The sequence below is a fragment of the Phaethon aethereus genome (genome assembly GCF_964289735.1).
Source record: "Phaethon aethereus genome assembly, chromosome: 2".
Classification (NCBI taxonomy): Eukaryota; Metazoa; Chordata; class Aves; order Phaethontiformes; family Phaethontidae; genus Phaethon; species Phaethon aethereus.
The window spans coordinates 37249321-37321409 of NC_138582.1; the positions used below are offsets into that span (position 1 = coordinate 37249321).

Sequence of the window (72089 nt, forward strand, 5' to 3'; positions counted from 1 at the left end):
TCAAGCGCTCACAAAAGCAGAATGCACAGCAATAACATCAGGACAGCTCCAGCCAAAGCACTAAGTTACATTTTTAGGCAGTTCCCCCTGTTTTCTGATAGACATAATGTGTGTATTAACATAGGACCATTCTCAAAAAATCAGAAGCATTTTGTCTTTGCCTTTGTATGTACCCTTGTGTAACTGCCTTTGACTCTTGCTCATTAAGCAACCATGGAATTTCTCCAAGAACAATTAACAACTTGCTCCTAAGCTGGATAAACTTGATAAAGATGACATTCAGAAAAAGGCTATATCAAGACATATGACCTCTCTTGCTTCAAAGTTAGATAATTTCCATGTTTTAAACACTTTGTTATTCTAAGTCTGGTTTTGTGGGGAACAGTATCAGCTCACCAGTTCACCTCTCCTCATTCAGCCAACACTATGAAGATTAATGTGTTTCTCACAGGTCCAAACTGTCTTAATCATTTTGCTTTAGAGACCTTAAACCAAATCATAATAAAAGCAGACTTGCCAGAGGCCAGCTTCTTGAAGTTGGCAGACTGGATAGCATATCATAATTTTAATAGACAGTGGGCAAATGCTTAACAGATCTCATTCCTGTCTTTTATTCAAAGTTTGTTTGAATGTAGGGTTGGTTAGGAAAACTTTTATGTCAAAATTAGAAAAAGAAACTTACACTGATGTCTATATAAATTAAAGAATCTTCTCATCTTTGATTTCTCTCCAGATGCAGTTAAAGCTGTTAATTAAGTTGTTAGACTCAATGGTGAGTGTGCATGAAACCTCAGATCCCTGAGATTTCTAAATCTTGGATTGGGACAGAGCAAACAATTTGCTGTCTCTCCATTGGTATTAGGTTGAAACAGGAAACAAATCAGTTTCAGATAACCTTGCAATTTGAATCCGATGATATTAGGATTGTCTGTTTTGGAGTTTTGGAGACTTTAAGAAAAATGCAGAGATAAACATAAAACTTAAAATTGCTCAACTGTGTGAGTCACTCCTTGCAAGGCGCTTCTAATTTAATTGTAAGGAAAGTGTTACGTTGCTGGTTTCACTTGGAAATCTGGGGCAATGAATGTACAAATGAGTAGACCATCATGCTCTTGAATAGATACATCTGCTGCGTTTCTTCCTATACAAGCAGTTTAATTTCTGGTGACTGTTTCATTGCTTTGTTTGACTAGAATAGATGTATGCATTCAGTCTACATGTACACAGACCAAAAAAGGTTAACACTTTCCAAAGCAATCATAACTATTTGCTGGAAGAATTATTGGGTTGCACTAACTTCTGCCTTGTCAATCATGTTATCATTAACCTGACCCTTCTCACCTTGCTACACTTGCAGCAGTGCACTGGCAGTGTCCAAGGCGATGTTCTCCATTTGACCCTGTAACATAAAATATGATCCTGATTTGTGAAATCAAAACAGCAGCTTACTGGTTTTGGCATCTATTACATGATGGCATCATGGGTGTCGAACCAGCTGCCTCATGGTGAGGCAGTGCAATCACAGCCTAAGAATGAGGTAAGAGAAGAACTGCAAGTAGTAATAGTCAAGGTAAGTCAACTGTAAATGTTCTTTCCTTTCACTACCAATTATGAGCAGGTTGTACTTGCACCTTTTAAGCCAATTAAGGTGAACAAATCAACAATTAAGTCTTAGAGCATGCTTTGCAGTATCCTCCTGCAAGTGCACACATGATTGGATAGCAAGGCCAGAAAACCATTATATTGGTTCCTGATAGTCTTTGCTCAGAAATGGTCAGCTAGTGGGATAGTAGAAATGCAGTAATTAGAATTTAAGGGAATTTTGCAGTAGCTGCTATGAATATCCAGTTCCATCTCCAAGTGGATGACACTACTTTTGAAAAGGCCTTGGGTGCTTTCTGAAGTAATCTTTTTTTCCCAGTGAAATTTTTTTCAATTTTTTTTGATTTTGAATTTTTTTTCAATTTTTCAATTTTTTCCCCGGTGAAAGAACGATAAAATTAATTATGATAAGCTTACTTACCAGAAGAACATGTATCTCAGTCTGTGCTTGTTTCCAAAGACACACATTATTTAATACATACTGCTTTATATACTGATAACCATCTAAGTTATGCTAAGTACACCTGTGAGAGACTTTGTAAATGTCCTTAAACCCAGGTTTCACATAGAAAAATATCCTTGAGCGAGGACCATGGTAGTCTCACTCTCAGAGGGACTGTGGAATCCATTATTGTCTATTTTTAGTTGCATCAAGAGGTCCTTACAAGCACTCTTTTTTTTTTCCAGACCTGAACCCTAACCCTAACCCTAACCAAATGAAATTCTACTCATTTTGGCATCAATGTTTCCTATTTTAAACCAGGGTCCACAGGAAAAGACACTGTGAATCAGATTTTCAACTTGCATCATGGTGTCAGCTCAGTTAAAGTTGATGGCTTTGTAATTTTTTATGCTAATTGATAAACTTGTTCAGCAGTGTTGTCATTTTTCTTTTCACAGGCATTCATTCAAAATACAAGGTACGCCTCCAATTTTACAAGATTAAGTTAACTGTTCGGTTTAATTTTAAGTAGTAATTCTAAAAAGATTCTTGTATGGTGTGTACAGGTTTCCTTTAGTAGCATGGGTTCATCCTTGAAGAACCCTGGTATTGACAGAATAGCCATTTGTTTAGGAAAATGTAGATAAATCCAGACTAATTTTATTTTCCAACTGCTGACTCAGAGAAATCTGCCATGAAAGGAAGAAAGAAAACTATCTTTGTGATGCTGTTTTGCTCTTGATAATTAGCTATTAACATAATTCAAATGGCAAAGTACGGAAACGTAAAGGACAAAAGGTCCTTTAGGAACAGGTTGCCCCGAGAGGTGGTAGATGCCCCCATCCCTGGCAACTTTCAACATCAGGTTGGACGGGCTCTGAGCAACCTGGTCTAGCTGAAAATGTCCCTGCTCATTGCAGGGGAGTTGGACTAGATGACCTTAAAAGGTCCCTTCCAACCCAAACTATTCTATGACTCTGTGATTCTATGACAAATGTCTGACCTCACCTGTGCCTGCTATGAACAATGAACCATCAGAGAAAAAAGGCAAAGTTTAAAGGTCTGTAGAGAGTAGAAAGAAATCTCCAGTTCCCAGTGTCATTGGTTTAAGACAATTAAGGATTTTATTCTGTTAATAGAGATATTCTGCAGGATTAAATCATCTGGGGCGTCTCCTATAAATTTGGTCATCATTATCTGAAATCTGAATAGCTTTCTCTAAAAATGAAATTTGCTCCTGAATATAAGAATGAAAGACAGAAACCCTCTCTAAAGGTTCACCATTTGAGTTGTGAATATGACAGCTACACCTATGAAAGCTTGTTTCACTGCTGTTCGTAATGTATGGCTCCAGACATCCATTCTCTTTTCCAGATCTTATTCCTTCTAAGCACTAAAAAAAAAAAAAAGAACAGGACATGTCTTATTCCTTGTCCTAAGCTATAAAAGAAACAAACAGGCGATGGACATGAATGTCGCCACAATCACAAAATAAAAAAGGAAAACAGACCACAAAATAACTTGCAAAAGAATTCAACTTCAGCCATCAAGAAGTACCTGCAAAGAGAATTCTGTAAGATCGTGACAGGAAGCAGCCTGGGAGGCTCTGGAACATTTTAGCTGCTTAAACTTTTAAGCACTACTACAGTAATGAAGTGTCTTCAGATGTAGGAGCACTTTTTAGAAGTACTGTGAAAAGAACAAAATATCTGGTTTAATGTTATGTAGGATATGGAAATAAGCATTCAGAAAGTGGGAAAATTGATGTTAAAGCATCACAGCTGAATTCTTAACCTAACACTTTAAGCTCTTCCTTTTTAAATACAGACCTACCTATATACGTCAAGATCGCATGCTAGAAGAACCATTGTCGGAACGATGTCACACGTCTCAGATCCAGAATTAACCCAATAGCAAGGGATGTGGTCACTTGGAATTTCATCAATTTAAAATCTGGGCGCATTACAGCCTCACCAACTCAAATAGCTGGGAAAGTGAATATTATACCCAGATACACAATATTCTGCAAAGGGGAACAGAGCACAGCCAGAGTGATGCTGTCTCTTACAAGAGAAAAAGCATCTATCCCTACACGTCTGAGCACTGTGGAGGGAAGGTGTCACAAGATGCTGACCCTGCTGGTGTTCAGGAGGCTGCCTAGGTACCTTCCATAGAAAATGTGTTCCCTAGAGAAAATAAGGAATAATCTCGCCAGACAACTGAATGTGAGACTGCTGTGACTGCAGCCTGCGTGTGTTGTGTGCCCTTTGCAGCCTCCCCTCAATACAGCTAGCGATGTGATGCAAGAGTGGCGGGGTTTTCTTTGACTCCGGACAACTCTGGGCTGAGATTTTTATCCCTGCTGACCATGAAGCTGTCTCATCGACTGTGTGCCCCCATCTGAGAGCCCCCACTGATTTCGCTAGCAGTTCCTCCGTCTGCTCTGCTGTAGCCCAGCCAGGGCCAGCGAGCGTGCTGGAGCGTTCAAGTATAATGAAGTGCTGTTAGTGGTGTTATCTCTCCCCATCTCTTCCGTCTTGCTCTGGTGGGCTTCCCTCTCAGAGTGAAACACAAGGAGGAGACTAACACAGCGTTTCCCCTTGCCTGATGTTTGCTTGTTATTCCAGCTAATTTGCTCCAAAAGAAGAAACAAACTGCACTTTAAACAGCACCGTTAATTTTGGTCGTTCTAGGCCAACAGCGCATCTCCAGGCATGATTTAAAAAAAAAAAAAAAAGAATTAGTGAAAAATACTTATTTCGCTTTTTTTTTTTAATTAAAATAAATCCCCATCTCCCCCTCCTCAACCCCCGCTCCCCCCCAACCCGGGCTGATTGACAAAGTGAGCAGAATCCGTGTTCTCACACCAGCGGGTATCTATTACATGAGAACTTTCTTCTGGCGCCAGGAGGTATTTAGAGAGTTTGCCTGGCTATTCCACAGGGGAAACCCTGCTGAAAGTTGGGGATACCTGAGAGAAACTCCGGGGAAAGCAGCGATCCTTTACAGTTGATAATGTGTCGTTGTCGTTATTGCACTGGAAATGTCGGAGAGGAGGAGTAAATAAGAGGGAGCGATTTCTTTCCTCAGGGGAAGATGTTCTCGCCTTGCGCTGCGGGGCGGGATCCCCTCTGGGGAAATTAGCGGCTCGAAGGACAAACCTGTGCGTTGTTTTGGGGTTGGGGTTTTTTTATTTAGTTAGTTAGTTTAAAAACGCGTTCCCGCTTAGGCTCAGGGCTGCCGAGGGAGGAGCACGAAGCCGGCGGCAGGGAGAACGCTGCCCTCTCATCGCCCCGCAGGCTCCCGGGCAGCAGAGCGGGGCAGCCCCGGGCGGCGGAAAGGCGGTTTTAAACCCCGGTTTGTAGTGTCTACGCTTTTTTTTTCCTCTCCCTTCCAGGGGTTCATTTATCCCCCTTTTGCTTTATGTGACATGGTTTGAGCCACTGAGTAGTTTTTCATTTTCTTACATGGTGGAAAGCCACTTTTCTGGGGACTTCCCCCACCCAAGATACACCCAGACATACACTCATTTCCAGTAACTGCTCGGGTTGGCGGTTCCTGCATTCCCTCGTGATGCTTTCAGGATACCCCCTAGCTCCAGGGGAGCTGGGCTAGCACCCCCAGAGAGGTGGCTGCCAGGGGACCGGGACATGGGCACCCCCGCGCTGCCACCTGAGGAAGAGACAGCAGGAAAGGGCACCCTTTAGCGGTGCCCCGACCCGTGCCAGACCTCCGGCTACGGACGGGGCACCCAAGGCACGGGCTGTCGCAAACAGCATTCCTGGCACAGGCGTTTTTAGCGGGACACCGCACGCTTCTGCCTTCCCTGGGTGCCTTGACCGGGGGATCTGGAGCCGTGCAGCGGCGTATTATTTGCTCTAGGTGGTATTTAACCAAGGTTATAATCCATCCACCTGCTTTTCCTACAGGACCAGCAGTGCGAAGCCATCCCTTAGTGGCAGAAGCCCCTCACGCCTTTCATGCAGTCTGGATGCGTGTCGCAGGCGTTTGCGGAGAGATCAAGACTGAGGCGTTTGCCAGACGCTGCTCTCCTCCTGCCTTTCTCACCAGCGCGAGAAAATGAATAAAAACGCCCTTGTTACAAAAAAATCTTTCCGAAAAAGTGTAAGTGCACTTTAGGTCGGAGCGAAGTGACTCGGTAACGCTGCTGAGTTCGAGGAAAGGACAAACGCAAAGGAAAGCCTTATTTAAAGCACTTTATAGAGAACACATCACCTCCCTCCTCCACCATGCTCTGTCGCTGCCAACACCCCAGAGGATGAATGCGAAAGACATGGGGCTTTTAGCAGTTCCCCCTCCTATCCTCGGAGATAACCTGCGTTTTACAGACTTGGCCCCTGGATATTTTTTTTTCTCTTTTGCTTTTTGCTGTAATTTATCCTGAAACTTTAGGAAGAAAATAAAAAGGGTTATACCCCCTCTGCCTCATCCCAGATACCTGTCGAGTTGTTAGGGGTCCCGGCAAGCCCAGCTTGCGCGGGGATGGTCTCTGGTCCCTCGCCGGTCCCCAGGTGCAGCAGGAAACACCTTGAACTGCTGCAAAGATAAAGGAAAAATCTGTTTTTCGTGGACTTCTCTTTGTTTGGGTGGGTTGGTTAAATTTATTTACCGAAATGCCTTCTGGAAAAGTGTGAGGAAAAAGCATTCCGTGCCAGTGCCACCCACAGCCCCCCAAAATCAGGGATCTCCCCTCAGCAGCGAAAAGCTGCTTTTTGTGGCCTCAGGGCCAACGACAGTGGCAGAGGCAGAGCTCCCTGGGGAAGGCCCTCTTTGTAGCTTCTTCCCACGCAGGAGCTGTTTTAGTTGCTCGGCTCCCCCCACCCCCACGCTGGGTTTTGGCAGACCCGGGCTGCCCCGGCACCGCACACAGCGCCCGGGGAAGGACCCTGAAACAGCGGAGAGAGGCTGGCCTCTGGGTCCGGGCACAGAGCAAGCCGTGCTCTTCCCCTTTAACGGAGAGAAGCGAAAAGGATTGCACCTGATAACGGGCGTAAAGTGCTGCCCTGATGTATTTTCCCTACTCAGCAGACAGAGAGCATGAAGGATCAAAGTCTTGACTAGAGGACAAATGGGAGCGTGATGTAATGCCCTGGCCCCATCGAAGACTTTATCCTGAAAATGATCTCTCGGTCAGGGTCGCAGAAATTAGAGGTTTGATGGGTGTGAGAGGAGTCAGCTCTGCTCGGTTTCGTTGTGTGTAAACCCGAAGTAACCCCTGAGGCTCACTCCTGATTTACTCCATTGCATTTCCCATTTCCTTTACTAACCTAGAAGCAGGCAAAGACGATCTGAGAATTTGGTTATTTCCACCCACCCCCCAATCCCTTCATTAAATGAGACGAAGTATCCATTATACGTCGCCTATAATCGGCGAGGCAGAGGTAGGCGCGAAAGGTGAGATTTGCCATTGTGGCTTTTAAGACTGGGTACCATTTTCCTTTTTGTTTAAAGAAATTCAGCCCTTTCTCCCATTAATCTTTAGCAGGGAAAGCGTTCAGCCCGCACCTGTATAAACAACCCAGATGGAGGGAAAAAGTAAACCTATATCTCTTCCCCTGCAGTATCTTTATATATATATGTGTGTGTGTGTATATATATATTTATACGGATAATGTAGGCTAATTGGGGAGACAGAGCAACCCCGAAGTCCGGCGCGCTCCCCTTTCACCGTATAGCGTGTGGGACCCAGCCAGAGCATCGCAGTGTCAAACCAAGTTCAAGAGATCCAGTTGCAAGATCAGCTGCCTGTTTCGGGTGGTTCAAGAAATGTCAAGTTTCACTTAGAAAAGTTGCTGTTAAACCCGGCTCTGATGTGGTTCTAGCCCCAGCGGGTGAAGCCGAGGTTCATACAGCGTTAAGCGGCCCCCGGTGAGACCACAGGGCTGGCGGGGAGCGAAGCGCAAAGCGCTGGGCGAAAAGGCGGCCGCCGGTGCCAGGAAAGTTGAGGCAGCAGCCGGGAAGGTTCCACTGGCCGGGAGAGAAATGGAAGGGAAAAACCGGGAGCAAAAATTGCGGGACGAGAGCTTTCCACCTGTTGTAGTCATTAGATTCTTTTCTGCGAACTGAATTTTTATTCTGGTTAACCGAATCCAGACAGGGCCGTGAAGCCCAGCGAGGAGCTAAATGCTAGTTATTCATCTTGGAAAGAAGGGGTATTTTGGGGTGTGGGAGGGATACAAGTTGTTTGATTTTTAAAATTTTTTAATTTATTTTTGCCTCTGTTGAATTTGCATATCAGCATTTCCAGTGGATGACGGGTCACCCACGGGGTCTATAAAAGCTGTAGCACGGAATTAGTTTAAAAAAACAAACAAACAAAAAAAACCACCCCAAAAAACAGCGAATAGCTCGAAAAGCTGTCTCGTTTAATTCACCCCGTGAGGCAGAGCTGTACGCAGCCCAATTGATTACCTTTTAATTAATTGCTCTGAGGAAAAAGAAGCCCTCGGAGACGTTATACTCCTTTGCGACTTTCTGTAGCTTTACCTCAAGTTATTGACACCATCAAAACACTTTTCCGGCGACTTTTTAAAGCAGGGCAGGCAGCGGGCACAGAAGACCCCGGCGGATGGGGGGCCTGACCCGCGGCCTGGGGCTGCGTCTGTCCTCGAAGGAACCCCTCGACCTCGAAGGGAAGGCAAAGGGGGAGAGCGAACGCGGGTGGGATGGGGGCAGGGCCCGGCGGGCGCCCAGCTTAGCCCAGCCGCTGCCGCCTTACAGACGGGGGCCGTGTCCCCCCCACCCGTGGAAGCAGCCCTGCGGGTATTTTCCGCGTCCCCCCGGGGCGAGGAGAAGGGTCTGCCCCGGAGGAAAAGCACTCGTTCATTCGGCGACGTTGATCCCAAGAGCACACGTACCCCCGGAGACCTCCCCGCGCCTTACCCCGCTACGCGGGGCTGACTGGGCGCACCGCACCGCGGGCCAGCGCGGAGAGGCACCGCCCCCGGCGCGGGGCTCCGCCGGGTCCTACCCCCTCCTCCGCGCCCCCACCCCTCCCCTCCGCCCGGCTGGCGGTTTGCTCGGCGGATACCCGATATATAGCGCTGTCGAGGGGCGCATCCCCCCTCCGCGCCCCTCCGCGCCCCCCCCCGCCCCCACCGGTACGGACTCTCCGCGGCGGGGCCGCCCGAGTGGCCGGCGAGGCTCGGCCGTCCGCCCCCTCCTGCCTAGCCCGCTGCCCGCCTCCCTGCCTGCCTCCCGGGGCCATGTCCGCTGGCTCCGGGAGCGAGGCGGAGGAGCTGCCCGAGATGGACCTGCGGGCGCTGCAGCTGGACTACCCGCCGCCGCCGGCCAAGCGCCAGCCCCGCGGCGAGCTCTACCCCTCGGGGGACAACTCCTCGGCAGCGGAGGAGGAAGAGGAGGAGGAGGAAGAGGAGGAGGAGGAGGAGGACGGCGAGGGCAGCTGCGCGGTGGGGCCGGCGGGCAGCGGCTGCAAGAGGAAGCGGGCGCGGGGCGGCGGCCCCGGGGGCAAGAAGGCGGTGTCGGGGCCGCGGGGGCCGCCGCCCGAGGGGAAGCAGTCCCAGCGCAACGCGGCCAACGCGCGGGAGCGGGCGCGGATGCGGGTGCTGAGTAAGGCCTTCTCCCGGCTGAAGACGAGCCTGCCCTGGGTGCCGCCCGACACCAAGCTCTCCAAGCTGGACACGCTGCGCCTGGCGTCCAGCTACATCGCGCACCTCCGGCAGCTGCTGCAGGAGGACCGCTACGAGAACGGCTACGTCCACCCCGTCAACCTGGTACGGGGCGGGGAGGGGGACCGGCGGGGGGCACGGGGGGACCCTCGGGGCAGCGCCCGGGGCTGCCCCGCCGGCCCGGCCCCCCTCACCCCCCGGCGGGGCGGGCAGCGCTCAAGCCGTGCCCGCCGTCGAAGAAGCCGCGGCACGGCCCCGACCGCTTCCTAAATGGCTAGTAGTCCTCGACCGGGGGCGACCCCAGAGCCGGGCTGGGCCCACGGTCATGGCGGGTGTGTCTGTTGAGTAGGGGACCCTAAATACATAAATTCCTCAGGCATTAGGCAAGCTCAGTGTCCGAAAAAGGAGGAATTGGCTCTGCGGGCCGGCTCGGAGCACACGCAAACCGTCATTAGTTCATCGGTGTGGTGAGCTAAATACCGTCATTAGTTCCTCGGTATGATGAACTAAACGCCTGACGGGTGCCACAGGGGTAAAAAGGTTGCTTATATAGTGCAGAGCGATCGCTTTTCAATAATTTATATGCCGTTCATTCTTAAAACGAGGCACACAGTTGCAAAGCAAGAGGAATGTTGAGATTTTGCTGAGAACAATTTGTTGCTGACCATTGCAGCCGTATGGCGGAGCATTTAATTATAATGAAAAACGTAATGAAAATATGTATTAGAGGAACGCAGTGCTCTCTGTGCTTCCCACAGGGACTAAAACATGATGACGTGCTTGCAACTGAACGAGAGTTAGACATCTATCAGTAATAAAGCTCCAGTTTCATACCAGGATAAACTCTTTCTAACATGAAATACCTTTTTTTTTTTTTTTTTGCTTGCAGACTTGGCCATTTGTGGTTTCAGGGAGACCTGACTCCGACACCAAAGAAGTTTCTACTGCCAGCAGATTATGTGGAACTACCGCATAGCCAAAGTAAATTGTTGTTTTTATTGTTGTCCTTGATATTTTTTTTTTATATGGGCTGGATATTTTTAAAAGCTGTGATTTATCAGCTCAAGACTAGAAGAGGGGACAAACCCCCATCTCTAACTGTTAAATCTGTGTCCCCTGTCTTTCTTTTCCATTAGAGTTCTGAGAGAAGTTTATTTAAAGCAGTAAGGAAGGGAGGTGGTGGAAATTAGAGTTTTTATGAACTGACTGTAGCAGCTGAAGTTCGAGATGTGGAAAGGCCCTTCTTTGTCTTCATCATTCTTACCACTGCCTGAGGACCTGTTGTTCGGAGGCCATTAAACTAATGGAAGAGGAATATAATGATATAGAATTAACAGCATGGACCAAAATACAAATCTACAAACTAACCCCGAACAGTGTTATTTGTATTCTAAAGCAAAGCAGTATTTTAGAGTAGCTTTGAAACTCAGATAGATTTATAATATATTTTGATGGCTTTTGTATTCATGGATCCAGTTTGCTGCAACTATGCAATAAGTATAGCCATACTTTTTTTTGTTCTTTTAACCAGAGATTTCTTAAAAATGTGTAAGTGGCTACATTCTGCATTTAGGCTACCGTCCATTGGAATTAAACTAATTTCTTTGGTTATATCTTGAAGTGCCACATCTAAGAATGTGGGACTGTCCCCAGAAATGTGGCAGAGTTCCCATGCCTTAACCTGGAAGAGGAATTCTGCTTACCGTAAGGCCAGGGTATATGAGTTGTGAAGAATGAGTTTGTATGCTGCTGCAAAAGAACGCAATTCACAATGTTTTAAATATTTTTCCTGTACTGTCATGCTTATCTTTGAAACATTTACCCTCAAATGAGTTCTCATGACATTTCTTCACTGATTCAAATGCTGTAATAAAAGAAGATGCCATCAAATAAGTTGCAAATGTAAATAACTCTATTTTTTTATAAATTACATTAAAAGCTTGGTTACAACGACTTATTGGTACTGTGATAGTGTTTGGCTGCATCAATATAGGAAGGTCTCTGTAATGCATGTTCTTGAAACCTGCTTTTCTAAACACACTGGTATCTTCCTCATCTCTTGAGCGCAGATGCATCTCCAGCAACAGTAAGGTAAGAACGCTTTCACCCCCCAAAAATTTGTGTGAGTTACAGTCCTATATCAGTCATCAGGGAAAACCACATTTTAACAACTTATAGAATTCACTGTCATAACCTTTTCTGTGAATCAGGAAAATAAATAAATGTAGATTAAGAAATGCATGTCAGTAATTTGTTCTGCTTCATAGCATGAAAGATAGTATAATAGCTCCTTTTGCTGTTCTTTGTCATTTTACATTTCCATCTATGATTTGTTTTGCTTTTATTTGTATTTGTGCAGTGGCTGAGTTTTCCTAGTCAGGGGCAGACTTTTCCTGTTTTAACATTAAAATTCCTGAGATGATATTTTCTTTTTCTCAAAATATTTTCTCAGAGGTTAACTCACAGTAAGGGAGAAGACTGAACTGCTTTAAAGAAGAAAAAAGCCGCCTCCTCTTCATTTAAGCAGCCAGGAGGAAGAAACATTTGTTTAACAAGAAACAGTTTAACTTGGTTTCTTGTCAAGTCATCCTACGTCATGGATTTCTATTTCGAAATACTGCATAGAAGCCCAAGACTGACTACTGGTAGTGTCTTTCAAGTAGATGAAATTCAGAAAATTACTTTTCTTCTTGTGAAGTGTCCAGAGCCAGTGCACAATAAAACAAGGGCCCAGTCCAGGATGTGCTGAATTGTTGCTTTCAGAGATGTGAGGGCAAGCTTTACAGAAACCTAATTCATCTTCCATTTTTATCCAGAGAAAGACTGTAAAGGAAGGGGGCTATCCTAACTTGTAGTTACATAACTGAGGTGGGACTCCAACTGACCTTCTCTAGGAAGCTTTTTAAAAGGAAAATAATATAAACAGTAAATCAAAAAGGAAGAACCTTTAGGAAGGCATACAGTCTAAGAAAACTCAACCAATGTTTATCTGAACCCTAGAGAAAAGATTATTCAGCAATTTAACTAAGGTGCCACTTGAGATAATCTCAGTTGTGATACTTAGTTGGTTTTGGCCTTGATCCCAGCTGTAATTGGTTAATGACTGTAGGAGATCGGAAAAACAAGGAAAGCACAGAGAACTTTAAACAGTATAGAAAGGTCCATGCAAAATGATGGAAAAAATGGTCAGGGTAAATTCCCAAATATGAAGTGGTTATACTAAGTAAATACAGTAGGTCAAAATTGGGGGTGAGGAGTGTGACATGAAGAAAAACATAGTCTTGCTTCCACCCATGTACTGTACTCTGTGCTCTCAAATAATTTCTTCTCCTTGTGGCTACATAACATAAAAACACTTTCTTCATAAAATAATGAGTGCACTTACTGTATTTGTTACTGTAACATATGATGATGGTGCCCCAGTAGAATATTGCTGGTTTTAGACTAGAAGTACACAACGGCCACAGGTGAAAATTCTGGTCAAAACTGGGAGAGAAAATTACAGCTTTTAGATAGGGAATGTTGTATACGACTCAATCGTTTTGTTTTAAATACCTCTATACAGGGATACATGTATTAGTGTGTACTTATTTATCTTAATATGGCAATTAGGTATGTTTGTATTTCTCTGACAAGGTTCTGATATTTCAAATAATTAATTTTAATCCTTGGTTTCACAAATATTATTTTTGAAAAGTAAATTAGCCTTTCTTCTTGTCTCTCAGTGAGAGGCATTATGGGATTAGGAAAAAGTTCAGGTAAGTGAACAGGCTCCTTGTGGGTTTGTCCTGAGATGAAGGTTGCCGTCTTGCCAGGGAAGTGCCAGGTAGGTCAAATATTCTGGCATTCCTCTCCTATAAAGACACAGCAAAAATACATGCACGCAGTTTTGAATCCTTTTTTAAACTCAAAACAGATGAAATTCAGATCAGTGCTTCATACGAATGAGGAGACCAAAACATTCTAAAATGCTGTTTTTAAGCATTAACAGATTCCATAGGAATCTGTGTTCTGTTCCTTTTTTTATTAAGTTTTTGCCAGCCTGATAGAGTAAATTGATTTCATTTTTAAAGTCTGAGTGTTTTGTTTGACTGGGTATGAGTTACAGAACTGGGTGAAGGGGAGACTTAAAATGAAAAACTACCTTACATTTCTACAGCCCACAAGCACAGAAGGTAAGAAATACATACATTTTTATTACATTTGGCAAGTATACGCTTGACGATTATTTTGTTATGTTAATAACACCTTTGTTCCTTGGCACAAGGTACAAGGTGAACCCATCTTGATCCCATAAAGGTATACAAATCTTGCTAAAGCTGTTTTACAAATAAAATGCCAAATCATCTGCAACCCATATTCAGCTGAGACCTGCTTCATGTGAAATCTTAAAGGCAGAATACCTGCACTGACTTTCCTGGCAGGCAGTCCATATATAAAGAGGAATGCTTGTCTCCCCAGAATATTTTTATGACTTTACACTTATATAAATGTTGTGTAGAACTTTGTTTTGTCTCTGTTTCATGTGGGACTTTGACAGAGCAGATCATTACCTAGAAAGCTCACATCTCCATCACAAAACTGTTCCTTTCCAATACATGTGTTTACACAAGGAAAATACATCTCTCATATTGGTAATGTTACCAATTTTGATCTGAACAAAAGAAATGTAGTTTGCATATTGGAAATACCTAAGCCATATCTTTCCCATTTAGTGACTCTATACACACACTCTTTAAACAACTCTCGGATATGTTATGGATTCTGAATAAAAATTCAAGTTTCTGAGCTAAGTAAAGGTGACTGTAAAAAGTGCAGTTGCTACAGGGGTCTTCCAGGTGAAAGAGGGAGTTGAAGAAATTAATTTTAAGATCTCAATAACCATCTGAAAGTTACTCTGTCTCTCTTCATTGACTCTACAAGGACCCTAAGGTGACCAGCTGCATGATTCAGTTAAATATCTAATGTTTTAGTTAACTATCTAATGTTGGAAGGACAAATCCAGGTTTAGATGGCTGAACTTCATGTGTGCCAAGTAAGATAAAAAGAAGTGGGATTTAGAGCTACCCACCAATACAAGCTTATAATAACCTCTATTATAAGCAAATAATAATTACTTGAATGAAATAACACAGCTGCCGATTCTACTGGAGAAGAGTCACTTCTTCACAAGTGGCTAATTCTATATAACAGCATTTTCTATGGCAGCACAGATTCTCACCAAGGCTAATGGCAATTATACTTCAGAATTAGGCTCGATCTCAGGGCAGTTTATTGCACTCCACTCCCACTGAAAGATGTGTACACAGATACTTTCTGCAGTGCAGAGAGGATGGATGCTGAGCTGCTTTCCAAACCCTAAATACCTAAATTGGTATTTTTAATATATTCTGACAAGAGTGCATTGGGATCAGTTGCTACATCATGCAGGGGCTTGTGTTCTCATGGTGCAGGCTGGTTAGGATTCAGGTGCTAAGAAGAAACAGGTCTCAGACTCTTCCTTGGCTCTGAAAAATTTGTAAATGCAAATTAGTAAAAAATAACATTAAAAGCTGCCTTATTTGGAAGGCAGCACATGAGAATCTCAGTAGAGCTAAAATTCCTAGAAAAGTTAAGATAGCTGAAAAGATTCATATAGGATCTATCAAAAAAGACAGGCAAAAATAAGAAAAACTTGTGGCTGATGTAGGGCTGAAGAATCACTCCTGTAATGTTGGGGTACTGGCAGTCTGATAGGCCCTGGGACTAGAAACATGTGGTGACACTCATAAGAACTATAATTAACCTTGATTATGTGATTGTAATTTAGCAAGCAAAGGAAATCACCCAATCTGCTCATGCTAGTGAAATTGTTAAAAAGAATTCAAATTTCCAGTGTTAAAAAGAATTCAAAATGTGACAAGAAAAGTGCTCTATGACCACAAAGCAGACAGAGCTGCAAGTCAGAATATATACACAGACACAACCCCAACCCAAGCAAACAAGACTGCTCAGCATCTGGGACAAAAAGTCACAAGAATAGCAAAGGATTGTATCGCTTCCTAAGACTTTACAAAGGCCTGTGTGGCAAGCACAGCATGCATGAAGGGGACAGACAACACCTTTAGCTTATAGGAATCTTCATAGGAACAAGAAGAAGATAAATGGATGGTAATCCCCAAACCAAATGGATTGCTTTTTAATTTTAATTCCAAGTTGCTGTGATGGCAGAAGAAACACCATTAGCACTGTAAATTCCATAGTCAGTAAAAGAGAAGTAGGAAATGTAGACATGAATGTTCATAGAAAATTGAGATTGTAACAGCATAAGGAACTCCTATATTCCTTGAATATAAGCAGTATGGAGTTTAAAGTAATTCATGTCCTCAGTATCAAGAGGGCATGTCATCTAGAGGAAAAGGGGACCAAAGTCAATCAGAAGTCTTTTGCAACAAGGATTGAAAGATTCCAACTGTCTTGTGATTTATTTCTTCAGGGAAGTCCCTCTTGCCCTATGAAGATGGCTGAAGAGGAGTGCAGTAGGTCAATGTTCTGGGAAACCTCAAGGAAGCAGATGAACTGCTGGAAGGGATAAAGTCTGTGGTCACTATGGGGAAACCAAAACAAACCCAATGTCACGCATTTCTCCTGTAGAAGTGTCTCATCCCACCTTCAAAATAAAGATGTGTGCATGAAATGTTTTCTGCTATCTAGAAGGGAGATCTTGCAAAGATGGTTAATGCCAAATCCTTTTACCTGCACTCTGGCACACGTATGGTCTGGACCTGTCTGCAGCCCTTTTGGGGAGACACTGATTACATGTACTAACATCATCTGCTCCAGGCAGCAATCTGTGGTCCCCACTCCAAGGAGAGGAGTGCCTTGTATTACTTACTCTAATCTCTTTTAGATCAGACTGGTTGTGTCCATCCTGGAAACCACTTTTCATCCTCCTCCTCTGGGTCCCAGTGGAGATCAATAACCTTCAAAGGGGAAAAAATAATGAGAGATACATTGCTATTTACTAGGAAGGCTATTTGCAGTCCAGAGGAAGTGTATTATATTCCTGGGTGTGGCATTTTCACGGTACATATGGGTATGCTTGAGATTTGCAAGGCCTGTTAGGATAGCTCTGTAGAACTGCGGAGGTCAAACACAGCCATCCCTCTGTATGCAGGAAGAACTCTGGGGCTATCCAACCCCAGAACTACAGTTAGGTTTCAACACAGGAAGAACACACATCACATCCATTTGTGTTGTGCCCAATTCTTGCCGTGTTTCATAGGAAACAGAGCAAAACTTGTGGTATTTGGGGAAGGACTGAGTAGATGACATTTTAACATGGGGAAAACAGGGAAAGAAAGGAAAGAGAAAATGGAACAGTTTTCTCTAGGGCCCCTGGATTAAAGCTAAACTGCCCTATTGGTGAAGTTCTGTGCATAAGACTAACTGGAGACCGAAGCTAACAGACCAAAATGTACAGGTAGACCATACTAAGGAATAACCCCTCAAGAGTAAATTTGTCCCCATCCATTAAAAATGACAGCGTGAGCTAATAAATGAAGATACATATATACAATTTAGCTGTCTGTAAAGATATTCAGATTACAAGTTTAACATTTAATGGCATGATAGTGATGTTATGAAGCATGAACTAAAAATTCTCTTGAAAGAAGGGCCTGAGGTGTCATATATTGGCTAAAGTGTAACTGTGTGTCATATATATGCTTTGAAGATTATTTCTCAAGCCATTAATCGTAACAAAACACTCATAACTGCCAGACCTGCTACCCATCTATTTCTCATAGCAACCTGGTTTTAGATGTTTGTTTGTCCTATGATATAGCCCAGAAGAGTTCCTTTATGTCAGGGAACAACAATTTCAGATTTTTTTGTCCACTCTATACAATTCCCCCTGAACTTGTGATGCAAATTATGTCATAAACACCTTTGTTCATGAGGCTTCACAAATAATTGCCCCTTCTAGGCTAGATATAGTCCTGATGTCCATGGAACAGCTGTGCAGATAAACCCACTTATGCTTTTTGCTCTCCCTCACTGTAAATAAAAACACAGCAGTTTCCTCCGTAAACTGTACATACTGTATGATCTGGGGATATCCTTAGTTTGTAAGAGAGAAGTAGTTACCATAAATTAACACCACTGGTATTGCCAAAATTATCATCACTTTGACCACCACTTCAAGTTCTGGAACAGATGCCAAGGACTTGACTGACACTTGAGAGTCTCCACTCCCACACTCCCTGTGCAAAGGGACTGCAGCTAGACTCATTCCGAGCTGAAACACAGTATTCACATACTCGTTTTACAATTTGTACCTTAGCCTAGACTTAAACTTGCCCCGCAGTTACGGCACAAGTAGAAAATAATGGTGTCAGGGAGCATTCCTGGGCACTGCAGCTTCAATATCTCTGCTGTTAGATCGTCGGAGAGGTGCTGCATGGTTTGTGGTTTTGGTATGGGCCACGTGCCATTCTCCCAAAGAATGCCAAGACATAGCCTGTGAGTCAGCAGTGCATAAGGATCATTCACAGTATACAGTTTACTTGAAGCCATCTTATTCTGGAGACTGAGAGTGCACAGGCATGAGCAGTATGGACACGAGCTACCCCAGGACAGTTGGCCTCAAAGCTACAGATAGCCTGGTAGCAAAGAACAGTCCTTCACACTATTTAGTAGTTTGGTCATAACCTCTGTGTACTAGCTGAAGTCTCTAGTTCACAGAACCTCCTGTGTTTCATATTTGTTTTATATTAGTCTGTAAGCTCTTCTAGCCCACGGCCACGCTTCCCTTAATTTTTACGTACCTAGCACAAAGACGCCTCACATCTGATTAGGATAACTAACACCAGAAGCAACATGAACGTTAATCTGTAGATCCTACTGCTGAAGCTGAATAGGTAAGTTTTCAGGGTTTTATGATTTTAGATTTTAAGATTTAAGATTTTAGGTCCAGCCCCCTTGCACTATGTGTCTCAGTGTGCAAGACCATGCCAAGTCTAGCAGTGGATCAGAAGAAGGCAGATCAGTGTTTCTCAGCACAGTTTAACACTAAAATGTCATTGTACATGAATCATCAAAGCAATGTAACACCACCAGTTTCCTGCTTCAGGTTTTCACCCTCTGTCTCAAGAAATAAATATAAAACTATTTTTTTCACTTCTCAGATATGCCTTGATACCGTCATTATTGTAAAGCCAAAAAAGCTGAGTTTTTTTTCTTCAACATTTGAAAAAGAATAAACAAATTAGTAGTTACAGAGGTTTCCTGAAGCAGCTGCTTCGGCTGCCCACAGACCCTGAAAGACAGAGTGCCCAAACTTCCACAGTCCCACAGAAGATCCCCCGGCGTGCCCCTAAGCGATCGGTGGGCTTGGGGGACGGGGAGAGAGCCCCGGGTGGCTTCAAGCACCTCCGAGGGCACGAACGTCCCCTCTCCACTACCGCGATGCACGTCTGCGCTCTGCCGGCTCCCAAGGCGTGACAGAGCCGGCGCTCCGGTCCCTTGCTGCCCCCTTCCTCCTCCTGCGGGAACTCCACCCGCCGCCAAAAAAGCGCCGGAGCCGTCCCCGCCCGACCGGGCAGCGGGGGGAAAGGCGGATTTCTTTGGCAGGGCGGGGGGAGCAGTAATGGCCGCCGCGGGCGGGGTGCGGGCGCCACCCGGTGGCCGCCGCGCCGAGGTGCGCGGCCGGTGCAGCGGTAGGCATGGCGTGAGTGGGCTTCGGAAGCTGCGGCGGCTCCTTCTGTCAGCCGCCGGTCTAAACTCAGCTCGGGAGCGGCGAGGCCTGCGGGGCGGCGCGGGGAGCCGCTCGCTGCGGCGTCTGCGTGTGCGTGGCGAGAAAGGTCTGGAAACCACAGCCCTGCCCGCAGGTTCGGCGGTTCCCGGTGACCGCGGCATTTGTTCTGACACGCTCGGAACGTCCCGATTCCCCCCGATGCGGTGAAAAAACACACGGGCAGGAAGGAAGCATGAAGGAGGCGTTCTCATTGCGTCGTGTAGCATGGCACAAGCCCCGCACCGGCGGGCAACACCTCACAGACGTGTCGGGTTATGACCTTACCTGACTACCAAGAAACTACCAAAAAAACAATAAAAATATTAAAAAAAGGTGGGAGGGTGTCCTGGTTTCAGCCAGGGTAGAGTTAATTTTCTTCATAGAAGCTAGCGTGAGGCTATGTTTTGGATTTGGGATGAGAAAATGTTGATAACGTGCTGATGTTTTGAGTTGTTGCTAAGTACTCAAGGACAGTCCAGCTTCTCATGCTGGCCTGCAGCGAGCAGGCTGGGGGTGCACGGGAAGCTGGGAGGGGACACAGCTGGGACAGCTGACCCAGGCTGGCCAAAGAGATATTCCATACCATATAACGTCATGCTCAGTATATAAAGCTGGGACAAAGAAGAAGGAAGGGGTGGAGGGACGTTCGGAGTTATGGCTTCCCAAGAAACCATTACGCGTGACGGAGCCCTGCTTCCCTGGAGATGGCTGAACACCTGCCTGCCCATGGGGAGTGGTGAACAAATTCCTTGTTTTGCTTTGCTTGCGTGCGCGGCTTTTGCTTTACTTATTAAACTGTCTTTATCTCAAACCATGAGTTTCCTCACTTTTACTCTTCCGATTCTCTCCCCCGTGCCACCGTGGGGGAGTGAGCGAGCGGCTGCGTGGTGCGTAGTTGCTGGCTGGGGCTAAACCACGACAGAGGGGAAGGAGCCTTCCAGGCCGCAGGGCCCAGCCTGTGCCTACGGGCCTGTCCAGCGCCATGCGGCTGCCTGGGACCTGTCGTGGCAGGTACAGACCCCTCGCCATCCCGCCAGAGCTCGTCCCTTGCCAGTTTATAGCCATACGGTGCTCCTTGGCGTGAGCAGGTCTTGCGTCCCCCCCAGCAGGTCTGGGGACATCCTCCTGTGGAAGGACCGTGGGGACATGGCGCTGGGGCTGACCCTGAGCTCTGTATCCTGCCTGCAGTATTTTTTCAGCACTGGCTCCCCCAAGGCGTTCTTCATCTGTTTACATTGCCTGTTTTATTTGGTAAGTAATGAAAGATTGTAGTATACAACAAAAGGGTCAGTATGGAAAGAGGTAAGCTATATCTTGCGGATGGAATGAGAGACAGGGAGTGTGCTCGTTTCCTGCGCTATGTAATACTGGTGTTTTGATTTCCCTGTGCCATACTTGCCTGATGGTTTTCAGGTATGTCTTGGGCTACAAAGGCCATTCAGACCTTCCAGGAGAAAGAAAAAGAGAAAAATAAGAGCAATGGTAATATTTTGTTACTATGACTGTCTTCAATAATTAGAAATTCTCATATGTCCAATTGTCAAAAGATAGTCATAGTACAACAATCTGTGCTGATGTTTTCATGGATTGAATGGCCCTTCTAGTTATCGTCTCTCTTTTTTTGCCTTAGATAAGAAACAGATTTGTCTGTGGCTCCAGTACAACAAGAGGTTGCTTGAGTCAATCCCTTTGCATAAGTTTCTGAACTTTTTAATGGCATAACTACAGTATTACATATTCATTGCTAAATACTACTTTTATACCCAATTAAAGTATTGAAGAAGGAAAAGTGAGGCTCGATGGATTTCAGATGACCACAGCACCCAATGAGGAATAATCTCTCGAAGTCAGCTCTGAGCAGGGTTGAGGCCAGCACAGCTGTGGTGACAGCAGTAGTAAGGCAGGGAACATGCATGGGACAGGAGGGGTAGGAGTCAAACGCAGTCTTGTACTGTACAGCGTGCCTGTTTTCTGCTGTGTGCCTAGGCAATAGGAATGAAGCTTCATCTGTTCCTGCAGACTTGAAATTGGCAACTTTCCAGCAATGACCAACATAGCAGATGCACAAGACACCTCATATTTCTTCCCATTATTGCCTTAAGCACAGGAATGAAAGAAATAAAGCTTGTCCCATTGCTACTTGTCCTGTCTGACAGCAGCTCCTCCTTGCACAGGAATGAAAGAAGTTAAACTTTTTCCTATCGCAACTTACTCTGTCTCACATTTGCTCATCCTAGGTAGCATTTTCAGTCTCAACTCTCCAAACACAGTACACGCGCTACAGTCTGAACTGTAGAGGAGGGGACATACCACTTCTTAAACCAGAAGATCTGTGTCAGATCAAGGAAGAAATATAGAAATGTTTTCTTCCTGCTATATCCAGAGACTGATTCAACAGAGATATAGTGACTGCAGCTAGCAAAACCTACTGGTATCAGATCGGTACCAGCCTGTAGATAGAGTGAAAAATGGCACTACAAAGATACCTAGAATTACTGTGTCTCTGCGTTCTTTGGTATTAAGTAACCATCCCAGAAACTGGAGATGTCTCCTTGTACCATCACCTTTTCAGTTTAACTCTGTGCTGATAAGCTCAAATCTATCTTGCCTGGAAAATGTAATGAAATACCAACTTGGATGAAAATTTGCTGTCAAAAATCATTTTGACATCAGTGGGATAGGATTCATTCTAAGAATTCAGCACATTAAGATTTTATCTCTTTCTGCTCCTCTAGTTTATGTTAGGACTAGTGATTCAGCATGAAGACTTTTACTGGTGTGAAAAAAAGTAATTTTAATGCATCAGAAACAAATTTGTTCAGTTCCTGAGAAAAAGCCCTTCTACCTTCCTAGCTTTTAGTTCTTCAACATTTAAACAATGAGGCATCTTTAAGAGGGCCCACTTCATCACTCATCTTGCCCCGAGTGCATCACTTGAAGTCAATCCCTGGCCTGTTAGGAATGTGTCCCTGATGCTGGAGAGCAATTTCCTGGACAAAAGAAACTCTGTAAACCACTTCTACAGATTGGCTGTATGGTGCAAACAATGTTCCTTGCACTGTAGGAACACAGATAAAGTACAGATGAGAGGTGATGACTAGCTCTCTGTTTTGTTTTTCCTTACGATTTTCTGACACTTGCTCTCCAAGCATGAAGTGGAAAGACAGTGACAGCTTCGTTAACAAACTCCTTTCATCTTGCCTTGGAGGCTAGCTTTTTCCTTGTTGAAAACAGTCTTCCAAAAAGGGGAAATCTGTCCGGGCAGAATTGCAGATTTTATCCATAGGCAATAGGTTTTGGACTAAAGCTCTTGACTGTCTTAGATTGCAACAGCCCTTACAGAGCTGGTAGGTGAGACCATTCAGGCAAGCCCATAGAGTCTATGAAAGACTCAGAGGTGAAAGGCTGGGTTGTCCTGACTGGAAGGTGAATCAGAAGTACAAAGGCCTCTTCTCTCATCTCCCTTGTTAGGTCTTGTTAGCCTTGGTCTGCTGATGACTAGGGGTGTCTGAGGAAATGTGAAATCATTGTTTTCTTTCCTTTTTTCTTACATGGACTCCTGAAGATAGAAAAAGGAGACCAGTCTTCATCCTGGGAAGGGACAGAGTATATTACTTCCAAATCAATGTATCACTGCAGAGCCCCCCATCTCTGACACACAGTTCCTCTAGTTCCAGTCTTTCCACCTCTGTTCTATGTTACCATTTACAATGGACCCCAGGGTAAAAGCACATTTTATTCCAGAATAAATTATTATGATTCAGGACCGCATGTCAGCTAAACACGGCAGCGATTGTTTACATATGTTGGTATTTAAGTTTGCCTGAGGCACTCATTCTGCCACTGTAGTAAGTCCTGCTGTGGGATTAAATGCTCATTTGAATCTTTATTCTTTTTGGTTTTAATTCAAGGAAGGAAAAAATGGCCAAGAAATTTTTTAGTATGATATTCAAGGTAGTAGCTGTGGAATCTCAGCTGAGTTCTTCAAGGGTAGAACATCTGTGGCTGCTGAAAGTGCCTTGGACCCAGTAGATTCTCAAATATAAACCTGTTGCTGTGCATAACCAAAGTCATGAAACAGTCGCAAGAAACGATCACAGAATATTTCAGAAGCCCTTTGTGCTGCAAATCATGTATTTGCCATTCAAGTCAGTAAGAATTAAAATTAAAATCTTGTCACTGAAATTTTTATGCTTATATGAAAAAAGTGTCCTTTTAAACAGAATATTGTAAATCTAAAATATGGTTTGCCAATTTCCACTAAAGTGACACCAAGCAATAAATTTACTTTTAAAACTATAGGGAGTATGTTTCCTTCCTAATTTAAGCATATAATTTGGATGCCTTTAGTTAAATGATATGACATTCTTTTTCTCTTGATCTCTCACTCTTTAAGCTAGAAGAGACTGTCCCCTTTGCTCCTTGAACACTTGCCATATTTTACTCAACTGCTGCGGGCCCTCAAAAATGGCCTTAAAAAAAGCAGTGGAATTGGCTTATGGTATACACAAAGAGTGATGAACTTGCATAAAAGCATGACTTTTTGAAAGGACAGGTTTCAACAAGCAATAACCACCTTATAGTCTCAGATTTAATAAGGAAGTCTAACTCATTGGCACCAACGTAAATTATTTCGCTGAGACATTGTAGGTATGCAGCTTGAGTTCAATTATGCTGCACCTTTCCTATTTATGCCTGGCAGGCGTAACCTGCATATACCTTTCTATGTCTTGTAGGTCAGAAGCAGTGATGCTGCAAAGCTGCAACACCTCCAAAACATGGTGGCACAAAGGGATCTCTGAGGGTGGAGAAGATTACGTACCTGCTGTCTGGGTGGTGGATGTCCAAGAGACAGAGTGGAGGTGTGAGATCCACCTTCCCTCTGTCTTGCTGGGGCAGTGGGAGAAAGGGATGTGTTAACGGGTTTCTCCTTGGAGTCAAAGGGTGACAGTCGGTGAAATTGCCTATCAGCAACTTCAAGTAGCTGATGTGTCAGGCATATGGGCCTGCATGAGCACGTGTAGACAAATGTGTTCAAACCAAACCATGCTAGAGCCATAATGTACTTGTATGGTCTTTTTAAGCTTAGCAGTAAATTTTTTCATGTTCATTTGTACCTGGAGCAATCCTTTATGTCCAGCAGTTCACTATTTATGTCAAAGGGCATTTAATGTGGAGGCATTTTTCTGAGGAGACTGAATTTGTTATGATGAAAAATATTTTTCAAGAGGATGCATTTAGGTTGTGTGGGAACAATGGTGCAACCAGCATGTAGGCATGTGAAATTTAACTAGAGGTTTAAGTAATTTGCCCAAATAATCATTTGGTTCTTATTTCATGAAGTCTGGAAGAACTCAAGCAAAGAAAGGGAATAGAATGTAATCTTTGCAAGGGGTTAGTTCTGAGCACTCTGATGCTCATATTTTGTCATTTTATAAAACCTAAGATAAAAAGAGATATGTTTTTTGCTTAGTTAGACTAAACTATGCAACTCACACAAGCCACACTTCATGGCTTGATGTAATATTGTTCTGCCTGAATGCATGCCAGTAACAGCACACCACAACTTGCTTTATTTGTGACACTTATTGGAAAGCACTTATTTTAGAGTTTTAAAATACCAGATAATACTAAATTTCATTACCCCATCATTCAGGAGAGAGAAGAAGAAGAGAAAGAATATATTCAAAATCTCCAAAATAATTTTGAACAGCTTTTCCCTAATCAAAACAACATACTTTCAAAACAAGTACTTAAAATGCTGGGACTAGAAATGAATAGTGTCTGTATATATCACCAAAACATGCTGAATCCCACTGTACAATGTCCTGTTTTAATACATTGCACTGAATTGTTAGTCTGAACTAGTACAGTTTTCATCCTTTTTATCTGGCCCATATGTTTGGTAAGGGTGGCAATGGAGTGAGTAAACAATTTCATTTTGAGGTGGGAGGAAAAAATGCTTAAAAAACCAGTCTCTCAGTTCTTCAGAATCCAAAGTACTTTACTTAAAAACAGACACAAGTAATGAAACTTCTCCAATATCCCATTGCTTGTTTATGTGAAATCCTTCTCAAAATTATTCTCTAAATTTACACAGTATTATGTTTGTAATTATATCATATATTTTATATTAATATATAAAACATAATAAGATATTATATCTTCAAGTTTTTCAAATAAGGCATATGTACAAACATTTTACCCCTCAGTTTGTCATATATGAAAGAACATTTTAGAAATATATTACACAGTAGTGAAAAAAAGATGAAGGTAGATAAAGTGTTCAGCTGCCCAGAGGTTGGCATCTGGGAGAATTTGGCTTTTCAAGTGGTCAAAGACATAAAAAATTCCTTTCTTTGCACATTCCAGGTCTTAATCCATAGTCAGACAGCTAGATTTATTTCCCTACGGCTTCCATCCTTGTACGAAGCAACTTTAAGAACAAAAGACTCTATGAGTTACAGAAATTTAAAGGCTAGGGGTTTTTTTTGTTGTGATTGTAGTACTATTCTGATACCCGAGCCTCCTCTTTATTTGATGAATTACAGTTATGACAATTTAGGATTCTCAGAACACCTGCTAGGGTACATCAAAATCCACCTTCAGGGAGGAGGATGCAGTTTCACCCATATTGTCTTTGCTAGAAATTTAAATGACCTTTAATTGTAATAGTGGCTTCAGAGAGCAGAAAGTCTGGCAGATTCTTGTACGTCATAGAGAAGTTAAGATGGAAATTATTTGTTATTAGAGCTGGAGCGGAAAGCTGTTGCAGCAGCTGCTTGTGCCTTTTGTATCGTTTTTGTTTGTTTCTCAGCTTAAACTATTGCTTTTTCTACGCACTATGACATTTCATAATATTTCTGCTTGTAGTTTCTATTTTTTACTTATGATAGCTTAAGAAACTTCTGAATATTTTTCTTTACCTCTGTAATCATCTTCTTTCCCTTTAGAATTAGTTTAAGCTCAGGGAGGAGGAAAATCCCAAAGGGAAAAGCAATTTCACTCCCCAAACTCATGGGTAAATGCTATCCATCCAGTCTGTAGTTAGACTTGGTCTGGGTTTTCTTGCCATTTCTTTCACTTTTAAACAGTTTACATTATTGAAAAAAGGCACACTAGAATCTCTCACCTGACTGCATAAATCGTAGGCCTTGCCTACTTCCATTTCCACAGAGATTAGTCTGACTAAAGCCTGTCTTACAGAGAGGAACTGGCCCCCATATCACTACAGCAAGAGGTGACAAGTGCACCACTACCTTTTGCAACTGCTGCAGCAGCTGTTAAAAATATGTGCATTATGCTAACTCATCCAGCCCTGAATTTTGGGTTTACCTATTTTCAATAGACCCTGATTTTTTTTTTTTATCTCACAACGCTTCTCCTACTACTGTATGCTTTCCAGGAACTTAGTAACAGGGAAAAATAGGTTGAAAGGAGGGAAATGAAGGTTGAGAGTATGTTTTTATTTTTTGCTGCTCCCAAAGTATGTAAATCCTCCCCTTGTCCTTTCCCAGCTATTTTACTAATCCTCATCCCACTTACCTTCAGGCACTGATACCCAGAGTCCCCTGTGGTGTGCCTGGAATAACAGCCACAAATTTGATGCCGATCCATCTTCCAGCTCTTGCTCCTTCTCTCCTCAGTGATACAAATCCAGTCTTTCTCATACAATGCAGCAGAAGCTGCACCAGTGACCAGTTGCCCTCATGGCCGTTAAAATCTTCATTCTGATCTGCCTTTAGGGAGATAATTAATGCCTGCTTGGGCAGGGAAGAAGACATCCATGTAGGAGACCACCTGTAAGCTGCAAATGAATACAAGTAATCTGTGCCTCAGTAATTTCTTCCTAGATAGCTGTCTAGCAAAAGCCCTCACATACTACTGTTTGTTTCTTTTAGCAGAAAAAAGAAGTGTTTTGCCCAGTTTTGACTGCACAGACATAGGAAAATAGGGTTAGTTTTCCCTTCTAAGTTGTGAGCACACAATGTGAATTTGCATCAACATGTCGTGGTGTCTGAAATCTTTTATTTTGGCAGGGTGTCAAGCAAATTTCCTTCCTTCCTTCCTTCCTTCCTTCCTTCCTTCCTTCCTTCCTTCCTTCCTTCCTTCCTTCCTTCCTTCCTTCCTTCCTTCCTTCCTTCCTTCCTTCCTTCCTTCCTTCCTTCCTTCCTTCCTTCCTTCCTTCCTTATCTTTTTTTCAATTTGCTTTTGCCTTTTTTTTCTCTTTTTTGATGTTCTGTAAATGTGAATATCCTTGCTGTAATGCTGAGCTATTCCGTTGAATAAGCTTAGTGTCTTTTTGTTCTGCATGTTTGTATGTTGAGGCTCTTAAATCACTTTTCATATTTTCTGGTTTTGCTATAATCGCTGTAGAAGTCAACACTACTAACTTGAAACAGATTTCTGCCTCTGTTGGTTTCTGATTGGTGCTCTATGAAACAGAAAAAAATACGTATTTCTATACTGCTTCTACAGGAGTGGCATGTATATAAGTGATACTAATTGATGTGGGGACTGCATACCCCTTAGTGCTCTACTAAATCTGTGCCTTTCATTCCCTCTGTGCTGTTACAAACAAAAACCTCTCAATATCTGTGGACACACTGAAAAACACTTAACATAAGTATTGTTGAAGCTTGGGGGGAAATAAAACTGTCCCTGGATTTTTACATATGAAGACTGATAGACTTTAAAATAACCAAAATGGACTGACTTCAAATATCCAGATGTAAGGTAAAGAGAAAAAAAAAAGACTGCAGCAAATCCTTTTTCCATATAGGCTTTCTCTGTACCATGTAGATATATCCCTTGATGGAGGGCTGAGTTTTATAAAATGAAGTTGGAGATAGACTGACTCACTCTTCAGGAAACTTTCCTTTCAGCTTCTGCCATTCCTTTCTAAGGGGCATTGTGCTATGTAGTAAACTGCCCTGAGCCTTGTGCATTGAGCTCGGTTAACTCGCCTAATTCCTAGTCTGTTGAGCAGAGCTGTAAACAAAACTCAAAATACAGACTTGAAACTATGCAAGAACAAACAGTGTGGTGAAATAACAATTTGTTAGCACAGTGTTAATGCCTGTTGTCATAAGGTGTCTGTGGTCCTGTGAGTAGAGCATAGGTGAAAACAGGATAGTGATGGAGTTATTTTGTTCCTGATGAATTAGAATCAACTCATTCTCATCTTGAATAAAACCCAACAGTTTAAAATTATCATCAATCATAGAATCTTAGAATAGTTTGGGCTGGAAGGGACCACAGAGAATAAGAAGGTATGGAAGCCATTTTTTAAATATAGATACAACACAAAGAAAGGGAAGAGACAAAGCTCCTCTGTTTTAATGATTTCTGTTGCAAAATGAAACTATCAGAACAAAAATCCATACTGGTAATCAAAATTAAATATAAAGGTGAAAGGCAAAATTCATCTTAAAAGTAGCATTTGAATTGCCATAAAAATTGGTGACGGTAGGATCTGGAGTACTTGTTCTCTTCTATCACTAATCTAAAGCAACGCAAAGAATTGAAAAGCCTACTTTAAGATGGTAGACATAGAGTGACTTATTTAAACTTCTTGCTTTCACTTAAATTACATACCAACATGTAAGCAATGAGACTTTTCTCTGTTTTCCCCGCTAACCACAGCCTATGTGTAAAACCAGGTAGCAGAAATTTTAGCCCACATCTCTATTAAATTGGGTAATGACTATTCACCATGCAGTTTTTGGCAAGTAAAGACAGGGCAACTGTTCAAGAAAAACAAGAAATTTCCTGCTGTATATGAACTGCTCATAAACACTTGAGCCCTGGCACTTTTTACTCAAACCCTGCAGGTCTCAGATGCCTAGTATTAATAGACACTGCTAATTACAAGCAGTGTGGTTAAAGCAAATGCTTAGCCATACAGAACATTAATTGACACTGTTGTTGGGGAAAAGGAAGGGCTGTGTGTGTGGGGAACTGTTTTCCCAATGAGAAGGCCCAAGTCACTGCAGTTTTTGCTGTTTTATTCATATTTTCCCCAAACAGGTCTAGATTTAGACTGCATTCTCTGCCTTAGAAGACCAAGGAGGGAACTGTGATTCCGCAGTTCCTTTCTGGCTCCCTTGGTTCAAGGTGGGAGGTAGTCTGCTAATGACCTGTTACCACCAAGTTTCCACAGCCATGCTGGCCAGGCCTTTAGGGGTGTGAAGTCAAGGCTTGGTTCACTGCCTGCACTGTAGTTCTGCTACTTTCTACCTACCTGTGTCTCATGTATGAATACTTTCTGCCCCTATGCCTCACTCAGCTGTGCTGGGCATCACCGCAAAAAAAAAATCAAACAGGACCTCCCATTCTTGTCTGATGTATTCAGAGGATTTGTGCTAGTTGACTCTTTTACACATCTCATACCTCTGGTCTTTGTTCAGTAGCACAAAGCCTGTCTTTGGAATAGGAGATTTATCAGCTTGTTCTGGCTGCTTCTTACCTAAGGAGCTGCCATTTTAACTTTTGACAATACTTGGAATCTCATTCGGTCAATTTACCAGCTTTTAGGATAAAATTAAGAATGATAGGAGCACCTTGGGTCAAAAGCTAGGAGACTAATGAAATTGACTTGACTGAGGAGGAGATATAAGACTTAGTGGTTGTAATACATCATGTGCTTACACAGAGGAAAGGCTGTTAGATGTGCTCCCTAAGAATTCATCTTTTCCAGAGTAAAGCTAGTCAAGAGCTAGAGAAATTATCATCAGCAACAGAAAACTCTTAGTACATCCTGTTCATTCAGTATCTCCAACTGCGTGGGAAGGATTTTACCTTTATGACAAAATTTAAAGAATAGAGAGACTAAGTCTAGGAAATCGCCGTAGAAGTTAAAGTTAATTTTTCTTCATTTCTCAAGAAGAATTAAAAATTTAGTGACTGAAACAGACAGCTTTATTGTTTTTTCCCCTGATTTGCTATTGTGCAGCAAGTAAAAACAAAGTGTTACAGAAGAAAGGGGCAAATCCCTCAATTTATGGAGTGTCCTGTGGCTTTGCATAGCACATAAGGGGTTAGGATTCAGCAAGTTTCTAACAGAAGTCATGGCTTACTGTGGGATTGTATGGGGGGAATGGAGCAAGGCTGAAGGAAGGACAGCTGAGGCACTTACAGTTTAGATCTTCCAGTCTCCCTGTAAAGTGGAAGCAAAAAAGAGTGTGGGGTATTTTTAACCTCTGTATTTGTATTTAAGGTAGGTGGGCTTTGCAGATAAACTGTGCTGTCTGCAAGGAGGGAACTGTGTGTTGCCTGGTGAACCTGCAGAGATGAAGTGTCTGAAATGAAGTATTTTCTAACAACGTCATTAATATATTAATTACTAACAGCATCAGCTTTACATAATAACACTATAGCCTCATTTGATTAGTTCTGGTGTGAGAATGGACATTTTATAACTCCCTTCCTCCTGCACAGAGCACAGCAGCCGCTCATGTATTTTTAAGTCTGTTACACACATCCAGCTGTAGATCTTCCTCTGTACAAGAGAGGGCAGCCTAGTCCTGGTAATAGTGCCTGCGGAGCTCTGGACATCTGGAAAATCTGTTACCTTATTTGTGACGCTTGAGTGTAAAAATTACTGGATAAATTGAAAATTAATCTTTGTTCTTCATTTTATGGGGGACGGGAGACTACTCTGAGACTTCTTATGTTTGAAGGAAAGTTACAAAATAAAACCCTTTGTTTTATTCATGGGAAATTTCTGCTAATGCGATACAAATATGTGGGTTTCTTCAGTGATAAATTACTTTACAACTTGTAGTGTGAAAGCCGAGCTGAATTAGAGCCCTGTGTCTGGACTGTTCTCATCAATTTTGGTTCCTCAGCAGGGATTTGGCTTTTGATCACACACTTCTTAATAGATCCAAGTATCTAGACACTATGGCCACTTGTGTTTAAATCCTTGCTGCTTGGGTTTATTTCATGCATCGCTTTTTGGTCTTAAAAGCTAAGAGGTGCAGTGCCGGGTCAGACTGAAGGTCTGCATTGTGTAGTAATCTGTTTCTGCAAGTTAGTAGCAAATGCTTAGGGAAGGAATATAACAAATAGGGTTAATGCAGAGGGACCGTTGTCTGACATACCTTCCCACCTTCCAGCAGTCACTGGTCTAAAACAACAACTTATTGAGCCGGAGTTTTTATCTTGACAGCCACTCTTTCTTTCCTCTGAGGACATTCCATGTGCTCAGTGTACCTGAGACTGGGAAGACAATTTAAATATTTTCCTTGTTTAATTTTAAGGACTATTTTGCTGTCTGAGATGGACTTTTTCCATTCCTGAAACTTTCTTTCTTTTGCCATTCTTTTTTTCCCCCCTTTTTTCCTTTCTTTTTGATTTTCTTTCTTTAGTCTTTTTCTTACAATCTTAGAAATAACGCCAGCTGAGTCTCAGAATCATGCCCTGTTTTCTGCCATAAGCCCAGGTGCCTACTGAGACTGAGATTTTGTCCAAGTTTCAGATCCATCAAGTATCCTTCCTAGACTTGTTTATAAAAGTTATCTCTATCTTTTTGTCTGTTGGTTCCTTTTAAAATGCACTGGTATGTCCCCTTAACTCTATTCCATTTCATTTTTATTTCAATATATTTCATAATATTTGTTTGTCTATTTCAAGATACCTGTTTCAGGAGTGTCCCTTCTGTGTTGATGTCGTCTCCAAAAATTCTCCTAAAATGTCCAATGAAAACCAGACTTCAGTGATCTGGTTTGCTGAGATATAGGAAGCTGAGTTCTCAGAGCCAGCACTAATCCTCAAAAAAAAAAGAATTTTAAATAATTTAATATATTAATGCATATTTTGTATTTTATATAGTATATATAAGTATATAAATCAACATATTTAATAATAAAAATAATAACATCTCATTATCTTGAAAGAGCAAGGGGAAAGGACTGTTTCATTGCAGAGGCTACATTAACAGTAATTAGATATGAAAAAAGGAAGAAAAAATGTTTGGAGAAAATCTTCCTCATTTAACTTTCATCAATCAAGATGTCCCCACAACTTTCCTTCATCCTGAGTCTTGTCATTACTGCCTGTCTGGCCTGCCCATGCTCTTGCTACTTGGGCCTTGCAGTTTTCATGGGTGAAGGCCACTCTTACCTTTAACATTCCCCTTACGTGAGACCTTCATGCTTTGTCTAAAATACTGTGGAACACAAAAATGAAAGGGGAGCTCATGAGTGCAGGCAAGCTGTATGCTAGTTGACCTATGGCTGTTTTCTGTTCAGCTTCTGCTCCTAAGCTTAAAGCTCCTGCTATCCAACACTGTGTAAGTGCCTGTATTCGTCGGTGCAGAGTGGCCTTGCTAAAGAGACAGAGTTCTGGCATCCTTTGCTAGCACATCAGTGACATTAATTTCTTTGCCAGTTAGTATAATAAGTAAGCATGGGCCTTCTGGATTTTCCTACCTTAAAGCAACTCTCATACGTGATAAGATGTTGGCAACATGGGTATTTCTCAGTACGCTAATTACAGCATTATGGTGATTTATGCATGATTTACGGATCAGCTAAACCACAGTCTTGGTGTGAATGCCTTGGTTAGCTGTGGAGGTGATGTGTTCATGGAAAGCAATGATTTGACTCTAGGGCTAAGTTTCAAACCCACAAAGTTCAAATGGGTTCAGAATTTACTCACACACGTTCTCACATTCCTCTTATTTTACAGACAAGGGTAATGATCCTAAAAGCAACTGACTTGCAGCATCACTGGAGTGAAAAATTGAAGGGTTGTTTTCCAAGAAATCTGACTCTGTACAGCTGGATCAATAGTCAATATTTCCAGGTCTTGGCTGCCTTGCTTCTACCTAATTTTTACCATTGCATGTCACAATAAAGCGCAATGTGGAAGACCCTCTGGGATCTGGAAGGGAAAGGAGGTCAAGAAACCATACCTTCTCTCAATGCTCTCTGCTTTCTAATATACAATATGTATTGAAAATTCAAGCACTCAGGTAGGTTTATAAATTGGATGGAGATGTGCAACTCCTTGAAAAACTGAGAGTTGATCTCTGTTATTTGCAAAGATACTTGTACAGCATAGGTACTTTGCTCAGCAGAATTATCACAGAACTCTCCAGGCTCATGTAGTTGCCTGTTTGTAAACTGGTGACCGCTGCCCAGTCTTTAAAGCTAAATTTCAGCCTCATGCTAATCTAACTTTTCTAGTTATACTTTGTATCCTTCCCCAAAAATTGTTGTGATTGATTTTTTTAACCCTGCAAAAAATTCTAGTAAGCTTGAATCAAATTAATGGAGCACTGGAAAAAAATGTTTCAAAAGTTTGTGCCAACATTTTGAAAAAATGGTGAAGCAGGTCCCCTTGCCATCCAGTCCCATGCCTTGAAAGCTTCCTTGATGCAGGAGTGGGTTGTTTTCCCTCCTCCTTTTACCCCTCTGGAAATTCTGCTTCTGGGTGAGACTGATGTGACCAGGACCAATCCTTTACAGCTACCTCTGATGGAGAGATGATGAAGGTATAGTGGGTGATAGTCTCTTCTGCATCAGCAGTGCTCTGCTTTACAGTTGCTGGAGTGAGGGGAGGTCAAACAGCCAGGGTTTTATGAAGGTCAGTCCCAGACTTAAGAGTAGTCAATGCTACAGACAGCTACTTGTGACTAAGCAAAATGGCTCTATGGCCGCACTGTCCCAGTCAGGCTACATGTTGGAAGGGGAACAATTACCTGGCAGGCACATGGATATGTCAGGAAAACTGAGGGGGGGGGATTAGTAGCAGAGGCCTCCTGACCAGCAATATGTGGCTGATTTGTGACCACAGATGCCACTTGGGTGGTGCAGACAAGCTCTGGCTGCTCTCAAGAATTTGTCCAAGTAGCTCTTTAGAAATTCCACCTGGCGAGACTGAAACCAAACCTTTTCAGGACATTGTCACTGACTTCCTCAAACATCTGTAAATAGCTGGTTTGTATATGTTCATGCACCGTGGAGGATAGAGTTTAGATTTTTTTACTAAGGTTATCTTTTTGACACAGGGCCAGATTGTCAGGGAGTCAGATCTATGCTGGGGAGAGCTGTTTGGTTGACTCAGTGGGTGGCATTCTCATAAGAGAATAACAATTTCTTTGTGTTGTTTGCTTTATTGTACCTTTATTCTTAAGGAAAGGACCCACTGTGTTTATATATGAGCAGATTGTTCTCCTGTTTTTGAAAGTTATGTGTTTTCATCCTGAACACTGCTTCTCTACCCAACCTTTACTAACACCACCCCAAAAATCAAATAAAAAAACAAGACAACCCAGAAATATAAGGGCAGGTCGACAATGGCTTCATTCATTTTGGAAAATCCTTACGTAATATCTAAAATGAAAAGGATCAGTAAAAAAAATCATTCCTATTCATCTATTTTCTGTCATTGATTCTTTTGGCTGCTGCTGCATAAGAAACAGTGAGAACCTGTAATAAGTCATCTCCTTTGCAAGAAGAAGCTATAATTTTGACATTTCACGTGTCTGAATGACTTTTTTTCTTGCTGTTAGCTAGCAATGAGTAATGGAAGTCATGTTTTCTCAGAGCAAAATAATAATAAACTGGATTTTAATTGATCTGTTTCTACAAGAAATAAAAGAAATAGCAGGAAACCAAAAATAAACACAAAATTTAACAATTATGTCTTGAAAATTTGTTGTCAGACAAAATGGCAGATTTGGTAAAATTTAGTGCAACTGGTAAGAAAATGTGGGCATATACTGATTGTAGACAAAATGAGAAGGGGGTGGATCGCTCAATTTTCTGATAATTTAATGAACAATTTTCTGTCAGGAGCCTTTGTCGTGTGAGGTTTTTGAGTAATTCTACTTGGGTTCTCAAGCAATTTACAAGCTCCACAAACCTAATTGGTCTTTTTTAAGGTTTTTTTTTTTTCTTTTTTCATTTCTGAAAGAAAGGGAAAACAAAAGAAAGTAGTTTAATTACGCTTGGATTGAGAAATCAAGTGTATTAAGAGCAGGGCATTCTAAAATATTGAACACTCATGGGTAACTTTTCCCCTGTTGGCATATTACTTAGATAAAATTTGCCTTCTTTCTGTTTGCTTTCTATATTGTCTCCAAACATTCTGTTTTTCTTTCTTTCTTCTCACTATTACAAATTAATGTTCTGATAAACTCTTATATATTAATTAGCATTCAGCATTAGAAGAGGTACATACAAGGTATAAAAATACATTTTACATAAGTTCCTTATATAAGTCTACATATAACACACCTTTTTTTTTTGAATGTGAGCTTGTTTTCTATATGCCCAACAGTTTTATTAATACAGTTACTTTTGTTTTCTTTCTGTAAAATAAAATGCTTTTGTAAGGACATGGGATATTAAAATTTGGATAAATAATTCACCCATTCAGTCACTTATGAAACTATTTAGCAAAAGTCTGCATGCTCGTTCTGGTTAGTGTTTGTTCCTTCAGTTTGTCAGTCCCTCACCAGTGAATTTGGGCTCTATGGAATGGAACACATTTCTTGTTGCTCTTTTTTTTTTCTGCCAACATAGTAATGGAAAATAAAAGGGTCAGCTACTAGGAACTTGATATTTTATAGCTCCCACTTGACTTCACTGTGCCTAACTTTTAAGAAACAACTTCACTTTTTTCTTTTTAATCAATATCTATAAAATCTCAGTTTCGAGTTGATGCTTGTCCTGTGCATTCATTGCAGTTTTCTTTGATATATCTATACTGCTTGCATATCAGACAGATTTTAAACTTTGTACTATGCTCTAAGTTATAAGGCTTCAATTCCACAAATTAACTGAAGCCTATGCTTAATGTGAAGCTATTGAACTCCAAGCATGTGCTTAAGCACTTTGATGAGTGGGGAATGCTAATGCAATGGCTTCAAATGAACACATGCCTCAAAATTTTTCAAAATTAGACACTATAAAAGTACCTTTTAATGTCTGTGGAAAACTGCAGATGAAGAAGATCTCAAAATGTTGATAGAAATGATGGCAGCAGAATGAACAACCCTGCGATCCTACACATGCCCCACCTAAGGCAAAAGCGTGTCCTTACTGTGTCTTTACTGGAGGTTCCCAATATGACACTCTCTGTGCCTGACAATACGGTTAGGGAAAAATAATGTTTTTAAAGTTGCAGTGACTTTCCCATCATTCTCTTATATCCAGGAAAATACCAGTTCATCTTTTGAAAGAATGTCGTGAGTATTGGGTACCTAGCTTGGAGCAGAAGCAGCAGAGGTTGGCTGTGTTGGTAGACTAAGCAGGTGCTAAACCTTGCAATCCCCTTTGAGAGAACAGCGATTGTATGCAGTCTCTCAAAAGACGGCGTACTGGCGTGGGCGTTAGGCTAAAAAGCCAACTACTTGATGTCTTCTCCAGGGATAATCTGCCTTTCAGAAGGTAGGATCCTGATCTGCAGAAGCCTCGCAAAGCAAATACTTTGATCTTTTCCCTATAATGCTGATGTTGGATTTTTACAAAGGTTGTAGTTCTGTTTTCAAAGACTTGGCTTGGGCTCCAGCTGCACAACACAAAGCAGTTCAGAGTAAGTGGTGCCTCTGCACCACAATCGGGTTCTTTTTAAGACACAGCTCATGTGAATTTTGCACGTACCGTGTTCTCCTCAGTCATTTGCAGTACAGAGACTGTATTATAGCCAGGTCTTCTAAAGTTTTTCTCTTTAAGCAGCAGAATGCATCCACCTTTCCCCAGTCTGCTTACATCCATGTGGGATTGGTAGAGGAAGGAAGAGGCTGATGATCTTCTCTCCCATGTTGGTTTTCTTTGGAATGATCTACAAAGAGTTTCCATTCCTTATATACATCTCTCTCTCTTCAGGTCACTAGAGGAAAACTAACACACAGAGATGTCTCTGTCCCCTTATGCCTAGCTCGCCAATCAGTTGTGAGCCAGTTAGCTGATCTTTTTCCCTCTTTTTCCATGTTTGATTCTTCTCCCTGTAAATGCCAGCTTCAAACCAGCAATCAGTACCAAAAAAGCTGTAATTATATGAACTCAGGTAAATGAGGCTCATCAGCACACTACAGTGTGTGCTTTATTTATGTCAATGGATGCTGAAGCAAGCGATGTTTCTAAACAACTCCTTCAAACACTGGTCCACATCATGTGGTTACAGCCAGTCCCCAAAACCCATTTTAGTTCTGGCTTTGTACAAGACTGGGACACTGTCACACATTTGAAGGTCCTACCTGTCCTGGCTAGCAGGTGTTATTTAAATAGGAGAACACACTGCAGAGACAAAATTTTACCTTTGACCTCTTACATCTAATGCCATTTGACATAAATTACTGCATGTCATGTTATGCCATGATACATCAAAGTAATCTCACACTTTTAGTAGAGAACTACCATTACAGCAGAGGTGTGATGCACACAGTAAATCCACATTTTTCCTGTCTTGTAAATCACTAGATTTGCATTTTTCAGGTCAATAGTAGTGTGGTGAAAGCAGTGGCAAACAAGAGGTAAGACCTCCTATTGCCTTTGCATGGAACTTCAAAGAAGTCCAGGAATATTATTCCTCTAAGAAAGGAAAAGAGATCATGTTTTTCTGCCTTATAAGCTAGTTAGAAAGAGAACTTTATGATCTTAGAGAGGTTCTTTATGATCTGCAGAGAGAAGATGTCACAGAAGTAAAACCTTTCTCACACACTGCAAGACAGTACTTCAGTGGTGTCACTCATCTTTTTCTGAAATAAAACTGGAGAACAATTTCATAGTCATTGATTTTAAAACCATCAGGAAATGCTGATCAATGTCTAATTTGGTACCAGTATAGTAAATCACAGAACCTACTGAAGGCAAATCTGATCCATGCCTAATAAATTGTGGCTGAATTGAAGCATTTTTGCATACTGAAAAACTCAGAATTGCACTGATGCTTCTATAAAAGAAGAATATTACAAGTCAAACAAACACAAATCATTAGGAAAGAGCAAAACATTCAATCAAGATCAATCTTCAAGTGAGGAAAGATTATTTTCTTCAGCGCTGCCATGAAAACAACAGCCTCTGGTGAATGACTTAAAAAGTCTCCTTCAGAGTGCAGTACAATTGATCTGAACTACTTCAGTTTCAAAGACATTGGCTAAAGGCTTTCAACTTTTAGGTCACCAGATATCCTTACAGAAGTATGTCCAAGTGACTTCCACAGTCACCCACAGTACAGGATGTGGAGGGACGATGTGAAAGATGGGTACCTATGGCTGCGTGAAAGCACTCTTGAATTCCTCTGTTCAAGTTTCAAGGTGGCCACGTACCAGCAACCTCTCACCTGGGAACCAAACAGCTGCCTCGGCACTAGCACCTTTCTGGGCCCATGCCAGTATGACCTACAGAGATGCTGCGTTTAGTAACTTGGGCACAGCACTGTGCTAATCCACTCCTGTTCCTTAGTGCCAACAACTATTTGACTAATACAACCTATAAGTAAGGTGCCTGGCTTCATCTGCATATGTCTGTGTAGTCTTTCCCCAGTAGAGACCTGCTGACAGTGGGCTTGTGAAGCTGCCCCGTATGTTTTTTTGTTTAAGATCAGTGAGGTCGGTGCAGACTTCTTAGTGGGACAGAAGCTTAATGGCTGCCCACTTTGAGACTGACTGTAAACTGTTGGCTTTGAGCTCTGGCACCCTGAATTAAGTAAAGCTCTAGTTATAGGTGAAACTGCCTTCCCAGGCAGTTTGTCACAGCTGTGCTGGAGGAGGGGATGAGGGTGGGATTGTGCTTGGTGACAATGAGATCTCATGGGAGTTCAGCTACCAGTCTTGAGTGAGCAAGCAAAGCAAACTAAATTTTTTAAGACATTTATGTCCTGACAAATGTATCTGGATTTTCACAGGAACTGCAAGGCATGTCCCAGATGCTGAGGCGGTTCTGAAGTTCCCTTTCCAAAGCCTAAGCGTCTTAGAACTTCTCAGCAAAGGTATTGTACTGTTTATTTAAGTTTTAGCAGGAACGTAACATTGCACTTTTGTCTAAATTATTTGGAAATGATTGAACCATTTTAATGAAACTTTCCAAAATGTCAGCCTGAGACAGATACCTTGTCTGGGAAAATTCAGCCCAAACAGTTAAAGCTTGGCAAAGTTTTATAAACAACTTAAAACAGCGTCTTATAATGGCAGGCATTGGGCAGCTCAGCTGTAGTTGCCGCTACCAGCTCTGCCCAGACTCCCTAAACTGTCAGAAGGTGTTTGTGTTTCAGAACATTATTTCTACAGTCTATTTGAATTGGCAGATGTTTGTTTTTTAGCTGCCAGTATTACATTTTACTTGAGATAAGTGAGGTGCTGAAATTCCAGCTCAAAATGAGCCTGGCTTGTAGCAATTTCAATTTACATCACAACCATGACAAAGCAAGCGGGTTCACATTTTTAAAAGATATTTTCTCCTTAAGGATAAAGACTTCTGCACGGGCCAAAGTGAGGTCTGCAGCGCCTACTGACCATGTGAAGGTTGGTTCGGGAGAGTATTTGCAGAGCGCTGGCTCCGATGCACGCTGAGTGAGGCCTCAGGCAGGTGCACAGAATTTGAGCACTCACCCGTTGGAAATGTTTGGCCCAAGTATTCAGATTCTGTGTGGGTGGACTGACTGGGGAGCGTGAAAGCCACAGCAAATTGAGAAGCACAGGGTTGTTATTCTGTGCTGGTGGCTGAAGTATTGCTCACATCCTTCCTGCTCCTATCACACAAATCCTGTTGATCTTATGGCTGCTCTTGCTTTTTCTATTCCCTTCTTGCAGCCTCCTCATCTCTACAAGGGTGGCAAATGGAGCTTTCCCACTCATGACATGTGCAGTTCCAGGAGACACTTTGAGTGGGTATGTGTAGGTCTGAATGGGCACGGAGGACTGAATGGGCACAGAGGACCTTTTGTTCCTCCCCGAGGAACGAAGGTGAATTGATTCGCAGTTGAATAGCTAACACACAGGCTTAAAGGTAACTGTCAGCTCGGGGCTAGCAGATAGAAAGCGAGCACCTTTGTTCTCATAATCCTCAAAGATGGAAAACCTAAATTTCAATTTGTTAGATCAATATATATGTATTTTAGATGCATATATATATAATATAGTTACATAATTTGAATGTATGGGTACAGAATTATTTCATTTTTTGAAAAATTTCAAGACTTCAAAATGTTGTATAATTCTAACTCAAAGCACTATGTTGTCAGGAAAGAAGATTCAGATTGTTGCTTCAGGTTGTGAGAAACACAGAATTATGGAAAATAAAAAAATTCTATCTCCATGTTGATTTTTCATTTTGTTTTATAAAATGGAACTGAGCAGAAAATTTAAAAATTAATGGAAAAAGTTGCACAAAATGTTCTATCTCATAGAAACCCTGGATTTTTCCTTTCCCACAGAATTCCAGAATCATTAAAAATTACCAGAAAAATGGCAAAATTGTCATCCTTTAATGACACATTTCAATTTTGCTAGACATATTCTGACAGAAATACTTGGTTCTGAGTTTCTACACATGCAACTAGTTGTAAACATATTTAATTAATCCTGCCAGCTGAGTGCTTATATAAAAGACAAGAGAGCACGATGTGAGGAGCGTATGTCTCTGAATCTCCATGGTGGATACCCATTTCAACACAGCTGAATACAGAAATGAAGCAGTGGTCTGCACCACATATGGGTTTGCTGAGATACACACAGAGCTGCGCATGTCCTCTTCCAACACAGATACACCTGTGGCTGTGCAGCTGAAATGTGTTAGCTGAAAATATCAAGCAGCTGCAATATTTCCTCAGCTTATTAATCACCTGGGATCGTTACTAAGCTCATGAGCGTTCCCTATGCAAGAGTTTCCTGTAAAACTTGATCAGCTGACTTACTCCATGCCCTAGCGACTTTCTTGGTGATATGCTCTTCAGGAGGTGATATGCATGTAGATTAATTAGATGATCTTTCCAAACTGTTCTTAATATTGCTCTGGAGGCTTGGCTAATAATAGTTACTTCTTATATTTGTGCTCTATTTTCATGCGAAATAGAATTTCAGTCCTTTTGCTAGATGTCAAATATTGTTCATAAGAGAAATAATATCTCGTGATCTAGGATATGATGCAGGTCTTGGTATGTTTGAAGTAACACTTGCTTATTTGGACATGTCCTTTAAAAATAGTGTTGCTGCATAAATTTTTCCACCTTCACAAATTTTTTGTCTTTTTTTCTTTGCAAGGGATTGTGATACTGTGTTCTTTTTTCAAATGCTTATAAAGCTATGGTAGGTAACATTGTCTTGATTTAAAATGAGGTAAAACTTTCTGTTAAACAATACAGTTTTCTTCTGTTTGCCAAATCTGTGTTTGGCCTGAAATACTGGATGCCTATATCAAGCTACATTTCCTGGGAAAGTCTGAGCAAAGATGGGGAGAATGAATTGTATTCTCTGAATTAAAATATTCTATTAATTGTACTGTCACAGCTATAACAGTCTAAAGCAGTGGGGGGGTAAGGAGTACCTGGTAGATAAAGGCAAGGTCCTTTATATCTACGTTGCTATGAATGCTCCAATAAAGCCATTTGAAATTTGGACACTGTTGCTGAAAGTTCTCAGTATTGTGTCTACCCTGAGCATGTATTTATATGCCACTGGACTGAATGCATTGTACATCGTAAAACAAATACATTTGTTCTTTCCAAGGAAGAAATAGGAGGAAGTTTCCTGGAAAAACAAGGAAGCAAGATTCTCGCTTCTTTTAATTTAGCTTGGTGATCCCTATGTCCAGATCTTTTCTCGGTATTAGTGAGGTCCCAACGCAGTATTAAGGATGTTATGCTGCTTGAAAGGCTGGCAACAAACATGAAACTGTGTCGGGTTGGTTGTTGAAGATCCCACCAGGCTACTTGGAGGACTGATAATGTTAACTTGGGCATGAATCGGTACTGCCTTTTATACTTCTTTCATCTTTTTACCTCACAAATGTTTCCTTTGGCAGTGTTACTTACAAAAGGAAGTGTCAAAAAAAGCAGTGCAAGCAATGCTAACAGAGCTACACGCCTTCCAGGCCCTCACCCTTCGGTAGGGCTGCTCTTTTACCTCTTCTTCCTTCGCTGCCCTCTCCTTCAGCCTTGGTACAACTCACAGAGTGGGACTTCTTCCCCGTCAGAGATCTGGGGCTACGCAGGACCCGTCCCCGCCATGCTCCTTCCTCCCATGCCATGGGGAAGCCTGGTCCTCCTCCACCGTGGCAGGGGCTGGGGACTTTCCTCTTGCGGGGTCTCACTGCTGCACGTGGTCCCACTGCACGTGGCGCTGCCAGATGAGCACGAAATCTAGCCCTGGCATTCAGAAACCTTGTTAAACTTGGCACAGAGACCCTTGACCATCTCTTTCTATTTTGAAAACTAGTGGAAACAGCAATATCTGAGGAGGGTACAACAGGTGTTCCTGAAGCTCAGAAGTATTTCCATTTAATTACACAGCCAAGGACTGTGGGGCTCATAAAGTTTCTGTGTTTGCGCCTTTGCTCTTACACTTGCTTAGAAATGCTGCAGCTGCAGAAAGCTTTAAGAAAATCTTTTCACCTTATAAAAACTGGAAATATCAAACCCTGGCAGGGTATCTAAAAAGTGAGGTTCTGGTGTAAGAGTTAGTTTAACTGACGTATTTAAAAGCGAAAGTAATAAACAACATGGAACCTCATTTTTGTATATCCTGTCAGGTTTTCAGGTATATTGAAATGAGAGCTGAGTGAATACTGCAAAAGGACATTTAAACATTCGTTCAAAGGCTTCAGTTGGCTGTGGTAAGGTTTTATGGGCTCTGCTAAAACATACAAATGAAAAAGTTAGTTGACAGGGAAATAGCAAAATTTAAATAAATATCCTGAGGGTTTCTGTAGAGCACACCTGAAGGCATATTCACTTGTGTTTACACCAGTTGCCAGTTCTAATATTTATACTTGCTGCAGGAAAGGCAGGCCATTCTGTGAACTACTGATTTATATGTTGCACCTATCAGGGGTATATTCTGATGTGATCAAAGAATCTCCAGTTGAAACTGTGGCACAAGCAAGAGTCATTTGTGGAAAGCCAAATGCCAGCGCTCTGTAAAAATTTTAATGAGCAGCCTCAGCCTGTTCATGGAACTGCTGAGGGAGAGCTCTGAACTCAAGCAAAGATAGCTAATGTCCCTAAGTTACAGATACACAAATGTATGGATTCAGGTATTTATATAAATGAAAAATAGAGAGCTAGCCTGGTAATAAATGTATTATTTTTTGATCTCCCTGTATGTACCTAAGTAGTCACAAGTAATGAGATTTTATGTAACTATTGATTATCAGGATTTTTTGGTCAGAAGTGCATTGGGCACTCATTTTTCCCTGAAGTTGTTTAAAAAACAACACTTCACTATTTTCTTCTCTATCACATAGGTTTGTACTTGAATTTTTTTTCCTACTCACCTGATTAACTTTCGATTATCTAACTTCTGCAGCCACTTAGAAAGTGGTGATGTGCTTCCTAGAAGCCAGTGTTATTTTTCAGCAGCTCACTGCATGCTTTTCAGCACAAGTTGGAAGGAACATTAATCACTAAAAAGTCATCACAGAAGAGACACTAAAAATCTTGGACCTCTGTGATGGTTCTGAGGCATGTGAATTCTAGTTTATAATTTTTAACTGAGACCACAGCTCAAACTCTACTATATTTACCTTCAAAATATACTTTAAGAAGTATTTCAGGAAAGAACATAAAGATATGATGTTTCCTTGTAAATAGTGGTTTGATTACACTAGTAAGGTAACTGCTTAGGGAAATATTAGGAACATTTTTAAAAATAAATATAACTGTACTGTTAGCCTTATGTTTTATAGGATTATTTTTTAAAGCAAGTTTCTAACGGTTTGCTTTTATAATTCGGTACAGAGGTACACAATACCTGGTCTAGTAATTTTAGGAATCTTTTATGCTTTTTCATGGATATTGACTTTAGATGAAAGAATTCTGTCTCTTTGAGGGTTGTACGACTTGTATTTAAGTACAACTCTAACATATTTAAACCCGTTCCTGAATAATACTAAATGTATTTCTCGGTGTGTGTATCCATGCTGTGTTCAAAATCTTGACCTTCAAGATCCTCAAGTTCAACCATCAACACGACACCACCATGCCCACTAAACCATGTCCCAAAGTGCCACGTCTACGTGTTTTTTGAACACTTCCAGTGATGATGACTCTACCACCTCCCTGGGCAGCCTGTTCCAATATTTGACCACTCTCTCTGTAAAGAAATTTTTCCTAATATCCAGTCTAAACTGCCCCTGGCACAACTTGAGGGCCATTTCCTCTTGTTCTATCTCTAGTTACTTGGGAGAAGAGACCAACACCCACCTCGCCACAACGCCCTTTTAGGCAGTTGTAGAGAGCGATAAGGTCTCCCCTCAGCCTCCTCTTCTCCAGCCTAAACAACCCCAGTTCTCTCAGCTGCTCCTCATAAGACTTGTGCTCCAGCCCCCTCACCAGCTTCATTGCCCTTCTCTGGATGCGCTGCAGCACCTCAATATCCTTCTTGTAGTGAGGGGCCCAAAACTGAACACAGGATTCGAGGTGCAGCCTCGATACAGGGTCACGATCACTTCCCTACTCCTGCTGGCCACATTATTTCTGATACAGGCCAGAACGCTGTTGGCCTTCTTGACCAACTGGCTCATGTTCAGCCAGCTGTCAACCAGCACCCCCAGGTCCCTTTCTGCCGGGCAGCTCTCCAGCCACTCCTCCTCAAGCCTGTAGCATTGCATGGGGTTGTTGTGACCGAAGTGCAGGACCCAGCACTTGGCCTTGTTAAACCTTGTACAGTTGACCTCGGCCCATCGATCCAGCCTGTCCAGATCCCTCTGCAGAGCCCTCCTATCCTCCAGCAGATCAACACTCCAGCCCAACTTGGTGTCGTCTGCAAACTTACTGAGGAAACACTCCATCCCCCCCATCCAGAGCATCAATAAAGATATTAATCAAGACCAGCCCCAAAACTGAGCCCTGGGGAACACCGCTTGTGACTGGCCGCCAGCTGGATTTAGCTCCGTTCACCACAACTCTCTGAGCTCGGCCATCCAGCCAGTTCTTTACCCAGCAAAGAGTGCACCTGTCTAAGCCATGAGCCCCCAGCTTCTCCAGGAGAATGCCGTGGGAGACAGTGTCAAAGGCAATATGATATCATGGTCAATTTTATAGGTTTTTTGCTAAATTTTTGCCAGCAAAGAGTTAACATAAGAAATTACTCTTATTAAAATAATGTAGTTCCAGACCTCTTTCAGAGTGGGGCTTTTATAATGTTTAGCCTAGTCATATTTTTTTAACTGCAGATTCCTGGCAGATTTCACTTTCAGAGTTTCTTCAGCTACAGCAATGCTAAAGACAGCATTGTAATAAAATACATTTATTAATAATACAATTTTTGAAAACACATGCACTTTAATCTGGATTTTACAGGCTTCTTTTTCTTATTGTTTTTCTTGTACTAATAACAGATCTGGAAGATCTATTTTAGGTTGAAGAAATAGCAAATCTGAAATATCAACAAAAGGATACTATGTGTATGTGCATATTTGCATGTGTCTGTTTCTTGAACAGAGCTTCCTGAGTCCCAAAAGCTTTCTGATAAAAGATACCTATTTTTCCCACAGTCATCTTTCTCCTCTTCAATATGCCATGTCAACTTGCTCTCACAGGATGCTAGCTCTCTGCAGGTTACACAAAGCACAGTTCTGATTTTTTTTTCTAAACAAAGATCGCCACTTTGATTACCCAGCCTAGATCTGTGCGCTCGTCAAACGAAAAGAACATCTCCTAAGAGCATTAAGCGTATTTCGGCTTCAGATTAGCTGGATCAGTCATAGGGAGAGTGGAAAGAATAATCTGGTATCTAGGGTTTTTATTCTTCTTTTTCTGGTCTTTCCAATTGGTGGGGAAAAAATGGATGGCACTAGTTTCATCAGCAGCTCTCCCTCACTTGGCTTCATTTTTATTTTATCTGGCATGAAGAAATGAAGCCTGTGTGAGTTATTACTGTCTCATGTCCCAGTACACAATTAATTTTTTTTCCCATCCCAAACTGCCAGGGCCTGGATTTCATCCAATCTTTACAAAAAGACTACTGTGTGAGGGGGTGTTTTTCATTCTTTTTCCAATCATGAAAGCAGTACTGTAGAATTTTCTTATTTTAAGGTCTCTCCTTCTGAGGGAAAGAAAAAAATCTTTAATTAGTAAGTTCTAAAGTTGCATCGTCCTGTAGGTAGGGCTGACTTTTTTAGAAGGGTCAGTGTATTACATAGGTGTTTCCAAGATTAGCATTACCATATAGGTGTTTATTTCCCATTCTGCATATTCTTCCCTGATTGGTTTATATATAAACAGGTAAGTTCATACAAGTAATTACCTCTTGAAATCTTTATGTCAAATTTCAGATTTTGATATCGCTTATTAAGTGCTCTTGAAGTTGCTATTTTTTGTAAATCAGAGCTTTTAATGTACTGACCCTTAGCTTTATAAAACAATATGTAACAGATTTAGCCCCAGATTTCTTTTGTCAACACAGGAAAATGTCTGGCTTTACTTTGAAAAGTCTGAACTGATACCTGTACTTTAAGTTCCTCTAGGATGCCAGTGCCCTGGAGCTAAAATAAGAAATTACTCCTATTAAAATAATATAGTTCCAGACCTCATTCAGAGTGGGGCTTTTATAATGGAAGCTTCACAGTGTAAGTCCTCTTCAAAAAGAAGAAAAAAATATATTTTACACAAAATATATTTTACTGTAACTCCATTATTCAGGTCCTGAATGATGTAGATAATCCACTTGGCCTGTGAATAGGTCTTCTATTTTGTATTCTTTCTATTTCCATGTTTACTATTCCTATGGAAACCAACGTTGTGGTATTCACTGCTTAGACTCACTTTCTAGATGCTATTTCTCAGAATGGTATAAGAGCACTGTGGCAACATACTGTGAAAAAAGATGGAAAGAGAAGAGTATGGGATATGTGAAATTGCTTTAAAGTGTAACAGAAAACCCTCTTAACTTGCTATTGTTATGATACTGTTATGATAACCAGTTAGCAGGACTTGGCCCTGTGCTTAAAGTTGTAACATCAGGAATAGTCATCCAGTCCTACCTAGTTCTGGAGCTAGATCATACGTGTCTATATCTTCACCAGTAAATTTTCATAGCTGCCTGGAGCATCTGGATATGCTTAAGTTGTCACATCTTTGACCGTGTTAAACAACTAGATTTCCATTAAGCTTCTACACACTAAGCACTTGCCTGTGAATCCATGGATGAGATCTGAAGGCATTTTTAAGATACAGACTGTTTCAGTGGCACAGTCTGAATATGAATAGAGGAAGAAAAAAAACCTAAAACGTGTCCAGATGGAGTAGAAAATGTTTGAGAGAGATACTGAAGCCTCCTGAAAACTAGTATCCATCTTCTCTATTCCCATACTCTTTAACAGCAGCTAAGAGTCACAGTTCATTCTCCATTCCTCTCTAGAGCCCTTCAAACAGCTGCTGTGATCCCTTCTTCTTTGCCATCCTAGAGCATGTTGGAACTGTGCTGAATTTTTCCCTTTTGCTTCTGAGAAGTTTTAAGCCTCTACACATCACTTAATGAACAGAAAACCAGCTAAAGATATTGACTTGCACTGGGACACAAAAAGGACCAAAAGAACCCACAATTCCCCAACTTATTAAATTTGCCAAGGTGATGGGAGATAAAGATGCAAGGATTTCAGGCAGACTGCAGTGAGCAGGTTGCCTCAAGCACCGACCTCATCATTAGCAGCAGGTTAGACTAGGTGACATCCTGAGGTCCCTTTCAACCTGAACTATTCTCTGATTCTGTGAGCCTTTAGGGCTCCAGGTCCAGAAGACGACTGAGGATTATGAAACCCAAGTGGAAAAAAAGGCCTTCCTATAACCAGCAAAGGCCTATGTCTCAAGGAAGCAACACATTTGCAATGCAACCTTTTTTCCATACTGTTTCTATCATCTACTTAAGGAGCTTACTGTTCTGAGTACTGGGTTTTGTGGCTATCATTCCTAACAGACCAATCTGCCAAGCACAATTTAGGGTGCTTAGTTACAAATTTCATTAGGTGGTGAAACAGCTGTACATCACTAACCCTTCTGTTCGGTTGTATTGCTGCTCCAGATGAAGGAGTGGTGTAGCTTGTTAAAGCTGTTTTTTTTCTTGGGCACGTAATTCTTGTTTTCCAGAAATGCACATACTACACAAATACTAGTGCTGACCTATTCATTGCCACATTTCTAGTTTCCATTTCTATAAAATATATCTAATGATTAATGAAATAAATCAAGACAGGAAAGGTAAAGAACTACCTCAGATGAGGAACTGAAGAAAATATATAAACCAAAAAGTATTATTGAACAGTCAACTTCTAGTGCTGCTAAAGGTGAAAATAGGATGTCTCAGTAATGCAGGATATATCTGTCTGTTGACTGGCAAATATAATTGTTAGTGTTTTAAATAAAGGAATGAGGTAGAAATATTTACCAATTTGTGTTAAATAGGTCATAATTGGAGAAGGCTGTGAGAAACTCCATGAAGCAGCAATCACATTTAAAATAACACAGTTAGGTATATTTATAAAAAACAGAATCATTATCAGAGATGATAGTGCTTTTTCTGCTTTCCTTGTTGAAAATAGGATGAATATGTCACTTAGGATATAAATGGATCTTTGACATAACAAAAATTTCTAACAGATCCATTGTTTCATGGCGGGCCTCCACATGTCTGCAGTTTGCAAGTGACCATATTTGATCATCACCTCAAGGTCAGTATGAAAATCCTGCGTTGTTTTGATCTGCAGAGTTTTAAGGACTTCCTGACATGCCACAAATGTGACATAGATGTCATTCATGAAGATGATACTGTTACCTGCCTAGAGGTACAGCAGCTGCTGTAACAGCATAGTCTGTCTTTGTTATTCAGCTGATGTTAAAAAAAGGTCAGGCTGGAGGCTGCAGAATGACCTGTCAACTTGCAGCATGGGATAGTGCCCAAGGTGCTTCCTTTCATTCAATTTGGAATCCAACAACTTGTAAACTTGCTGATATTTTGTCCCTTGCAACTAGCTCTTTGTTATGATCGGTGAGTAATGATGTTCCTGAGCAAAACAGCTGTGTTAATCTGAAAACAGAAGAGGCATAAACACAGAAAAATTACTTAAATATGATCTAAACAAACAGACAAGGTGGCATTGTCTGTGCTTTTTCTATCTTGCTGACAGATTTTGATGTGAAACAATCATTCAGAAAAACAGGTATCTTGAGAAGGACTTTTCAGAGTAAATATTCTGAGGTATTTATGTAATCACCTAGCAAGGTAGCGAGAAGTGTAATCCACCTTGGCGGTATTTCTGACATAGTAGTAATTTAATTAATTAATATGCTTACTCTATCAGCTAGTAAATTAGGAACAGATTTTTATTTTCTTTCACCCTTTAGTGCTGGCAGTTGGATTTCCACAATAAAACGTAAGATATCAAGGCTCAAGGTTTCTCAGCAGCAGAAGCAAAATTGCTTTTTTTTCCCTATAGGTAAGATAGAGCCTGTGGCGAAAGAAATGGTCAAGATAGGACAGACAGGCAGGTAAAAACTCAGTCTTGCTGCTTATAGCAGTTGGAGATGTCAATGAGCACTGGTGACTGCTGGTACCAGAGAGGACCTGTCCCAATTCCTAGCAACAGCTGCTGCCCCATCATGGCTGTTTGCACTCATAGCAGTAGCAGCATCTGGGATAGATTTTCAGAGTTTGGGCTGCGCAAAGTAAGCAAATTGTTATCCCTGGGAATGTGCTGTCATAGTTCGGGGTGTGTTTTGAGCTGACTTTCGTGACCAGAGTGATGAAACATTGTGTTGTTGGCACACACACTCAAACTGGTATCTCAGGAATAAAGTAGTTGGTCTTGCAGATTCCCCATTGAGAAAATCTCTCATCTCAAAATGTGCGCCTTTTCTATATTCTTTTTTCCCCCTTTCGCAACAACATCAGCACAGTAGAAGTCAAAATCCCCGTACAGGGAGAACATTCTTGGTACTGTGGAAACTTCATTACAGGAGGCAAATCTACCAACTGGACCAAATAAGCTTGAAGCTGAACTTAAACAAATTTGGAAATAAGATGCAGCTTTTTAAGTGAGGGTAATTGACCATTGGAACAGACTTCCAAAGGATGTTGTAAATTTGTCACTTGGCATCTTTAAATCAAGATTGGCTGTCTTTCTAAAATAAGCGCTCCCTTTTAACCACCAAGCTATTGAGTTTTGTTATGTTGTAGTGAAAAATAATTACTTTCAATGTGGAACTGCCTAGCAAAAATTTTCTGACTTTTTCTGCACAGTAGTTCAGACTAGTGATTTCTTGATAGTGACGTGATTATAGCAGTCCTTTTTAGGACTATTATTAACATTCTGTAGAAAGTGCATGTAGCTGAACTATATGCGCTGGAAGGCACAAAATCCACAGTCGGTCCTTTGCACCTTTGGGCAACCTTGCATGATGGCTTATGCAGTAAACCTGGGGTGCCTGTCAAAATGCTGCAGAAGACACAGTCCTCCAGTGCATTGCAGGTGGCAGGAGAAATCTCATTCATTTCCTTCTGTGCTCATCACACAAGTGACTTCTTATTTTAAGAGAAATCTCCTAGCAGGCAAAACATCTTTCATAAACACCCTCTCCAGGCAGCAAAAAATAAATTTATTTCTCCTATTTATTCTGCTGTTCTTATTATTATGCTGTTCAGCCATCAGAATATACTATCCACACAAAATTTTTGGCTGTTGCCTTTTTCTGGGAAAAGGTGGAGTGATACTACAGTCAGTTTGCTAGGTAAACCATGGTTTTCTCTTTTGCAGCATTTATAGCTACTACTTATAGCCACTACTCTTCTGCACCATTCCTAGCTGCTATCATCATGCAAACTGTACTTCTTACTTCAGATGTTTGGGCTTTATTTTGTCATAGTTTTGTAAAAGACATTTCAGGGCTGGGGACAAACAAAGTACTGAGGTTGCTGATAGGCATTCATGGAATATTTCTTACATCTTCGCCTACACAGTAGTTTCCGGTTATTTTCTTTACTGGTCTGTTCTGCAGACAAGGATCTCAGATAAGTAATCTATATGAGAGGTGAGAGTGGCCATTTGAGAAGATAGGTTGTAAGCCTAGCAACCCTGAAAACAGAGCATCTTAGCCTTCTGTGAAATTGTGAGTTCATCACAGTTCATCAATTTACTGTTACTTGATTTTATCCATTAAGCCAAATGATTGAAAACTTTTATTTCTAGTACATAGATTCGTGTTTTTAGATTAGGGTGGGAAAGAAACCTGCTGACACTATAGGTAAGTACTCTGAAAAATCATTGTTGGATCCACTCAGCCTCTTTCAAAGACACCCTAAACTTTCAGTGCAATTTATGTCACTGGAACCGTTTTTCATTCCTGCCAGAGATAATTGGCACTAACTGCAGACCTTGAAATTCAGCTCACTGGTTAACAATTTTTATTACTAGCAACTGCTTTTTCTTAAAGGGGAAGAAATCTCAAACTCTTCATAATTCTAACTTTTTTAATGTCCAACTTTTCATCTGAGAATGAGCTGGAATGCATTTGGATTTTTTCCTAAGAATACAGATAAAGCATTTCCAAGCATCTGATTTAAATTCACTGAATTAACTTTCTCTTTGAAAGAAAAATGTTTTACTTTGTATTTTATATTTTACAAATAAACAAAAAACCCATAAAAATGTGGGACAAATATTCAGTCTGAGGATAGGAAAAGATTTATCCACATGACTCCATTTAGTAGTAGAAAGAGGAGTAATGCTTAACTGTGCATTTCTGTGAGGCATTTGTTATTCTTGCAATTAAACACTTACAATAAGCACTGTATATGTCTCCACTGGATTTTAATTTAATCCTCACCATTTGATGACACGTCAGACCTCATCAATTTTACACCTTTTTCCCCTGGAATGAGTTTTCATTTACCAATTTCAATCCAATTACTCTTGCTCTCCCATTTCATTAGGCCTTGTAAATGTGATCCCGCAATACTGCTGTTAACGACTGCTAGCAAGACCTCATAAATACATTTTATAATTGATGGATGTTACATAACAAATGAATGCTTTAAAAATCATGCTGAAAGGCATTAGAGCACCAGTCCTGTTGGAGGAAGAAGTGAAAACCTCCCTCTCCACATCTGGAAAGAAATTCAGTTCGACAGTGTTTTCGCTTGTTATTAAAACTTCTCTGTTTGCCTGTTGTGCTTGATACGTTATTAGAGATGACAGCTGGCATTTGACTGAAACTTACAGTCAGTTACATATTCTGAACTCATGCAGAATCCAGAATTGTGCTGATGCAGGCTGAAAGTTAACCTAAAAAAGACCAGAAAATATAAAATTTAGAAATTGTACATAATATTAGAAATTTGTACACTGAAACCCTGTAGAGGTCAAAATGGATGATGTTGAGCACATGTGCTAGTATTCAGAAAGTTCAGGTGGATTAGGAATATAGCTTCCTCAACAATGATCCTGGTTTGGTTGACCACTCACTTGCTATAGATATGCCACTGGAAGATGAGTTCTGCCAGATTTATGAGTATGTATTTTCAGGTCTGGCAAAGGAGATTTGCAGCAACAGTCAATTTGGAAACAGGCTCTGGGAGAGGATTAATATAAATACATCATATAGGATGAAAGAGATTACTTTTGTATATAATGTTCAATTAATTGTATAATTTTAGAAAATCCTCAGCTACATGTTTTATATGTCTGCAGTAAAGTTTTAAATTTAGGTCCTGACATGAGTGAGAACCATAGAATAATTTGGGGTGGAAGGGATCTCTGAAGGCCATCTAGTCCATCCTCCCACTCAAAGCAGGGCTAACTTGAAAGTTAGACCAGGTTGCTCAGGGACTCTTGAACACATCCAAGAATAGAGATTCCCCAACCTCTTCTAATGCTCTATCACTTCCATTGTAAGTTGTTTTTTTCTTACGTCTTGTGAGAATTTTCCTTCCTGCCATTTGTGGCAATAGCCTCTTACTCTGTTGAGGTGTGCCTATGAAAAAAGTCTGGCTCCATTTTCTCTACAGGCTGTGTTTAGATAGTTAAAAACTTGGAACTACATCGCATGTCAACCTTCTCTTCTCCAGCCTAAACAATATTTCTTCCTTCAGCAGCTTTTTCTAATGTGTGGTATTCTCCAACCCCATCACCATTATAGTGGACCTACTCTGGACTCTCCAGTTTGTAGGCCTCTCTCTTGTAGAATGCCCAAAAACTGGTCACAACATCCCAATTGTGACCCACCAGTGTCAGATAGAAGGACAACTTCACAAAACCTGCAGGTTATGCTCTTTCTAATATAGTTCAGTATGCAGGCAGCCTTCATTGCTGCAAGATTGCACTGCTGACTCATGTTCAAACTGAGACCCTCCAGGATCCCCTCTCTTTGTTCTGCAAATCTGCTTTTGATCTGATTGGCCTCAGCCTGTACTGGTGCATGGGGTTATTCCATGCCAGATACAGGGTTTGGCATTTTCCTTTGTGGAACTTCTTGAGGTTCCTCTGCACAACTGTCCTGGTCATTGATGAAGATACCAGAAAGCATGATGAAGATGGACAGAACATGAAGATAAACAGTGCCATATCAGTCCCTGAAGGATGGTGTTCACAACCTGACACCAGCTGGTCTTGTAACCACTGACCATTGCTCTGTCTGCCCATGTCTTGCCAATTTTTCAGCCGCATTATAGTTTACCCATATGATCCATCTCTCTCCTCAGTTCAGCTACAAGGACACTGCTGGAAACAGTGTTGAAGGTCTTGCTGAAGTCTAGGTGACATTCACTGCTTTCTTCTCATCCACAAAGCCAGACATTTCATCACAGAAAGTAGAAAAGTTGGTCAGGTGTCATTTTCTTTGATAAATGCTTGCTGGCTATTCCCAGTCACCTTGTCTTTCCTATCTTTGCGGACACTGAGTTTAGGATGAACATCATCCTTCTCACTGTTTTTTAATATGGGCATGGCATTTGGCTTTTTTCAGTAAGCAGGAGCTTATCACAGTTGCTACAAGCTTATCAAATGCCTTTCAATGACATAAGCCTGTTCCTTTGACATCCTTGAATACCTCCTGATATGTCTGATGGACTTGTATATGTCCAGCATACTTAAGGATTCCCTAACTTTATCTTCCTCTGCTTTGGGTAATATCTGTCTCCCTTAAACTCTTCTGTAATGCATAGAGACCAGGGAGGTCAGTGAGCACTGAAGACTAAAGCAAGGAAAGCATTGGTACCTAAGCCTTTTCCATGTCTTTCAGCACAAGATCACCTGTTCCATTCAGAAGTAGAGTCACATTTTCTTTGATCTTGCTTTTGCTACCATTACATGTGTAGAAGCTCTTCTTGTTCCTGCTTCACATCTCTCGCCAATTTTAACCCCAGCCAAGTTTAGCCTTCCTAATTCAATCTCTGCTTGCCTCAGTGATGCTTCTGTATTGCTTCTCAGCTGCCTGTTCTTGCCTCCATCACTTTTACATTTCCTTTTAGCAGTTGAACTCAGCCAGCCCTCGTTCTGCCGTGCATGCCCATATTCTTGCCTTCTCAGATCAGGGTGGATGATTCTTGTCCTTTGAAGATGATGTCCTTGAAGACTGGCCAGCTCTCCATGGCTCCTTTTTCTCCTACAGAATCCTGCCTACCAGTTCCCTGAACAACTCAAAATCTAGTCTCCTGAAGTCCAGGGCTGCTTTTGGCTGATTGTCCCACTCAGTTCCCTCTGGATCTTAAACTCTACCATCTCCTTGTCAGTGCCACAGCTATCACACTTCCAACTAGTTCTGTCTTAATCATGAGTCCACAAAAACACTTTCCCTAATCCAGCAACTGTATTAAAAAATTGTCTCTGATGATCTCCAGAAATCTCCCGGACTGCTTTCAGGTGCTGGGAGCCTGGTCCTGTGATCATGAGACTTGTCCACCTACTTCTCTGGGCCCCGACCTACAGCCTCACAACCTGTTCTCAACGATAGGGCAAAGCTCAATGTATTTAAGCCACTTCTCTGCGCAGACAGCAAATGCACCTTCTTGTCACTTTTGCCTGTCTTTCCTAAATAGCTTGTGGCTCCCCAGCCTTCTCTAGGACTGAGCAACAGCATTCTTCATTATACTTTTAATGCACATTTTCTCTATTTTGTTACCAAAAATCTCAGTCTGAACCATCAACAAATTCAGAACACATTCCTCATTTTTATCCCTAGTTATCTGTCATGCACATCATTTGGACAGAAGGATGTAAGCACAGAGGCTCGTGTCTTGCCTGTCAGGCATGTTGCATTGCACGTAGTGCACCAAATTCACCTCTGATAAATCTTCATTGCAGTCAGCAGCTACATCAGTCAAGGCTTCTGTGACAAGCCTCAGTTGTAGTCAATCCACAGAATTGCTCCAGGTATTCCATCTTTGCAGAAGGTTTGTCTGTGTATGTTTCCTTGATTTATTTTCACCTTGCACAGAAAATCTCCAATACATCATTTACCATGAAACTGGCTGTTACAAGAGATGAGATTATGAAGAATAATTACTAACAGAAGCAAGTTGCTTAAAGATCATTAATGCAGCTCAATGGAAATGGTTATTAATCTTTCCTTGAGAAAAGTGATCTATATTTAAGGTCCACAATTTTTTTTTTTTCCTTCCAGTTTTCCTTTCCTTTCTGTATTCATTGTCAGCACCAAAGCTGATACTTGAAGATTTGTCCAGTGATGTTGCTTCAGGCTTTATCTGTCAAACAAATTTAAGGGATTATGTGTAGATAACAGGAGCAATAGTGTTTCCAAAGGTCTAATAAATCAGAGCAGCTGTACTCTGCCAGAAACTCCAGTGTGATTCTGCTCAGACTGCAAGACCTAACACACCTGCAGACTAAGAAAGGGCTGGTTTTAAGTCCTTGGGCTGCTCTAATGATATCAAATAGACCATTTACTACTGAATGAATATTCTGTGATTGTTCCTGATGAATAATTACTATTAGAACAAGCCAGGGTCTTTAATGGCAAAGAGATTTTCCTGCCTGTCGTATAAATAGACACAGGCCACAGCATAACTTTCTCAATCCCTTACATAAACTACTGTTAGACTTACTGCTAATGTTGAAACAAATATTTTTATTCACTTCTGCTCAGTTAAACCTTATGGATTAGTCAAAAGCTCATTTAAACAATAAGATTTTTAACATTCTTTTTTGGCATTTTTTTTTTTATTTTTCTTGCTTTCAACTCCAATTCACCCTAAACATAAATTAATCTTCTTTAATATTTTAAAGAACTATTTCCATGATTTTGGAGCCATTACAAAATATTAGTTCATTGAGAAGAAATTTTGTCATTATACGTGAATAGCTGAAATTTTGTTAGAACTGAAAAAAAACCCCAAACTTTGTACTTTTCAGTCTCACTGTCCTACAGATTTAAAAAGCACTTGAATCTTTCTAGCCAATATTTTATTCTGAAAATAAACATTTATATGGACATGTGAAAGTGGAATTTAAGGTAATTATTTTTAAAATTTGGTTTCTGTTGAACCACTTACCTTAAATTATAATATTTCTTGAGTGCACATCATATTATTAGAATCAAGGATAACAACATATACCAAGAGGTCAAAGTAGCCTGAGAAAAAAACTCCTACTATCCTGGATAATCCTAAAGAAAAAAAAAAAAGTCCTTTTCTGAAAATAATATTGTGCCAGATTTCGGCAGCTTCCAGAACGTTAACCATTGTAAAACAACAGAGACTGTCCTAATAATGTCTACTATCCAGTATCTGAATCAAGGCTTTGACAGTATTTGTACATGGATATGTCACATGAATCTGTGCATTTGTGACCCTAACCATAGCTAATACATTTGCCTATCTTCACAGGAATTTGGAGTATTGTGGGAATATTGTAGACAGGAAATTGGAGTATTATAATTTCTGTTAAAGTGGCTTGGGAATATTTTTTTAAGAGACATTGTGAAGAAGTGCATCCAAAAAGACATCTGTTATAGCATCCCACAAGATCTATGAATCTGTACTATAGTAAACTGTATCAAGTTATCTCCTTTCGATAGACAATCAGTACACCTGAGAGCCAGCCTGTTCTGACAGGGCTATTTCATCTGATAGAGTATCAAATGGCTTGTTGATTATTCTGACTTCAAAGGCCAACAGTGCTGATATCTTCAAGGTGGTCTGTAATGCCTGAGTGATGAGGCCACCTGTCAATGTGACTGCAAAATTAAAGAGAATCTGTTGGGAAATGGAGGGTAAACTTCCTCTCCCTCAGATTAGCCTGATTAGCCTTGAACAATTTAACTTCTACAAATCAGTTTTGTAGCTATGGGAAAATTATTTATCAGTGACTACTTTTTTCTTGCAGCGGGGAAGCTGTTTATGGCGAGTAGTTCTGTAAAATGTGCTCACCTGTTTCAGGACCAGTTTTCCATTCACTGAGTTATAAAGTGAAGAGAATTCCTCTTCACTTCAATCGATATTTGAAATGTTGAATTTGTTTTGAATGGTAAGAATAACTATTCCTCTGCAGCCTTGTTCTCTTTGCTTGTTTTGATGACAATGCTCTGTTGAAGACAGCACAATATCAGGAACTAAGATAGGCAAAAACGTTCCGTTTCTGGAATAATAAGCTTGTGACCAGCAAGAATTTCTTAGCTAACAAGCAACTGCATTATTTTAATCTTTCTGACAGGAAGGGGAACAATATTTTGCGTTTGAGGAGGAAGATAAAGGAGGCAGATAAGCTGACCTCTCTTCTCATTGAAATAGGGAAGGAGGAGCCATGAAGAAGCTCTAAGGTATCTATGAAAGTGGGGATTATGTGTTGCAATAGGGGGCATTTTTCTGCTTTCTTTGCCTCTTATCGTAAGTAAAGCAGGAGGCTGCAAGGGGAATCTTAGTGGGTTAATACAACTTGTTGATGTTTAGGCTGTCGCATAGCCTGCTCACTGCTGTTCCTCTCCCAAGAAGCCAGTGGCCATCCCTGTCATGACCAGGAGTGCACCCACTCCATGGCTGAAATGGAGGCATCTCCATCACCTACCAGGTGCATCTTTGGGCACTTGTTTGGAGTGCAGATGCATGTCAGGTCACCCGCTGAGATTGCCTAAATATTGTTTTAATGACAGTCATGTGCTAGGAAAAGAGACTATCATGTTCAGCCTTCCAGTGTCCCCACTGAAGTCTACCATTTTGGGGAGTTTAGATAGATCTCGGATCTGCTGTTAAGTCTTAATAATCATGGTCACAGCAAGGGAGACACTGTGCAACCACTCAGTAAAATTTTTGCCTGTGTAAATATTTAGCTTCATATATAGGAGCTGATTTTAACAAGCCATCCATCAGAAGTAGAGGCCTCGCCGGCCTCTCTGAATCATAATCCCTTGCAGGATGTAAACAATCATAAAGGAGGGAGGACAGAGAAGAACAACGTTGGCACAAGAATAAATGCACAAATTGGTCTTGAATACATTTTGGCTGCAACAGTGTAGGATTATTTTAAAATGTCGCTTGCTTTGTTTCTGACAGGTGTTACGTGGCATGATTGTCTTCAGCAGCAGCACAGCCCTGCCCTATCTCTCCAGCCCACCCTGGGGACAGAGTGTATACCCAAGAGTGCGGTGGGGGGGCGGGGGGGTCTCACTATGCAGTGACCTCACTTCTGCACTGGCAGAGTCAGTCTGAGGTGTCAGGCTTGCTGTTCATGCGCGTATCAAGTGTATCCTGGCAGCTGTCTGTCAGTGACCTTTTGAGCTGAGGTCCTTACTTAAGATGCCACCAAGGCCACACAGTACTTGTGGATTTTAATGACCCAAGAGGCTCCTTCCAGCCTGTATTGGGTATGCTTGGCCAGGTTTTGGTAGCTAGGGGGGGCTACAGAGGTAGCTTCTGTGAGAAGCTTCTAGAAACTTCCCCTGTGTGTGATAGAGCCAATGCCAGCCAGCTGCAAGATGGACCCACCACTGGCCAAGGACAAGCCCATCAGCAACAGTGGTAGCGCCTCTGGGATAACAGAGTTCAGAAGGGGGAAAAAAACGGCACACAGCAACAGCAGCTGGAGAGAGGAGTGAGAATATGTGAGAGAAACAGCTCTGCAGACACCCAGGTCAGTGAAGAAGCAGGGGCAGGAGGTGCTGCAGGCACCGGAGCAGAGATTCCCCTGCAGCCTGTAGTGAAGACCATGGTGAGGCCGGCTGTGCCCCTGCAGCCCATGGAGCTCCACGGGGGAGCAGATCTGCACCTGCAGGCCAGGGAGAACCCCATGCCAGAGCAGGGGGATGCCCAAAGGAGGCCATGACCCTGTGGGAGGCTCACACTGGAGCAGGCTCGTGGCAGGACCTGTGGACCCGTGGAGAGAGGACCCCAGGCTGGAGCGGGTTTGCTGGCAGGAATTGTGACCCCATGGGGGACCCACGCTGGAGCAGCCTGTTCCTGAAGGACGGCACCCCATGGAGGGACCCAGTTCGTGAAGAGCTGCAGCCTGTGGGAAGGACTCATGTTGGAGAAGTTTGTGGAGACAGTCTTTCCTGTGGGAGGGACCCCAGGCTGGAGCAGGGCAGGGTGTGAGGAGCCTCCCCCTGAGGAGGAAGGGGCGGCAGAGACAACGTGTGATGAACTGACCACAACCCCCATTCCCCATCCCCCTGCGCTGCTCGGGGGGAGGAGGGAGAGAATTGGGGAGTGAAATTGAGCCCAGGAAGAAGGGAGGGGTGGGGGGAAGGTGTTTTAAGACATAACTTTTATTTTCTCCTTATCCCACTCTTATTTGATTGTTAATAAATTAAAACAATTTCCCCAAGTCGAGTCTGTTTTGCCCGTGATAGTAATTGCTGACTGATCTCTCCCTGACCTTATCTCGAACCATGAGCTTTTTGTTATATTTTTCTCTCCCCTGCCCAGCTGAGGAGGGCAGTGATAGAGCTGCTTTGGTGGGCACCTGGCGTCCAGACAGCGTCAACCGATCGCACAGCCCTGTGTTCCAGTAACTGCTGTGAGATGTGCAAAACTAAAAACCTCCAGATTCAGAAGTGGATTTTCTGTAAGTCTTTGTGACCAAGCTGGAATTTATCAACCCTGAAAAAGTCCTGTTAGTAACTTTTAGCTTATACAGTTGCTGGTTTTTTAGTAAATTACCTTTCCTATATTATGTACGTGGACCTACAGCAGCTTTGAAATTTATTGTTAAAAGAATTTACATTTTAATTTATACAGTCCAGAGTGTGTACATATATTGCTCATCGCTCCTTAACAGGGTCCTTTGGTTGAACTGACAGCAGACTTTGTGTACTATCGATTTATTTACACGCTCAGTTTGAGAATCCACAAAGCAGTGGAAATGAAGAGCAGCAGGACAGCGTTATCAATATGCACATGTGGCTTGATGAGAGAGATTTGTGTTTCTTCATTTAGCCCTAATAGGGAAATTGAGTCTAAACCAGGGCAGCCGCAGCCTGCTGCTAGAACAAGTGGTTCTCTTGAGCCAGAGCTAACAAGCCTTATTTTCTTCCAGAGTTTGATTGACTTGGTGTCTAAGAAATCTGATAAACATGTTTATGAGATCTCTGTCGTACGTCTATGCTCCTGTGACTGATAAGCTACGCTGGAAACTGTCCCTTACTTGGGGCACTTACCAGGCCTTCCTCCTCTACCTGCATATACTATTTGCAGGAACTTAATTATCACAAGACCACTGTTCATTTGCCAGTCTTGACTGAAATCAGGCAGCAGGTGTAGAAGCTACTCTGCAAAGAAGAGGGAGACAGAAATACAGATTTAAACACACATTCACACAGAGACACAGTGACTGCATATGACTGACTCCAATGGAAAATCAGCTCAAAATGACTAAGACGCTTCTTTTCCCGCTGTGGGGGTTGGAGTAGTGACAGTGCCTGCTACAGACGTTGGAGTAGTCACAGTGCCTGCCACATTGCCATCAGACCCAGAGAGCCCCTCTCCCCTTTGCATAGTGTTAAATAGGGTTCGGTAGGCATGGGCCAGGCCCCAGCACATGGCAATGATTTGTGTCTCCTTGGAGCTGCCAGGCTGACAGCATACTTCTTCCAGATATTCTGCTAGTTTATCAGGATTCTGCACTTGTTCGGGAGTGAAGCTCCAAAACACCGGAGGTGCCCACCGCCCCAGGCATTTGCCCATGCTGTTCCACACACCCTGCCATTCATAACTATCCAGCCTTGGGGCAGATCTCCGGGTGATATTCTTAAATTGCTTGCCAACCTTAGACAAAACTGAAACCATGTTCCCCAGAAGTAGCAATAGAGGTATTTTAACCAGCCAAGGGTGTTCAAAATACTGAAAAATTATTGTGAAGAAGGAGGAAATGTTATGATAGAGGGTATCAAAGGTACCATTCTGCATTTCCTCCATAAAAAACCTTTCAGAGGCAGAAGTATAATTGCTAATCGTCTCCACAAGACTGTAGCCAAAATACAGTAACGGCTTTAGTACAGAGCTCAGATGATACCACATTAAGCTCAAGGTCAGTGCTCTAAAAACAAAATTCACAGGCGAGACATTACTAATCATTGCAGAGTACAGCAGCCCGCAGAAACCAACACCGATCCTTAACATGTACAGCAAAGACGAGAGCATGATGCAAATCAAACTGATATTGTGACCTGCAACCGTTATTATCTCAAGCCTCGGGCCCCACGTTGGGCGCCAAAAAGGACTGTCGTGGTTTAGCCCCAGCCGGCAACTAAGCACCACGCAGCCGCTCGCTCACTCTCCCTCCCACAGCGGGACGGGGGAGAGAATTAGGAAAAACCTCGTGGGTTGAGATAAACACGGTTTAATAGGACAGAAAGAAAGAAGGGAACAATAATGATAATACCAACAAAGGAATGTATAAGAACAAGTGATGCCCAATACAGAAATTGCTCACCACCCCGTGATCGACAGCCCGTCCCCGAGCAGCGATTTCCGCCCCCCCGGCCAACTCCAGTTTATGTACTGGGCATGACGTCGTATGGTAGGGAATATCTCTTTGGCCAGTCTGGGTCAGCTGTCCCGGCTGTGTCCCCTCCCAGCTCCCCGTGCACCCCCAGCCTGCTCGCTGGCAGGCCAGCACAAGAAGCCTTGACGGCTCAGCAACAACCCAAAACATCAGCACATTATCAACAGTTCCTCATCCCAAATCCAAAACACAGTCTCACACTAGCTTCTGTGAGGAAAACCAGCTCTATCCTGGCTGAAACCAGGACAGCACTAAAAAACAAAACTAGAGAGAGAAGGATGAAACAAAACAAGCAATAATTTGGCAGAGCTGCTGACACAGAAAGTCAGGAGCAAAAAGAAGAGTCGTACTCCTTTCTTTTGATTTTTGATACTCACTTTTTTATGAGCAGGGCACCAATGCCCAGAACAGATGGCACATGCTAAGAATTGTCTTGTTATGGGACAGTGTGCCCTGCTCACCTTGAAAATTTAACCCTTCCTCCCAGTAATTCTGCTCCTTTGCATGTCAGCCACAAAACAGTGAGAGACTTTCAGTATTGTTTGGTCACGCATTGATGGTGTGTTGCTGTTTGTGGTTCTTCTGCAAAGTTAATTAATTAGTTAATTAATTTTCTTTCTGGAAATGGAACTGTAAACAAGGTTTTCATAATGTGGCACCTAGCAGGCAAAACAAGAGTAAGTTCTCCAGCTGTCATTTGTAAGGGACAGGGCTTCTACTGCTCTAGCATACAAATACATACATGCAGGACCACAAATGTGAAAATGTGCGGACAATAAGGTATGAGATAATTCAGTAATGGCACCAAGACAGCTGATTTTCTTCTTCCAGCAGTGGGCAGAGGAAGGCATAGCGTTTCTGCTTAATACTGTGTAGCGGGATTCCCAGAAGAGGCGACCTTCCCACATGAATTAAAGCTACTGGAAATAACTCCCTACAGACCACCTCAAACTACACGCAGCTGGTCCTTCAGCACTTCATGTTTTTCATATTGAACATACTTTATATAATTCTAGGATTTAGGTTTGCACTTCTAGCAACTGATATCAGCTTCTTTTGTCTTTTTCATTAGTCTTGGAATATTATTTTCATTTTTATTATTGAACTTTTTCCTTTCAGAAAGGCATCAGAAAAATGTGAAGGGCTTACAGATAGCATTTTGATTTCTCCTGTCTACTGTCACTCTCTTTTAGAAATGGCTGCAAACATTTGATGTCAAAATAGCATCTGGATTAACTGAATAAAAGTAGAAAATGGTTTTAATCTATGTTGAATGACCCATAGCATGAAAGAATGCATTTCCTAGGCCATGAGAAAGTTAATTGCTAGTGTGTGAATGTTGGCCTTACTTACTGCAGCTCTGCTGTCTTCACAAATTCCACCTCATGCTGAAAACTGCCTTTGAACACCACTTTTCCTGCATGGAGAAGACAGACAGTCTTTTCTTGTCCCTTCTAGTTTTGTTCTTGTGGTTCCAGAAGCAGAAAATTTCTATTTATTTATTAATTTATAATAAATAATAATATTTATTAATATTATTATTATACACATTCTTCATGTACGTATTTTTCTTTCTGATTTTACTAAGCAACTTTTTAAAATAACATTATAAAATAGTGAGTTGTTTTCATTATTTGCATGAATATTAAGCTCACTATTCTTTATCTGCTGGCCTTTAATTATTTTTCATTCTTTAAATTTTGGAAGGACTACATTGCTTTCTAGCTATTGTTATTTTTAATTCTGATGTCCTACTTCCTTGTACTTTCCAAACAAAATAGTCGTAGCGTATTTAATCTTTCCTCATATTGAGGTCTCTCCAGTTCCCATGACTTCAATTATTTTTGTTATTTTTTCTTTGGATATAATCTGCATATTAGGCTTAAACTCTAAAAAATCAGTCATTGCCTCACTAACCTCTACTGAGTTTCCAGTCCTTCTGTAGATATTTTCTCATACTTCATTAGCTCAAATCTGGACACAAAAACTTCAGAGGAAGCTTCTCCAAGCAGAGCTTCTCTTTTTATCATATTAACCTTTTTTACTGCAGTTGAGCAACATACTCCATCCTCACACATGTGCTCTTCCAATCCACTCAGTTCCCTTGTTTATCTCTGCATTCCACTCTCTACTCAGCAATGCACAGGCAGCGCTACTATTTTTAGCTCTTGAATACATCATTTATCATTTTCTCACATTGAAACTCATCAACTATTTCTTCAGCCATTCCCTTAATGTGTTTAAATATCACAGAGAACAATCTATACCACTTAAAGTATTAATGTTACTTAAGATTTTGCTTTCATCAGCAAAGTTTGTCAGTGTATAGAAAGATCATTAGGATCAGCTGCTGACACCTCTTCCCTGACTTAATCCAGAAGTGATGGGCTCAGAAATGTATTGACGAATAGTTAACAAGATACGTCTGGTGTAAATTAAGGAAAGAACCATTAGCTCTATCACAAAAAACAAATGCATCTCAAATTTATTATAATCACAGAAGCAAGCTGGAGATCCTTCCAGTTCAGTCTAGCTTTATAATCGAGGTGCTCGAGCATGTCCAAAGAAGGGCAACGAAGCTGGTGAGGCGTCTGGAGAACAAGTCTTATGAGGAGCAGCTGAGGGAACTCAGGATGTTCAGTGTGGAGAAGAGGAGACTGAGAGGAGACCTCATCACTCCCTACAACTACCTGAAAGGGGGTTGTGGTGAGGTGGATGTCGGTCTCTTCTCCCAAGTAACTAGAGATAGAACAAGCGGAAATGACCTCAAGTTGTGCCAGGGGAGGTTTAGATTAGATATTAGGACATGGTTTAGTGGGCATGGTGGTGTTGGGTTGATGGTAGGACTTGATGATCTTAGAGGTCTTTTCCAACCTTAATGATTCTGTGATTCTGTAATTGCATCCAGCAAAGTTTCCTAGCAGGTTATTGAGACACAAGCAGAACTCTGTTTTGTTGATTAGTCAAGAGGGTTAAAGCTGTATCCAGCTGTATATAAAGCAGGAGACTTAAGAATTAAATGTTCTATAGGAGAAATTTCAAGTAAAGTGTGGTATGCACACAAAGTAACTGTTTTTTTCTATCCTAGAACTGTATCTTTACATATTGCTGACAAGGGAGACCCTTTCATTTGTTTCGTGTAATGCAGTTTCTTGCAGAGAATAGACACAAACACAGCTCTCTCCAGACAGCATTGCGTATGTGGATCTTTCTTTCAGTGTCTTAGAAATGGATGCAGAATGTAACGCAGGCAATGCAATGCTGAATGCATTGTGCTTGCTCCAGGGCACCTGCTCCCAGATGTGTTCCAGCTCTCTGTGCTTGGTGCTTGATTTTCAAGAAGACACAGACACCTTAGGACAGGAACAAAGATAATCATCCTTCTGAGCAGGGACCATATTAAAGAAAGCATTGAGGAGCATCTTAAATCTCAATGTCTTGAACATAATTGGCCATCTACTTGGGATTCTGATCCAAAATCTTTTCCCAAAGGTGACATGTCACTTATTTTTGAAGTCAAACAGAACAATATAATATTTATTTTGAAAAATGAGCAGGTGGAAGAAGAGAGAGAGACACAGCTCATAGTTAATATTCTAGCTGCTGAAGCCAGCGTGAGTGGTCCAGATGCCCAGATTCACCCTCTTCAGCTCTCCCTCTCTTACCTCCCTGAAGAGTTTCCTGTACCTGAAGCCTATTCTTGGGCTCACTTCTCCTGTTGCTTCTGTCCACTGCATGGGAAATACTTTTCTGATGTGGCCAGAACAAACATGCAAGAGAAGGAGTGCATAATCAGGAGATGGTGGACCCAGAACCAGGGCTTCTCTCTTAGTCACATGCTAAGTGCCCTAATCACTAAGCTGTGAGGTCACACAGATCTCTTTGCCTCTAAGGCGGCAAATCTCTTTGCCTCTAATCAGTTTTAATGGAGGAGGAACAACATTTATGCCCAATTTCATACGATACATGCAGTGACCTCATATTTAGGATTTCTTCTGTGTGAGTTTGGATTCTTCCATCATTGAAGGTAACAGATTGGGTAACTGCTCTGGCCTTTAAGTATTTAAGCAAAAAAAAAAAGAAGTCAATTGCTTCCTTCTTAGCTAACCTCTGTTAAAAAAGAACAGTAATAACTACAGTACTTCATGCAAAACTTTAATTCACTAAATATGCTTAGAAAATTCTTACTGGATTGACTTCTTGAAGGGAGTTAAGCAGATAAACCCCTTGTTTATAAATGTCTACTAAGTGTCAGTAAGTGATTGGAGTGGTGATAACTGGGGAGGTTTTGAGCACTAGAGAACATGGAGAACTTGAGGTTCCTACAGAGCTGTACGGTCAATAGTGAGGGGTCTTTGTGGTAGAGCCACAGCTGAGCAGTGATTTTCAAGATTACAGTTTTGATCTCACGTAACTACATGTTTCTCAAATCCTTCTTTAGGTGCCTACATGTTTTTCTGAATCAGCCCTTAGTAAAAACAAAAACTGGTGGTAACTGAAACATGTCTGGCTTTTGCATGTGAAATATTTTTTTGCCTTTGGCAAATGCCATTAAATCGTTTGCCACACACATAATCATTCACCTGTTGTTTGATATAAGGCGGAACAGTCTTTTATTCCCTGAAACAGAGGGAAATGGCTCAGAGCCATTTTTTCCTTCACCCTCCCCGTCAGATTTATCTTCACCACAATTTACAAAATGACTCAATATACTACTTCTGCATTAACAACTTTACATTAAAAAATACAAATGTATTTTCCAAAAACCGAGTCAAATTACCAAACACAGAGCTGGATTTAGTGGTGACTATTGCAAATTGATTAGTAGACTCTTAATGGCTATTAAGTTATGAACAAGGCACATGTTGATTTAAAGAGCAGCTTGAATTTTGAAGGCTGCATGCACGAAAACAAATACAGTATGCCATGATGCAGAAATGCAGGGCAATTAATAACGTGACCTAAGAGAGTAAAATCTACCTTGAAATAGCCAAACACATAAGTGCTACTAAATCAAGGCCTTTATTTTCCTGCCTTTGTCTTGCCAATGTTTAGTTTCACAGTAAATGAAAGGGGCTATTTGAAGTGAGGGAGAGGAGAAGACAGGTCTGTGACCTCTAGATAGACCATGGAGATCAAAGGCAGTCTCCATATGTGTTAGATATTATCTTTTTCAGGCAAGTGGGCATGATGTTTTGTGATGCAGCAGTGTGGAAACACACAAATAACCTGGTTAGTGACCGCTGAGAGAAGAATGATTGACATTGTGCTGGTGAAGCAGTAGTAAAACCATGAAAAAGAGGGTTAGTTTTAGTTTACAAAAGAGTCCTTCAAAGCTCTGTGGTGCTCAAATACTGGTTTAATACAAAATTTCTGAGCTTACATGAATACTGTAACTTACGTGTAAAAAAGAATAGGTTGCTACAACTGACAGCATTTGAAAGTCAATGTCTTCTATAAATCTGTTAGTTTAAGGTATTTATGAAACTGCTGTTTCAACACATATATCTTTTTGTCAGTTCGTTTTTTTCTTTTAAATACATGCATGATTTAGACTGTCATGATTTCTTGAGTGCATTTACTCATTGCGTTACAAAAGAAACATTTTTAGTATAAAATTACAGAACTACTGAGAAAAAACGTGATTTTGTGGTCAGAACAGTGGACCAACACAGAAAAGACCCTGCTCCATTGCTGTCAACACAGCAAAGCCTTTTAGCAGGGGCATGTGTTAGGCACATGTGTCCCATTGCATAGAGAGGTGAGTATGGTAAGGGCTTTACCTGGATGAACTCTAGCTCAAGAAAATGACCAACACATTTAACCTATTTCTGTTGAGTTTTCCTCTCTGTATAAGAATACATAGTAGCATTATTCCCTCAGAAAGACCATGAAAATTCCTTTGTGTAAACTTCCAAGTCTGGATTGAAAGGATTGACGTAAAAGTGAAAAGGATTACTGCTCAGGATATTCTATTAGACTAAAAACATTGACAGTTGCCCAGGAAGCCATGTTGTAAAAAAAGCCCTCTTTGTTTTTGTTCTGATTGCCAAGTACGGGCAAAACAGGACAATGTTGTCAAATAGATTAATATCATCAAAATCAGCTTAAGAAGCCTTAATGCCTCTCTGTCTGCATAATGTCAGTCACCAGTCTGCTCTTTTGAAGTTCCCAATTCAAGAGCAAACATAACCAAAGGTGAATATGGTTACAGCCCCAAAGTTGAACTTGACCTTTAAGTAAGTCTTTCACCTTCATCACTTTCCTTTCCAATTTATCATTCATTTGGCAAAGCTGGAAAATGTATTTGTTCCTTTTATTATTGCACCTTTTTTCTTTTAATATGCTTTTTGTTGGTGCTGTTCTTAACTTGCATTTTTATCTTCATGTTATTTTTCTTAAAGTTATATATATTTTTAACACAGAACACCAGACATATTTAGTTGATTATCCAGTTTATTATATTCTTGGGTATACTCAGGCTGCCCAAGCACCTGCAAATTCCTTTGTTGTAATCACAGAGAATTCTGAGGTATTTTTTACAATGTATTACAATAGCTGGAAAGTCTATTTCTTTTTAGTATTTCTGAAAATGAACATCAAGGTCCTCTTAATAACTTACAGTGAGGTGTAAAATACAGAACACTTGAAACCATGACTTATGTGGAATGCAACACACATTCTTTAGTAAACCCAACTATAACTGAGAACAGTTCGTAATCTTTTTACACTGAGGCATGTCCAGTGCTTTGTTGCCTTTGTTGACCTGAGCTTTAAGATACTGCTGCATCCCTATTTTGCAGTGTTCAGACAAAATTTGTGTGTAGGACATGCCTACAGAATATGCTTGGCTATACAACAACTCTGCTTTCTGTACCTGTTAGACACTTTGGCTGAGGTCAGGACCATCTGAAAGCAAAATGCCTGTACAGACCTGCCTCACCCACGGAGAGGATGTGTGTTCCTTCCTTAAAGACTACATGGATGGAAAATAATGGAGTGAGCCACGCAGAAACTCAGCCTGTAGTCAGATGCTCACTTGCAAAAGAGCAGTAGCATTTTAAGAGGTTACTGCCTCTCATCAGTTCATTATAATCCTTCACCTGAGATGAATTACATGTCCTTGTGACAGCTCTTCATCTATGTCAGCACAGAGTAGAAAAGATTAGATTAATTCATTGCTGAAAGACATTTGAGCTGACTGATGTTGTTTGCACTGAAACAGAGACAGGCTGTACTTTGTCTGTGCTGGAAGAGTGTTAATTAACAAATAAAGGACGCAAAAGTTTTGATCTGACACACCTTCAGTACTGAAATCTTGACTCCCCAAGTCTTGGTTCCATGGGAGGTGATGGTAGCTATTGCGACAAATGCCAGGGCTCAAATTATTCCTTGAGGGACCAGGGGTGTCCCCTGCGAGAGTTTCAAATGGACATTGGCAAGTCAGGCCTTGGTACCAGTCCAACGTTTAAACAGCAGTGAAGATATGACCACAGTCGCATCCTCTGTCTTGAAAATACTGAACAGAAAGACTGGGAGGGAGAATTTCAACATACTCCAGAACCAACCATTGTAGCTAATGCATGGGAAATCATCATTCCGGCAGATGTTTGCTAGAGGTACAAATATTTCTAGCTTGCATTGTTCAACAATATTGTCACCAGCTGATTAATGAGAAGCATCAATGAATTCCCAAAGGAGGGAGCTCAATCAGCTCTTAGCAACCACGAGGATCATTGTCACATTATAGAAATGTTAGGACTGAAAAACTGGAGTAAAATGTGTTGCCCTCAGTGAGAAAATAACTTTATAGATATATAATATACCCACTTTAGTATTGAGGTTCATTCTGTGTAATATCTTTCTAAACTATGGATAGAACACAGAATTGTTTTAATTAGATGCCACAAAAGGACTATTTTACCTTCTGTGAAAATATTTACAGTATATCCATTCAAACAGTTCACATGCAGCAATAAATAGCTCACAGAACAGCAATGTGTGAACAAACACATCAGCTGGTCTTTAGATTCATGAAGAAATAGACCCCTCAGAGTTAGTTATACAGGAAAGACTACAATAAATTAAAAACAGCCTCCAGGTACTGCAAAGTGTCTTTTTTCAACACAAGCACTGGCTGATTTTCTAACCAGGAGCATGATGCTTCAAATTAATTAGTAGAGTCAGTCTTGCACTTGACAATAAAACTGATATACAGCCTAACAGCAAGGCAGTCAATAACCAATTTGCACAGAACATTCTCTTGGCTTATACAGAAATAATCTATCCTTTTTCTGTCGTGTTATGGTTTTACAGAATGACAGCTGTGCTCCAAACCTTCATTGAAACACCTTCATTTAAACACATTCAGGTATCGTGTTTGTTGCTGCATACTCAGCATACTTGGGACAAACTCTGTTCTGTTGATATAAATCCTGAATAACTGCACTGAAATCAATGGATTATTTCAGTTTATGTTAGGTAAGTGTGGATATCTTTAATAACTCTAGGCAAGATGTCTTTGACAGTTGGCCTTATTAGCAAAAGATGTTTGGATTGAGGCAAGCAGAGGAATAGCTACTGAATTTCCCACCTTAATAAAGCACCCAGATAAATTGGCAGAAATGGGGAATAGGGAAAATCCCAAGCAATGCAAGTAAGCAGTTTAAGAACAAGACATAGGTGTGAATGAGTTTTATGTTCTACAATTTGACATAAATCTTTAATTAAAATGTGAAGGAAAGTATTTGGGCAGAGAAATGAAAGAAATGGTGAGAATGTGTCTCAAATTTCCACATTGCCACTTGAAAGACTGCTTAATAATTCAGTGTGATCATCCCTCTGATGATATTGTTCATGTTTGGGTCCTTCCTTCCGCACTTTTGTACTTGTAGTTATTTTAGGGGGCTCATGCAGGGCAATTCTGACAGACGATGTGTCACGACCTGTCTCTGAGCCAAATTGCTATGCACAGTTGTGGCCTTAACCCTCTGTTGCCACAGGGAAAATCTTCTGAATCAGGTTTGGTGGCCCTCTAAGGTCTGTGGAGAGGAGGGAGTGTGAAGCTGGTTGCGCTCAGCACAGGCGGTAGCCAGCACATTTGCAATGACTATACAAGCTAAGGCACGCGGAGTCGACAGCCCCCCTGTTCCCATCTTACAGTTCATAGCACCACTAGCAAGCGTGATTCGCCCTTGTTCTGTAGCCCACTAGAGATTAAAAAAGCCAAATATAATTCCTCCTATATAAACAAATCAATATAAACAAAACATTTAAAAGATGACAATACATTCCTGCAAATAATCCTTACAGCTCTAATACACTTCCCCTTGTCCACCCCACTTCGATTCCCTCATGTCTGTTTTTTAACCCTCTGGTCACCCTGGAAAACTTTGCTTTTTCTCTATGCTGGTGGGGTGCATTAATGGTTGGGTGGGGTTTTTTTATAAATGTGTCTGCTTTGGGAAGAATTTAATCTCTCCAGAGAAACGGTTATTTATCCAATACCAAAG

General features: G+C 41.5%; 1 protein-coding gene across 1 annotated transcript; it reads left to right on the top strand.

The window, feature by feature from the left end:
• Positions 1 to 9270: 9270 nt before the first annotated feature.
• Positions 9271 to 11073, top strand: MSC (musculin; the record flags this gene model as incomplete). The annotated part of the gene is made up of 2 exons (XM_082015429.1): positions 9271 to 9798; positions 10583 to 11073. The coding sequence occupies 2 exons, from the start codon at positions 9271 to 9273 to the stop codon at positions 10667 to 10669; spliced, it is 615 nt and encodes a 204-aa protein (XP_081871555.1). The 3' UTR covers positions 10670 to 11073.
• Positions 11074 to 72089: the final 61016 nt, after the last annotated feature.